Raw genomic sequence first — 60,948 nt, 5'->3', positions numbered from 1 at the left:
TTAAAGACTCAGGAAAACAATCCAAAATAAAAATCCAGGTTGATATTATGTGCTTACGAATGGTCAAACATATTCTACTCCACTACTGTCATCCGTCGTGGTTTTAATACAAATTTAAAGTCCGGTAATTAATTGCAATCGCTGAAGTCAAATTCGTAAAGAAGAGGACGAGATTGTGGCTTTGACAGTTGTAAGATATCCGCAGTCATCTGGGACACAGATATGTCATCACGGTCAACCAAATCACTATGGCGTCTGTACAAATTTCGAATGGTAACTTTTGTACAGTGTAACAGCACAAGAACAAACTTTAAACTCAGTTGGAAAGGAATGAATTTATCAGATCGATACAAGGCACAAACACAACTAACTTACTTTTTGCGAGGCTATTGATTGATTGTTTGATTGATAGTTAATTGCAAATCCTCAAGGTGCACATATAAATCAATGCATATTAAAGAGGAGTGGAACTTTATTGTCCCTATCAGTATATAATTGGGGGCTTTTAGCAGGAAAGGCTTACATATTTGTTTTTTGTTCATTATTTTGTACATAAATTAGGCCGTTAGTTTTTCTCGTTTAAATTGTTTTACATTTGTCATTTCTGGCCCTTCTATAGCTAACTATGCGGTATGGGCTTTGCTCGTTGTTGGAGGCCGTACGGTGACTTACAGTTGTTGATTTCTGTGTCATTTGGTCTCTTGTAGAGAGTTGTCTTATTGGCAATTATACCATATCTTCTTTTTTATATTTGAAATAATCTCTGAATCTCCATTGAGATTGTATTCCCAATTTTACTAGTTCGGATTTACTTATATCACAAATATTCAAATATACACGTACCTGTAACACATTTCTAGCATGCGAACACCAGTCCTCCAATACACAATATGGCACCAATTCCACAAAGAACAGCGGTAGCGACGATAGCCCCTATAGCCATACTGAAATATATTAGTTAATACAAACAGTGCAAATATAAAGTATACATACATTTTACTGGAACACATGCAGATGTAATTGAGGCAGCCGTTATGTCCAATGTCAAATGTCCAAATAAAAGACTTGATATTTATTTTCGCCAGCTATGTCCTTTCTTAATAAAATCAACCAACCAGATCACAATGTTTACCTACTGCTATTGAATATATTGATTAATGGTATATACTGATAAGTAAAACAGCATGAAGTTCGTTATTTCTGACAGCTGAGTATTAAACCTACTACTAGGTAGTGTTTAGCTACCTTGACTATCTATGAGAGTATCGCACGGTCGGTTTTTAAACCTGTTTGTCTGTTCTATAAAACATGCGTTGCATACTTGAATTTGTTTAGTCATGGAACTTGTTTTATATTATTTGTTTTATCTATGGTCTCGACTCAGTGACAAACTATGCAATCGAGCCTTCGGAAAGTTACTTTCAGAGATGTAACTAATGCTTTTGCAAGACGTTTTAATGTCATCAACTCAACTACAAATCGTTGAATTAACGAAACTTATTAACCGGATCTGGTAAAGACCACAAGTTATAACGATGCCAAGCAAACAGTAATAACGACAATCGTCAATCAAATTATATCGGACAACGTCATTAACGGAACCGATTTATGATTTACTAGCGCTGGATAATTATAAATGCATTCATGCTTTCTTCTCTTATTAGAACATTTTGTGTTAAAGACAGGTTTTATTGTGTGTTATTGGTTCATGATATATGATCTAGACGGGCAAGATGGGGGTTGCGCACGTTCAACTGGTCTAATCAACTCCATGTTGTGCTTGCATTGTGGTAAACCTTCTGTCCGTTATATGGTTTTACTGTACTTACCTAGTTGGTGCGTTCGAAGCTGCAGCATTGTCATTTTGTATAGATCCTAGAACAGAAATATTACAAATTAAATACAGTGTAATAACGTAAAACGTATTTGTGATGTTATTGTTCTTTTTATTGTTCTTTATATATTTTAAACCTTTGTTGTTTAGTCCTTTTTTTGTAATATTCTTTTGACGTGTCTCGGTATTCATCCATCCAGCCATCGTGTTATTGTGCTATGGTCGTTTTTTGCATTCTTGTCTTTTTTGCTTATTTACTCTGTCTATAGAGTGTTTATATGCCAGTTTGCTTTTCTTTGTTGACATAGTTGCTTGTTTTTATAGTAATTAAGATAAAAACACCATGTTGACCACCGTACCCCAATGTTTGACATTTTTCCTAGCATGTCTGTTTGTTTGGCTCATACATTGCTGTCAATATAATGGAATTATGCGACTGCCATTCGTTTGATGTATGTGAACTTTTGATTTTGTCATTTGATGAGATGAAGTACTATCCGTTTTGAATTTTCCATGGAGTATTTTTTTCATTTTACTTTTCACTCAGTTTACACCTCCGGTATCTTTCGTCTCTCTTTTTTAAACATTCAAACTAACCAGCAATACGTCATTTTGTACAGACTGTTTATGACGTCTTTATGATAAATCAGTTAAATGTGTAAGGATTGAAACTTAAGTTTTGAAAACACATTGTTGTTTTTTGTTGTTGTTGTTACTAGCTTTGAACTATTTGTAATTGTTTTTTTTTTGTTTGCTTCGTATTTTATTGATCTGATAAGTCAACGGATTTTCAAATGGATTTCCAATTAAAACATCGGCGGGAGGGTTGACGGCCGCTGTCAACAGTTTCCGTGCGATAACGTATGAACACGGGGTTCTTATGAACCTTTTGATTATTTTCCAATTTAGATGTGTTGTTACTGTATACATTGTTCTAACTGTAGACAGTGTTGTTACTGGGGACATTGGTGTAACTGATGTAAAATGGAGGTTAAGTTCGATATTGACGATTTCCACTTTCAACGTTCAGGAGTTATAAACATTGAAAAATTGAAAAATGGCAAGACCCAAATAAACATTAAAAATATGGTCATTCTGAAAGCCTCTTGTTATTTTTTCTAATACTTCTGTTATAGGTTGGGTGCGTTATACAAGTCATTATAAAGCAAAATAAGACCAGCTTCTTTTATAGCGTTACTTAGGTTACGCGGCGATATTCTGATGATTTTATGTTTCTACTTTAAATTATTGATTGATTGTTTCATTTCTGGAGCAACGATTGTATATGACAATATGAAAACCATAAACATGTAATGTTTTAACAATATGATGTTTTAACTTTTTTTATTCTGTAGAACTGGGGATTTCAATACTACACTAACAACAGAAGCAACAGTTATGTAAAACATTCAAACGTTTAATTACTGATAAGTATTTACAACAACTGTGTCTATGCCTCTGCTGGTGGACGTTTTTTCCCTGAGGGTATCACCAGCCCAGTAGTCTACACTTCGGTGTTGACATGAAATATCGATAATATTGTTTTTTTTATATAAAGTTACTTATTAAAAGACTTGAATTATTCGAAATACTAAGGATTGTTTGCCTCCAGGTACAGATAACCTTAGCCATATTTGTACAACCTTGGGGAATTTTGTTCTCAATTCTCTTCAACAATCTACTTTATTTGGCTTTTCAATTTTTATTCGAGCGTCACTGTAAGTCTTGTATAGACGTAACGCGCGTTTGACGTAATATAAATTATAAGCCTGGTACCTTTGATATTTATTTAGTGGTGTTATTTCTTATTTATGTGTTTACTGTTGTTGTAAATGACTTTTGGTTTTATGAGTTGAGGATTATGCCAGGCAATGGGCTAAACGCGAGAAAGAAGACGTAGATACTCTTTCCGAATGGATTAAGGCTGTGAGGTCGTTGATACAAATCAGAATTAAGAAACTAAATGGGTCTATCAATACCCACGCTACGTCAATTTTTAAAAACCCAAATGTTGCAAAACATTTGTCCTACCTCCATGACACATATGTTGTTGTCCCTGCAGATAAAGCTCCAAACAACATCGTTTGTGTGTGTAAATATCATTACATAAACTGCTTGATAAATGAATTAGGTATTGACAATTCATTTGGAAACTCAACATATACCCTCACGACACTTACCAAAAAGGAAATCCTGGATAATCATAGGTCTGTTCTATGTTCCTTTGGAATTTAGACCAAAGATGAAGATCTTCCATCACTGTATTGGATACCTAAACTACAAAAGTGTCCTTACAAACAACGGTATATTGCTGGATCTTCCAAGTGCTCCACGAAACCTCTTTCTAAATTATTAACATCTATTTTATCAGAAATCAAAGCCGGGCTCCAAAGTTAATGTGAAACTGCCTATTCTAGAGATGGCGTGAATCAGATGTGAATACTAAAAAAATCCAAAGATCTTTTAGAGTAAATACAATCTAAGACTCTCTCATCTTGCAATAGTATTAAAACATTTGACTGTTCTCCACTTTAGACAAGTATTCCCCATTCCAAACTAAAAGGCAAATTGAAAGAGTTGGTATACTTAGTTTCATTAAAAAGAATGGCGAACGTAGATACAAGTATCTTGTCTTGGGGAGGGATAAATCCTACTTTGTAAAGAATCACTCTAATTCAAACAAAAAATTCACTAAAACTGACATTTTCAAGATGCTTGATTTCTTGATTGACCACATATTTGTTACGTTTGGAGGACGTGTTTTTCAACAGACTGTCGGAATTCCAATGGGAACCAATTGTGCCCCTCTTCTTGCCGACTTGTTTCTTTATTATTATGAGGCTGACTTCATACAGGAACTTCTTTGGAAGAAAGATAAGAAGTTAGCAATATCCTTTAACTTTACGTTCCGCTATATAGATGTTGTTCTCTCACTAAATGATACAAAATTTGGTGACTATGTTGAACGAATCTATCCCATCGAACTAGAGATAAAGGATACTAGAGGAGTACAGTTAAGTCTGCCTCATATCTTGACTTACATCTAGAAATTGACAATGAGGGTCGGTTGAAAACAAAACTTTACGACAAAAGAGATGATTTCAGCTTCCCAATTGTGGACTTTCCATTTCTATGTAGCAAAATTCCAACAGCGCCTGCATACTGAGTATATATCTCCCAATTGATACGATATTCCGGGCTTGTATTTCCAATCATGATTTCCTTGATAGAGGATTGCTGCTCACAAGGACGCTATTAAACCAAGAGTTTCAAATGAAATCATCCCTTCGTAAATTTTACGGACGCTATCACGAGTTGGTTGACCGTTATGGAATAACCGTTTCACAGATGATATCGGATATGTTTCTTATGTCGTAACTGCAATACCCTTCCCTTTCACGAATGTGACCTACCGAATTAGACTATTTACCGGATTTGTAATAACATAAGCAACACGACGGATGCCACATGTGGAGCAGGATCTGCTTACCCTTCTGGAGCACCGGAGATCACCCCCAGTTTGTTGTGGGGTTCGTGTTGCTTAGACTAGTTTTCTATGTTGTGTCATCTGTACTATTATTTGTCTGTTTGTCTTTTTATTTTTGGCCATGGCGTTGTCATTTTTTTTTTCGATCAATGAATTTGAATGTCCCTCTGGTATCTTTCGTCCCTCTTTTGTTTACTCCTTTGTTTTAGGTGTTATTGTCTTACATTAAATTAAATTTATATTCGGAATTGGAAAAAAAGAGAGAACATGTGACATGTAGCAATTGTAATCGAATTTAATACGTTTGACAATGTTTTAAAATAGAAGTAAATAAATGAAAGATCAAAAGGTTTAGAATGTTTCTCTCATTTCCTCTTAGTTATTAAATATAGAACTTGAATTGCTTGACTAGGATCATGAATCAAATTCTCATACAGTTACTTATTTCTTTTTAACAGACACTTACTGCAGATCGTTATGGGGAGCAATTTCTTATGAGTTGTTCTCTTGCTCTTTGGGGTAAGTATTATTAATGTTTATTTTTAAACATTAAGTTTATGTTTTCTAAACAAGAGTACACAAGAGAAGCCTACATGCAAATTGATAAGTCTAATAAATTTACATAACATTTCTCTATCTTGTTGGTTTACCGGTTTAATTGCCCAAATTTGAACTTTTTGATGATAAGTGATAACTTGTTTATGTCAATTTAAATAAATACGGTGTTGTATGCATATAGCAGTCACCGGAACCAATATTCGTTGTATAAATTTACTGTTTGAAAAAACTATGAATCATTCAAAATACTTAGTATTATCTACCTCCAGGCGCAGAAAACCTAAGCCGTGTTTGTCATAATGTTTTGGAATTTTTGGTCCTCAACTTTGTACTTTATTTTGCCTTTCAATTATTTTAATTTGAGCGTCACTAATATGCCTTGTATAGACAATAAGCACGTCTGGCTAGAAAAACTGTAACCCTGGTACCTTTGATTAGTATTCATCTGTAGAGAAGTAGTGAAATCAATAAACATTTGGCGTACACAATTATATTCCTGATATCTGTAAAGAGTTTGTTCATCATTATATTTTATTTTTATATTTCATTAATATGTTACAGGTGGGACACCAGCAGATTTGTGTACCAGCAATGCATTCTGGGGTTGTCAAAGAGACGGATCAGCAAATAACCCGATAAACCCTATACAATCCGAAAGATTAAGGAGTACCAAGGGTTTCACTATGATATATGGAAAAGTTGAAATCGAGGCTAAATTACCTACAGGAGATTGGCTTTGGCCTGGTATATTAAAAACATAGATCGATTTCATCTTAACCTTTATCAGTCAAAAACTCCCTTCATTTAACATATTAATATTATATTAATTTAAATGTGATTTGATAAGAAAGACCATAGCCACACAAAGACTGAGGAGACAAACAAAGGCACTCAGATATTTTTTGTTTTATCTCATACATTCATGAGGTCTATAAAGACATTAATGATGCTAAAATATGTACTAGAATAACAAACTTACCGTATAAATGTTCATCAATGAATGTCATCGTAATTATGAATTGCGCTTTTTGTAGGAAATGTTTCCATATAATTTACAAATATGTAGATGTATTACCCGATTCTCAATTATATTGCTATGTAATTTGATTAACAGACAAACTCATGTTTTTTTTTACAATTGTTCTTTCCGTGGCTATTTAGTTTTACAATTTATGTTGACTTTTTTTTTCATGTAAATAACTTCTTGAGCAAATGCACTTCTTCAACTAAGGTTCAGTTTCGAAGGTTTAAAGCCATGTCGGCAATGTTCGGCAATATTCGTTTTTTTAGAAACCTTACTGAATAATAAGTTCAATATATCAAAAAATGTATAAACATAACTACGGTTCCAAGCTTTGTTAGCCCCATATCCTAAAATATCATTTATATTCGTTCATAAATACCAAACCAATCTGTGGTATCTTTGCAGCTATTTGGATGTTACCCAAAAATAATGCATATGGATCATGGACAGCTTCCGGGGAAATTGATATTGTAGAACCAAGAGGTACTATAAGAGGCAATTTATGAAATCTAGAATCTTTAGGGAGCAATAATTTGAATTGATATAGGGCTGGGAAGAAAACTGTAATTCTGGATTTTCTTTCTACATTGCACATCTGGGACTATCATATTGCTAAGCTTATAGTGGTCCTGGATGTTTTTCTACATTGCACATATAGGACTATCATTTTGCTTTGCTTATAGTGGTCCTGGATGTTTGTCTACATTGCACATCTAGGACTATCATGTTGCTAAGCTTATAGTGGTCCTGGATATTTTTCTACATTGTACCTATGGGACTATCATTTTGCTTAGCTTAAACTGGTCCTGGATGTTTTTCTACATTGCACATCTAGGACTATCATGTTGCTAAGCTTATAGTGGTCCTGGATATTTTTCTACATTGTACCTATGGGACTATCATTTTGCTTAGCTTAAACTGGTCCTGGATGTTTTTCTACATTGCACATCTAGGACTATCATTTTGCTTTGCTTATAGTGGTCCTGGATGTTTTTCTACATTGCATATCTGGGACTATCATTTTGCTTTGCTTATAGTGGGCCTTGATGTTTTTCTGCACGTTGTTAAATATTTAAATGTGTTTGTTCTATAGCTATTTGTAACATTTATGTTATATAACTAAGAACATGTGGTATGAGTGCCAAAGGGACAACTCTCCATCAAAGTCACTATGTAGTTTAAGTCAGCAATTATACCGCGTTTAATTACGACATGACATTATTTTTTTCGTTTAAAGGGCAGCTTAATGTAAACTCCCTTTTAATCTCTTACATCTAATCATTGTCTCTATCTACTTATTAATTTACTTAGCGCTTGACAAGTGAAACCTTTTCCGACAGCTTCCATAAGTTTGCAGTTGAATGGGACGAATCAATGATAAGATAACGTACATTAAACGTATTTACACTTTAGGTATTAACCTGAACTTTGTTTCCTAATGACTTTAGATTTGTTTCCGAATAGCCTTTTGACGTATTCAGCAATTAATTAAAAAAATCATTCTGACTTCATACCTTTTAAATTGTGATGCAACATTTTACGGGAACTTAGTTGTGTGTTTTTCGTTAATGGCGGACAAAGTTGAATACAAGTGTAAAAACGTCTATTATGTTGTTTGATATAAGTATTAGCTCAATAGTTTGGAATTTCGACCAAACAGAAAAAAAGAAAGACAAATAAAATAAAAGATATCTTTATTTTAATATATCTTCTCTAAAAGCATTGATGCTTTTTCGCGAAACAACTCAAAAGTAAGAACCTCCTATAAAAACATTTCATTAAAAGATTACTATTATTTGCCTCGGAGTTCGTAATTTTTGTTATTTCATTTTTTTCTTTGTGGTATTTCCTCAATTTTTGGTTCTTGCCTAGATTTGTTTTCTCTCAATCGTTTAACATCGGTAAACTGCTGTTGTTTTTTTCTTAGAAAGTCACACTCATACATACATAATTGTTACTCTATTTTTTTATCATACTCTTAATTCCTTAAATCATATTTCTTAACTTCAGATTTACAATTTACAAAAGAAATCCTGAAAACTGTCCCGCCACAAGGTGGTTTCTGGGAGTTAGGAGAATTTGACAAGAATCAACCTGGCATGGACAATCCATGGCAAGGAGCTACCAGAATGGCACCATTTGACCAGGAGGTACTTTATATAAATATATGGAATAAAATATGTTTTACTTATTCGGTTAGATTATTATGTAGATGAAACGCACGTGTCACGCGCAATTTTGAAGCCTGATCTTTGATTACATTTATTAATTGGCTTGGGTGCTTTTAACAGGAGAAACTCTGAGTAGTTAAATAACTCTTACTTAAGAAACCATTTATAAAAAAAAAAATAGAACGAGAATAATAATGCCATCTTTTGTCGTTACGTTTGTTATCAAATCACACCTGAGGTATTCACTTCTTTTTGTTCCAATGTCAGTTTCAATGATTATCGTATTTGGAACATATTTTTGTTAAATTCGGTCTTCAGTGCTTTTCAACGTTATACTTGATTTGGCGTATTAACTTTTTTGATTAGAGCCTTGCTAATGAGTGTAGACGAAACGTGGATTAAGCGTGCGCAATTTTAAGCCTGGTTATCGTATCTTTGTGTTTGATTTTTACGATTACTGGGTCAATGCCACTGCTGGTTTAAGTATACTCCCCGGGTGTATCTAAGTCCAGTAGTCAACTTTTGTGTTGACAGGATATATCACTTATATAGTCACCTTATAAATGTATCGTTTGCACAATTATAAAATATTCGATTAACTTAAAAATGTCTTCCCCGGGAATAGATAATTACATATCCCGTGTTTGGCATGATCGTTTGGGGAAATCGTTCTCCAATGATATTCAACTTTTTACTTGATTTGGCATTTTAATTTTCTATCAGAACGTCACTCATCAGTATTGTATAAATGAAATGCCAGTCTGGCGTGCAAAATTTGAGCATTACTTAAGCTCACCAGTGATGCTCGAATCAAACATCAAATATTGTAAAAAGGTCAAAACAAGTGCAGAGCATTAATAACCCAAAATCCCCAAACGGTTATCCCAAATACGGATTCGGTTATCTTATATGTCTGGGGTAGAAAATTCTCAATATTTCGATGAATTATAAGTGTTACAAACTTTAAAATTATGAATAAGACTATATCAGGCAAGTTAAGAATAAGGCAGGATAAAGAAAAACTTGTTTACGCATGATAGGAAGCTATCTTTGATTAATTGTGTTCACCCTAACTTGTGATTGAACATATATAAACTCACTGACTCAATAAACAAGTCAAACACTTGTATACACGTAAAACATATGTCTTATGGGTATGCACATGCGCAAAATTAAGGTATAGTGTAATTATTTTTTTTTTTTTATCTGTTCAGTTCTATTTGATTTTGAACGTCGATGTAGGTGGCCTCGGTTATTTCCCTAACTCATGAAAAAATACACCCAATGCAAAACCATGGAGTGATAGTTCAGCTTCTATTGCAAGGGATTTCTGGAATGCAAAAGACCAATGGTACCCAACATGGAACCCTAATACAAATGGAGGCGAAGATGCTGCACTTCAAGTCAACTATATCAAAGTATGGAAGATGAAAACATAATCACTATCATAATGAAGGCGAAGATGCCGCACTTCTAGTCAACTATATAAAAGTATGGAAGATGAAAGCCTGATTTGAAAATTTGATGAATGAAATATGTTTACGCAGGTAGGTTAAGGAACTTTGCAACGTAAATAGTGGCAACAATATGATATATCAAGAATAAATTTGTTTAATTCAAAATTCAGGAATCTAAGTTGTTGAATTTATATATTCGTGTATTAAGGATTCAGTAAACCGAAATTTTGGTCATGATCGCCTAGGTCACGTGATTTCTACAGAGGTAAAATGCCTTAACCAAATTGGCAAATAACGGGTTACTACACTGAATAAAAATCAAACTTTTTTTTAAACGAATCCTTGTGCTCTACCGTTTATTAATTGTGCTGCGCAATTTTCCAGAAGTGAATAATATTTTAAGTTTATCCGGCAGCATATAACTTTAAATTTGTCCTATTTTGATTACAGTTTCATATATAATAAGCGCGCAGCACTTGTCTATTAGGTTATATCTATAGCTTTCTATTTCAGTTTATTTTTTTGAGAAATATCGTCTCTGGTAACCCGCTTTTTGTAAATTTAGAATCGGTAACTATGGTTTCGATAAATGTGTCTATGTTATTCAAGCGCAATGAAGACTCGTACAATCATCAAAGAACCGCAACTCTGTTTTCACAGTTGATGATGCGGGAATATTGACATTATTGAACCTCAACATGAATTGATCTTATTGACGATATATGTTGAAATTGTTTGACCTTTGTAGTAACCGACGATAATAAAACAAGTTGTCTGTGTTTGATGCCCCTCTTAAGGCTTCAGTTGTATGTAGAATGTTGAATTTTCCCCAATACGGCTACAGTACAGGACTATCAAAATATGTGCAGTTCCACCTTCAGCATAAACATAAATTGTGCTACCAATCTCTATGCAAATTTGGTCGATTAAACTTTGAAGAGTAGTCTTATGGTGTATAGTTTAGTTATCTGAGTTCTAGATATATGTTATGTGTTGTCCTTGGTTATTTTTATGAACCATTTAATTTCCTCCAAGTGATTTATGTTCATATCGGACTCATAATTTTGTGTATAGCAAGATAGCTATATAAATCACTGATCTCTCACTATATAAATCCTTGATCTCTAACTATATAAATCCTTTATTAAATATGGTTCTGTAAATTTATGATAATGGTATGGATTAAAAATTATATAACAGAAGAATAAAAGAAAACAATCAGTTCTGACATATTCAGTTCTGGAATATGTTTGGAAATGAGTATGACATGTTCAATCAGAAGTCTTGCAAAGTATAGAGAACCACTTTATTTTAAATGGAAGAGAATGTGGTATTCAGGATGGGAAAAATGGAATGTTCCTTTTCATCTGTTGCTACACAGACATATTTTTTTCTGGGGGTTGCTGTGTGAAAAAATATTTTCACTTTATTTCCTTCATTTTTGTTATTTTCCAGTTCTTACCAGGCCAGGATATTCATTTTCAAAATTGATGTCGCAGTCAGTACTCGCATACATTCATGACATTTCTTCTATATCATGTATATTGTGTTATCAAGCATCGCATTTCATTTTGTGACAAAAATTTATTGTGATTTCAAAAAATTCTGCATAAATGTGTATGTTTCAGTTACAAGAATGCAAGTTCTTATTATTGCGATACTAACCTAGTCACATTAATTCGCATTCAATAATTTTTGAATTTACAATAAATGTATATAAAGTTTGAGTGGTTTGAAAAAGGGCAATATGTGAAACGGAAGAAAAATAAATAAACATAGAAGTCTCATCTGTGTCTAATTTTGATAATGGAAATGGCAATACTTTACAATCTAATGGAACATACGTATACAAGTTCAACTTTTCTTGCACTAGTAACTGTTTTTATTACTGAAACGGTCATTTTAAACTGAACAACTCTTAATTGCCTGAATTAACCGCAAGGAAAAATGTCAAGATCTTTTTCAGTTATTCAGTACGTGTTCAGTACCCTGATCCGCGCGGGAAATCCAGTACAGTTCAGTACTGACTCAGGTAATTAAGAGAAAACGCATTGCATTCGATCCAGTAGCGTCAAGAACGTTTTCGTACAAATCAGTACATCGATAAAATAGTTGTCTGGGAATTTTCAGTACTGTTCAGTGCCAGGTAAATCTTCCGATTTTGACATAAAATAGTTTGTGCAGATTTATAAGGTTTGTCTCCCTTCATTTGCGCTTGGACTCTAATTTTCAGTACATCAATGATATTGATTTCTTTCCGTGAAAATTACTTCTGCTTTGTTTAATTGTCCAAAAATGAAATATGTTTGAAAGTTAAATGGTTATAAATTACAATGTGGTTAATATAAATTACAATGAAAATGAAATCTGATGTCGGAATTGCGTATTTTTTTGTACTAATCTTTAATTTAACGACGGAAGCGGCTTTTGAATAAATGCAAACCTTTAAGCTCAGTACAATTCGGGTTCTACAATTTTAGAACTGTATATAAATAAATCTATAATTGTAAATATCAATTTTCTCTGTGACTATATAAATTTCATTCATTCACTTTTCAATTATATTTGTTTTATGTTTATTCGAGTACATGGTCATTAAATTTAAGTATATAAATCTGTTAAATGTGACCCATTAAATCAGCCCCATTATAAATATTGCAAATACGTCATAAAAACTTCAACTTGATTTAGAGTTTGACCCTATATGAATCTGTGAACAAATCAATCTATGACATATGATAAAAAATAAATATATAATACTAAAACTGTCCAAGACATTTTTGTTTCAACTTGTATATATAAAGATATAAAAAAATGAGGAAGACATTATGCACGTAATCGTAATCCCATTAAAAATATATTCAAAACACAGATTATATAATAAGTGGAACAAATTTGTATGTATGTATTTTTTCTCATTACACTATGATTCTTTTAAACAACTAAAAGATCTTTCATAATAAAAAATCAAACTTGAAGAGCATTTTGAAATTTAATTTTGTTTATATTTCTACTAATTTGTCTCTCTATTACTGTGCTGTGTATATTATAATTATGTATTTTACTTTGATGCAACCAGTTAGGATTGAATCCTATATAAATCCTTGAATCGATAGTATAACACTCATATAGTAAAATCAGGTAAGAAATACAGGGGAGATGTAGATGGCTATTGATCGCGATCGTTAATAAAATTTCATGTTTCTTGCGATCTATAAATATGACATTGTAGCATATAACATCGTCTAACCAAATACGTTCTCTGAAATAAATTATAAGCCCCCCCCCCCCCCCCCCCCTCCCCCCATGCAGTCCTTTTTAAAAAAATCCTTGATCCGCCCCTAAAATTAAATTCGTATGATTATTCCTATAGATGTATTACATGTAAGTTTTTTTACTCGACCCAAACACCCAAGATACCTAAATGAATATACACATTTCTTCAGAAATAATTTTTTATTTTTTCGTTTATACTGCAAGATCTCGGAAGTTTTGTTATTTTCTTGTCGGTGGACGAACGAACTGGTTGATAGTTGTCTCCTAGCTACCACATCTTCTTATTTATATTTAGAATAAGTCTGTCAATGCTAGTGGCCGTTTATAATTATTAACAATAATAATAGATAAATTTTCAGTATAAATAACCAACATATATCTTTTGTTTCAAGCTATCTGTTTATTTTCTCCTTGTAATGAGTTTGATTTGTTCTTTTAAGTGAAAATTACATAAAAATAGCATTTTTGAGGATTTACTTGGCAGTTATGTTGTTCAAATAGGTAAACGAATGTCCGGTATTTAAATTTTAACTGAGCAAATAGACTTTATCTATAATAATGTTTTTTTTATCCCGACATGCATTGTGAATTTAAGAATATATTGGGTGTACATCAATATGACAGCAACTCTACGACAACAATATCTAGAAGACATTTTAAGACCATTAACATAAGGCTTTAACAGTAGACAGGTGTACCGGTATAATGTATATATATATAAAACAGTCAAGAATTAATTAAACAGAAACAATCAAAGATCTTATACATTCGTCCTGAACATGCATGAAATAGTTGCCACTGTACGTTAAGCAATTATCAACCAATCATAGTTAGTATAAACCAAATTATTATATGCCGCATATTTAAACGAAAATCCTATGTCTCGAATTTATGTGCATTCCTTGCATTGTGCATATTTGATTATAACACGATAACACGTTTTAAAACTGTCTTTATTAAACACCCCCCCCCCCCCCCCCCCCCCCCCCCATTTGTAAATAAATTGTATCTTTTTTAATCTTTAAAATAAAATGTGCAAAAATGTATATAGCTTATAGATATATATATATATAGGGACATAGTATCATGTGACAGTAGTAACAGAACGTGTTCTATTTGCCAAAATGGACATATCGGAAACGAATATCACGAATTTCTTGTTTTCCCGGCTTTAGAAGATGAAAGTAAAAAATTGAGTGATACCAAACAAACTAATGTAGCAGACATAATGTTTTAAAATACACGACACTGTTGAACTTTAAAAACAATTTCATAAGATGTATACACAGTAAAACTACTCCTTCTTCTAGACCATAATTTCAACATATTTAAACACTGAAACTATTTCTTTAAACATCTTAATTTGCTTTATTTGTTTGCTAATATTTTATTTATTTTATCTACTTTTATTTATTTTATCTTTTTTTTTTCAATATTTTATCATGTTATGACATCTGTTATTTTGTATTCATGTTTTAATGGAAAAAAACTATATCTATCTGTACATTAGCATTGATTTTTTTAAAATTAAAAGTTAAAAGCTATATACATGTATACACAGATAACTTACAGCTGAATGTATTAAACATGTGGTCATAGCCGGAGGTGGACTTCCTGTGTATATGTGATTGGAATGGCAATTACCGTTTTTGTTAATTTGTTAAGACGACAGTCGTACGTGTATAGAGTCAGGGACACGTGTATATGTGTCTCCAAAGCTTGGTAGCACACTTGATAGAGTGAACCGACACGGATCACCAATTAAACACCGAACACCTAGACATGGTCAACTGCAGTATTCGAAAAATTAAAAACAAGTCTTAATCGATATACAGCACTTGGATTACTTTATATCGTGTTTCTTTGTTATATTTATCGTTAGCTATATTTAACATATTAAAACATTGGAATATGAATTTGACTATGTATAGGTCCTCTCAGAGACGAATGTAGGACAGAAAGTTACAGGACAAAAAGTCACGGACAAAAAGTCACAGGACAAAAAGTCACAATTCAGTTTAAGATTGTTTTTCTTTGAACAAGAAAAAACTAATTTAAAAAGAAATATTTTGTTTAATTTTTATAAAGCAACTTTGTAATTAAAATTTATGCAATAAATATTAATAATGATCAAATAATTGCTATGAAAACAAAATGTCAAAGAGGCTTGATCCTTAAATAGCTTCATGGTGCCAAGAAATAAATCCTTTGCACGATAAAATTTAATAAATTTTCATTTATCAAGGCTTATGAACAATTTCCTAAACTTAAAAATGAATATATGTAATAAAAAGAAAATATTTCAAGATCTTTCTCTTATATATTCAAACAATTGTCGACAAACTATTTGTGACTTTTTGTCCTGTGACTTTTTGTCCTATCAATTTTGTGACTTTATGTCCTGTAACTTTTTGTCCTGTGACTTTCTGTCCGTTTACCCTCAGTGACATATACAAGTATATACGGTGACCTATATTTTTTTTTATTTCTGTGTCATTTGGTCTCTTGCGGAGAGTTGTCTCATTTTGGCATAACATGCATTTTCTAATTTATTAGTCCTCTTTTCTTTTCATATAGCTTTGTTATTTCCAAGAACGGGATATAAGTGTTTTATATTATTCAATATCATTTCAGGTGACTTATAGGTCCATTGGGCCGGGTGTATTAATATTTTTCAAATATTATATGTTTATAATCTGTACATATTTACACATGTCACACAGGCACGCAAACTGTAAACCACAATTTGGCAATACTCCGTATAAAAAAATAGGAGCAAGAGCTCACTATATGAACGCTCACATACGGTTCTTGTTATACTATCGTGCACACAATTTTGAGAATGAAAATATGTTTTGATACTTTAACTTGTTGGACTTATTAATATGCATTCAATTGTTGACCTTAGCAATGTCTCTGTTTGGATTGAACCAGAAATACAATCATATCTTTACTTCGGACGAAAGCCCACTTTTCAAAAAAAAGTCAAAGTTATAAAAGTAATAATCAGGCTCATTGAAGTTTTTTCATGAATGAAAAAGGGTTAAATTTTCAAATATGTAACTCAAAATCAAAATTGGAAGGAAATCTTTAATGGATCGGGAATAAGTTTAAAGAACACGCGCTATAATAGAATTCCACAAAGCGCCCTTTGGATAGAAGTTGATGAAAGTCAGAATTACAAATCATTCAGATATGACATCATAGTGTAGAACGAAAAACATTGAAAATTGAGAATTTTTAGCCATCTTAATATCACACCTCCTCATCAAAAACCCGAATAACAATTAACGGTTTATTGTATAAACATACATGCCAAAGTACATGTATTTTAGCCTTAAGGTTAATAAAGTTTATTGAAAATAGAATGACCAGTATATCATCAGAGATCGATAGACTTGTTAATAATTGTATAATTTTTGATTTAAGGAGCAACCATTTAACTTCAAAAGGGGTGGGGTTAGGTTTTTTTCTGAGTAAAAACATTTTCATTTATTTTTCGACGCTTTCAATCAAATTATTTTTTCAATATTTAACATTATAAAAGATTTTAGAAAAAGCTCGATTCAGACTATTTTTTGTTTTTTTGTCATCTGACCAGAATATTTTTCTTCATCAAATTGAAGATCAGAATATTTGTTTAGGAAATAAAACATACCACCCTCTCCGGTCGTTCCTTCAAATTTGTCAAACTACTGTAATTTCTTCTCATTAATTATCTCGGACCAAAGCCTTATACCTCGTCTGGAGCTATTGTGGAGATCAAAGAAGCAATAAAACAAAAATTCAGTTTCCCGTCGAATATAGCAGTGATTTATTATTTTAAATTACATAAATGAAGTTTACGATTATTTATTAGAAAATTAAGGTACGACATGACTATACTATTGTTCTGTGCGTTTGGCATAGATGTAATTATATAATAAGTGTAAAAACGAAGAAAATCGGTTGGAAGAAAAAGATGTGTTCGTGACATGTTTGCAGTGTGCCTGTAGTTCAGTGGTTGTCGTTGGTTCATGTCGGAAGGCACATTTTGTTGTTGTTGTAAATTGCTTTGTTATACATTTAGATAATAAGGGTGTTATTTTTTTCGTTTGAATTGTTTCACTTTTATTTTTAATATAATTGCTTACATCCCCATCATTTTAACTCTGGTGGATAGTTGCTTTATTGATAATAATATACCACATCTCTTTATAAAAAATATTTAATATTATATACCGGACTTTTAAACTCATGTCGTCCTGATAGGCTTGAAATATTTGCGATTGGACGTTTGAAATAAGCAATCAATTTCCGTTGGAATTGCTTCATATTTTTCAAAATTGCTTACGTCCGCTTAATTTGAACTTTGATGAAAAGTTGCTTTCTTGGTTATAATTTATAGAAATTATTATATTATTATACCGGACTTTTTAATTCATGTCGTTCTAAAAAACATGAAATATTTCTCATTGGACTTTGAAATAAGCAACCAACAATCATGTCGGGCCATTTATTGCTGACTATATATACAGTATACTTTTGAATTTTGAGTCTTTAATTGCTTACCTACCCTTCATTCGAACTCTGGTGGATAGTTGCTTTAGGTAAACGGAGAGAAAGTCATGTTTATTGGCAATCATTTACCACATTTCCTTATTTCTATATTGTAATAACTGACTTTAAAACTGTGGACGTCCTGAAATTGCATGACATATTTGTCACTCGGTGTTTAAAATAACATATCAATCAATTTAAACTCGTGTTAAAAAGGGGAAAACCAGTTTCAATTTTTTTTTTGGGGGGGGGAAGGGGGTCTAGAGGATTTTAAATAAGAATATGGTTGCCTTGTGAGAGCTGAAAAAGCATGCTTAGCGACAGATCAAAATATTATTAAATGTGTAAAATCCTCCTGCCCACTACTCCGTGTTTTTGTGCGGCTAGTTCTTATTTTTAAAAATAAAAAAACGTTGATCACATAGCTCTTGTTCTATTATATCTGCATTCATTTATTTCTTATTTCGATTAAACGACACAATGTTTGTTATGTGCCTATGTCGTCTTATCTATCTTTTTAAAATGAAGAGGTAAAAGAGAGACAGATCTTCATAATGCCTGAAAATAAAGATTTTCGAATTAAGGGAAGCCTTACATAAACATGCATTTTTTTTCAACCAATTTGAAGTTTTTGAAGTTTTTTAACCATACATTATTCTTCCATATATATTAAATGTACTTTAAATGTAAAGAAAAGTTACAAAAAGCATACCACATGAGTATAAAATGGTCGATTTAGGCCGTAGCCCATATTTACATATAAAAATGCACACAGAGGCTATAAGAAATTGAAATTTGTTACTTTTTGCTCATTTCTATGCTAAGATGTCATGATACAAGAAGTCTAATTGCAAAAGGACTCTTGAATTTAAATTTTTTTGGCAGACAGTATGGTCTGATGACCAGTTTTTCACTTTTCAATGGAAAACTTGCATGTAGTTTTAGTCTCATTTGGCATATATTTGAACCACTTACTATCCTAAAGAAGAAAATTATGGTAGCATATGAAATGAATAGGGTGAACTGATCATTGTAAAGTGCTTTTTTTACAGATTTAGTGAAATATTTGTGATGGACTACAGATTTTATGTACAAAGCTCTTCACATTTCACATACATCAAACAGGCCGTTTAACCAGGGACATAAATACAAATATTCTGCACATTTTTTCTGTGATAATCTACTTTTCTCTAGATTCCGAGTTCACAAATGGTTAATTAAATTTGATTTAAGCATAGAAACACAAATATCAGGAACATAAAAAGCTGTCAGATAGAAAGTCAGCATGGCTCTTAGGCATAAAATGGAAACTGCTTTAAAATGCTTATTTTAGCCGTATAATGCCAAAATTGGACATTTTAACAGAATTTCTATCAAACAAAGATGTAAATCCTTTACTTTTATTGAGTTTGACAAATTGAAACCAGCAAACCATTCAGGAAAGTTGCCAAAGTACAGAATCTACATTTACGGAATTCATCTCTTAGGCCCGAGAACACAGTTATTTCGTAGTGCATTTCTTTTAGACAATAAATTCAAATTAAAAAAATCGCACCTGCTCTATCTCAAAAAGATTTTTACAGTGTAGTGTACTACTATTGATACAAATAATATCAAAATTATAGAAACTTCTACCAGCTCTTACTCAAAATATTGACAGTTCTGTGTTAAGGGGGGCTACAATTCAGTTTGACAGCTTCAGACATTCTAATTTTTGACCTTTTTTAACTGGACCAAATCACTACTTAACATAAAGATTCAGCACCCAATTCTTTTTTAACATGTAATTTCATCCCCTTACTTAATATTTCATGCATAAAATATCAAGAAATAAATTGGGAAAGTGTATCAAAAAAAAATGCAAGTTATACACTGTTCACACTAGGGACTATATTTGTAGACAACGAAAACCAAAGGACGATAACTGTGTCCTTGGACCAGATCAGGAGGTTTTTAATCGACATTAATTTTGTTGTAAATGTAACCGTGTGCTGTAAAAATGGTCTTTTAAAGTGTGTTTTCTTCAACTTTCCAACCAATTTATTATGTTTATAGTACCCTTGTACTTATAAAGTTTCTCCATCTTTATATTCTACATGTTCAATCTAACATTGTTTTTTTCCAGTATGTTCTTTAAATTTTTTACTTCATATTCTATAAAACAATCATTGCAACCAGAACATTTGTTTAGCTGTCTGCAAATAGTTTTTATTTTTTTTTTTCTCTTGCAAATAGTTTTTATTTGCAAACTCAGAAATTCATTCTATCTGTAAAGTTAGGGTCATAGTTATTATATAAATTTCAATTTAAGCCTTAAAAGGAAGTATAGAATCCTCAAATAATTTTCAAATTATTATTTTTTTATTTGTCCTAAGACATTTAAAATCATTTAATAACCATCCTTTTATGATTATTTGTTCAATTTATATTTTATTTATATTCTTTTAAAAATTTTCATTATTAAAAGGAAAGTAACTTAAAACAGGATAAATCAAGGGAAGTAACCCAATAAATACACAGTTTTTGTTACACAACGGCAGTTAGCCTGAGGTAAAAATCGTTGTTTACCAGTATGTTTGACACCCAAGCTGACAAGTGAAGCCATATAATTATGCATGTTAATTGATTTACAGGTAAGATATAACTTCAGGTAATGTCAGTTACACCAGATGCCTGAGATGTTATGTTGGGCAGAAATTTTTCATTCATGAAAAATTTCATACACGGGATTTTTTCAACGGGAGGTCGGGAGGAGACCCCTGAAAACGGGATTATTGTACTCCCGTCGGGAGGTTCACATGTATGCCTATTCAAACCATATCATTATTATTTGCTTTTATATATAAATCAGAAATAACCAATTTAAAATGGAAAATGTTAAAGAAAAAAAAGGAACAAAAAAATCCCCCCCCCCAATTTTTTGAACCCCCTTATGATTCATCGCCCCCAAACTCAATCCCAGCTTTCTCTTTGTGGTATGGTACCTTGCAGTACAATTTCAGAGAGATTCATACACTTGAACACAAGTTATTGTCTGGAAACTAGAAAAATGCTTGTTTTTTGGCCCCTTTTTGGCCCCAAATTCCTAAACGTTTAGGGCAATTACCCCCAAACTCAATTCCAGCTTTCCCTTTGTGATATGGAACCTTGCAGTACAATTTCATAAAGATCCATACACTTACACACAAGTTATTGTCCTGAAACTAGAAAAATGCATGTTTTTTTTGCCCTTTTATGGCCCCTAATTACTAAAATTTTGAGGGAAAAACCCCAAAATCAATCCCAGCCTTCCCTTTGTGATATGGAACCTTTTAGTACAATTTCATAAAGATCCATACACTTACAAACAAGTTATTGTCATGAAACTAGAAAAATGCTTGTTTTTTGCCCCTTTTTGGCCCCTAATTCCTAATATTTGGAGGAAATTACCCCAAAAATCAATCCCAGTATTCCCTTTGTGATATGGAATCTTGTAGTACAATTTCATAAAGATCCATACACTTACAAACAAGTTATTGTCATGAAACTAGAAAAATGCTTGTTTTTTGCCCCTTTTTGGCCCCTAATTCCTAAAATTTGGAGACAATTACCCCCAAAATCAATCCCAGCATTCCCTTTGTGATAAGAAACCTTGTGGTACAATGTCAGAGAGATCCATACACTTACACACAAGTTATGTCTGGAAGTTACAAAAATGCTTATTTTTGGCCCCTTTTGGCCCCTAATTCCTTAACTGTTAGTACCATAACCCCCAAAATCAATCCCCACCTTCCTTTTGTGGTATTGAACCTTATGGTAAAATTTCAATGAGATCCATTCACTTAAACTAAAGTTAGAGTGCGAAAACTAATGTGTATTCGGACGACGACGCCGGACGACGACGACGACGCCGGACGACGACGACGACGACGACGACGCCAACGTCATACCAATATACGACCACAAAAATTTTTTTGCGGTCGTATAAAAATCTGAACTCTTTTTTTCAAGTAGTCACTGAACCATGAAAATGAGGTCAAGGACATTGGACATGTGACTGACGGAAACTTCGTAACATGAGGCATCCATATACAAAGTATGAAGCATCCAGGTCTTCCATCTTCTAAAATATAAAGCTTTTAAAAAGTTAGCTAACGCCGCCGCTGCCGGATCGCTATCCCTATGTCGAGCTTTCTGCGACAAAAGTCGCAGGCTCGACAAAAACTAAACATTGACCAATGAACCATGAAAATGAGGTCAAGGTCAGTTGAACAATGCCAGGCAGACATGTACAGCTTGCAATCCTTCCAATACAACAAATATATTTGACCTATTGCTTATAGTATTAGAAAAACAGACCAAAACACAAAAACTTAACACTGAGCAATGAACCATGAAATTGAGGTCAAGGTCAAGTATAACCTGCAAGACTGACATGTACATCATAAAATATTTCCATACACCAAATATAGATGACCTATTGCATATAGTACAGTGTTCTCCCCAGATATTTTGGATAGCATCACATTTGGCGTAAAAAAAATAAACTGTATTTTTTTTCAATGTCATTTGTCGCGTCGCGGTGATGCTCTATTTCCTTTATGGTGTATATTTCATATTGTTCAATTCATAACTGAGAATACAATTAAAATATAACCATGATAACAGTTGTTTAAGTTTATGTTTTCTATATTCATTTATAGTTACTGTACAGAATTATTGTTTTCCTCTTGGGCCATATAACAATATATGTGTGGTTCTAGCAGAGACATATAATACAATATATGTCTCTGGTTCTAGTTACCCTACCTACCCAACTAAATGACTGAGTGAATGGTTTATTATAGTGCAACTTTTATATATATACAATACTAAATATCAAGTAAAAAAAGAGAAAGTATCATATAGCAATAAAATTTCAATTAAAAAAAATTTTTCATGTCTAAAAATTCATTGTTTCATGGTACTCAATGAATTAGTCCCAGTTGCTTCTTTATATCAAGGTGATAGATATTTTTAACAAAGTTATCTAACAAATAGTCTGTCAATGCATAGTTTTCTCTTTTTGGTATATTTTTTTCTGTCTGCTGTGCCATTTGTGCATCTGTAGTTATTATCGTAAAAATGCGGATTTTTGTCATATCTGGTCCGGTTCCGATCGGTAGTTTACACAAAAGTAGTCAATGGCGGCCGAAGAAAAATTAACGAAAATAAACAATGTTTGACAAGAGATTGGGAACGAATGTGACGCTTTTGATGTATTAAATAGATGAAACATAAACTTAAGCCAACTTATTTAGCCCAAAACCGATATGTTCGCTCTCGATTAACAAGCAGTACCGGCGGAAGAGAAAGAAAGTAATTTTATGAAAGTTGTAAAAATAAACGACCAAACCTCATTTTTAAAGAGAAAAATCTTTTGTATCTTTGAATTTCCGTAATGCAAAACGTAGATTTCGAATTGTTTTATGATTACATTTTTTCCATGTCTTAATTTGCGATTGCAGACAGACCACGTGGTATTAATCATGCCACATGTGTCAGTTTGGGGTATTCGTATCCAAACAGTTATCACCCAAAGGGCAATTAACACCTATTTAATCACTCTTAAATGCCTCTATTGTCCGATTTGAAGGGATTACACTTAAAGGTGATCTAATTTTTATGATCATACGCGGTAATTAGATGAAAGTTCAAAATTTAGGACATGGATTTACGATATAAAAACAAGAAAAATAGCATCCTCAAAATAATTATAGCGTCGCGGAAATTATTATAGCATCACGGGAAAAAATAAAGCGTCGCGGTACCGCGACGCTAAAACGGCCTGGGGAGAACACTGTAGTATTAGAAAAAAAGACCAAAACTCAAAAACTTAACTTTGACCACTGAACCATGAAAATGAGGTCAAGGTCAGAAGACACCTGCCAGCTAGACATGTACACCTTACAATCATTCCATACACCAAATATGCTAGACCTATTGCTTCTAGTATCTGAGATATGGACTTGACCACCAAAACTTAACCTTGTTCACTGATCCATGAAACGAGGTCGAGGTCAAGTGAAAACTGTCTGACGGGCATGAGGACCTTGCAAGGTACGCACATACCAAATATAGTTATCCTATTACTCATAATAAGAGAGAAATTAACATAACAAAAAATCTTAACTTTTTCTTCAAGTAGTCACTGAACCATGAAAATGAGGTCAAGGACAATGGACATGTGATAGATGGAAAGTTCGTAACCAGTCAGGGGACTTATTTAAGTAGCAAATTCGAAGTTTTGTCACAAATTGTGATTTTGTAGTTTAACGAAAAATTTTTAACACATAGGTTTAGATATCTTTTCATTAGTAAAATTGAAAAAAAATGCACTTTTTGCTTCTTTTAAGCAGCAAGAATTATGCCTTTGATGCAATCATTTAGCTGCAAATTCTATTTTAGTTGAAAAAATGCTATAAAAATGGCTTTACATAATTAACTGATACTTTTTTAACAGATTTTTCCCAGCAGTGGGAGTACTTTTCCTGTAAAATTCAAGGTTTCATCTTATAGATTATGTACTAAAATTCTACTGTTCGCGATCAAAATTTCACTGTTCGGGGGTGTTGAAATTAGTGGGGGTTATTAAAAAAATTATACTTAAAGAAGTGATTTTTTGGAAGGAAATTGAGGTATGATACTTAAGTGATTTTATGTCATTATCCTAGATTTAGTACAAGGTCATCACCTGACATGACCCTGTCATCCTATCAACACAGATTTTGGTTCTGATAATTTTAGCAACATAATTAGTCCCTGGATCATTAGTATTCTATATTTAAAGCTACAATAAAATTAAATCACTTAGTCTAGTGATTAATTTGTACTACTTAAATGGGTGATTATTAAAGAAAGACAACTCTTACTTCCAACCTTTATGGACATAATGTTACTTGAATCAGTGATTTAGAAAATCACTCATTTAAGAAAGTCCCCTGACTGGTAACATAAGGCATCTATAAATATCTGTAATAACACATGCAAGATATTTTCTGTAATAACCCTATAGAGTTATATTCCTGACTGTAGTTCATAGATATAAGAAGATGTGGTATGAGTGCCAAGTCAAAATGCCTATTCAGTGACCTGCGAGCTAAATCAAAGTAATGCTTCTCTCTGAACTGCATTTATAAATAATTCAACTCTTAGCCTACTTTATTAAAACAGTGCTGGAAATTGAGATTGAGGATACTAATAAATAATGATCAGGCCAAATAAAAATATGTGTGTGGTTTTACCTACCCTACTTTTAAGTCTTAATAGCCTACCCGAAAGATTTTTTTGTCATTTTTCATTAAGCACTGTTTAAACAGTCAGAATGTAATCCCTAAGTCTACATGTAACAACCCTAACTTATATATAGATGTATCTGTCGCTTATTTACGATGGTATAGACCTTTTCCTTTTTTATACGCCCGTCAAATTTTTGACGAGACGTATTATGGTATACAAATGTCCAGTGTCCGTCCGTCCGGCGTAAACATGTCGCACCGTAACTTCAGAATGACTTATCCAAATTTCATGAAACGTACCATAGTTGTTTCTTATGATGGTCAAACGATCTGTATACTTTTTGGTGAAAATAAGATTAAAACTTTTCGAGTTACGGGACTTAGTAACTAAAACAGGTGTGTGTTTTTTTTCACATGTCGCGCCGTATCTCAAAAACAGATTATGAATATTGCTCAAAACTTTACACACTTCTTAATTATATTAACCTTAAGATCTGTATACTTTTTGGTGATGATTCAAAATTTTATTTTTGAGTTATTGAGTATTTTGTAAAAAAAGGGGGAGGGGTTTTTCACATGTCGTGCCGTATCTCAAAAACGATTTATGATTATTGCTTAAAATTTTACACACTTCTTAGTTATATTAATCTAAAGATCTGTATACTTTTTGGTTTTGATTCAAAATTTTATTTTTGAGATATTGATTTTTTTTTTAAAGGGGGGTTTTCGCATGTCGCACCGTATCTCAAAAAAAAAATTCACACACAAGACGACGGGCGTATCATGCGCTCATGGCGCAGCTGTTTATTAAATTCATGAAATTAAAACTTCTGTATCAATTGGACAAACATAATAATAATAGACTTATCTAGCATTCTAGCATTCTAAGTTGAGGCAAATATATTTGAAGAAATGTATAACTCATGAAAAAGTCACAACAGATTATCCCCTTGTACATGCATGTTGTAGAGTAATAATTACTGAACAATTATTAACATGACAATCCATGAACCTGGCTATCATGTCTATTGTGTCTATCAGTATCAATTTAATTTTAAGTACATCATAATTGGTTTAAATTCAGCCATCATGGCCATTGAGCATGTTGAGTTGGCGATTTCTTCTTTCCTGGCACAAGTTTTCTACCTAACTATATATATAGTTTTTTATATGAATCATGCATTTATAGAAATAAGTCAAGCGTATTATGTTTAAAAATATACAATATACTTGGATAAACTAATAATAAAATAAAAATAAGGAGATGTGGTATGATTGCCAAAGAGACATCTATGCACTAAAGTTCAAATGAAGTGGATGGAAGCAATTATAGGCAACTGTACAGCCTTCATCAATGAAAAAATCAATACCTTATATATAGTCATGATGGTAGGCTATAAAGGGTTCCCACCAAGGGTCTGGAAACAATCATATTTGCCAGACATGACCGAATCTAAAATCTATACCTGTATACATGCTATAAGTCCTAAATGACAGATTTGGATTTGGGACAAATTTTATTTTTTTACAATAATTTTGGTCATTTTGTTGAGATCCGATTAAAGAGGAATTTAATCGCCATTTTGAACTTGTTTTTTTTTTATCCTTTTCCTGTAATAAAACTGCCACTCCAGTATAGAATTATAATCCTGAGGGTCCTCCTAATAACTATATATTAATGTCTTTTTATTACATGCTTTGGACAAATTTTTTTTACAGTATATGAGGCAAATAAAATTTTATATTTCAAGAGCAACTTCTACAAAAATGCAGCTATAGATATTTGTGGTAAAAATCATTTTTGAATTTGAAGCGGAGCAGGAAATTTGGAAAACCTGTATTCTGGTGGGGACCATTCTGATGTCATACATGTAAACATGGTAAATGAAGCACATCGTCAATGTCATAAACATGGCCAAATAGAGTCAGTGACTAACTGTACATGTATATCAAATATGAATATGGTCAATGATATTTGACATGTTTGACTGCCTAAATATCAACACTAAAAATTGTGTCAGACATCACACCTGTAAGCACTGTTAAAGTTGACATTCTGTTGTGAATTTATGGCTTGTTTACTTCTAATCGTTTCACATAGAGTGTACTCCAAAAATATCTTATTGATGCTTAGTATATAATATTATAACATGAATAAATCACAGTATCACAATTACCATGATTACATGTAAATACATATTCAGGATGAAAAAATGTTAATGAAATATGAACATTAACCCTGCTTTGAACATTTTGAACATTTACCAGATTGACATGCTGAGCTGGATTTTGTATGTGCTAGTTCAGGTACAGTATATACAGTTGGCAGGAAAAAACATTACTATTTAAAGAAGTTATTATGACTGCACGAACAAGTCTTCTCTTACTCCTTGATGCCAGGTGTTTTTATGGAGAAATTTGCAAGTCTCTGACTATGAATATTGTTTACATACAGTATATATATCATTCTGACAGTTCTGTCTATGTCCAAAAGTTAAATATAAAAGTAAGAAAATGTAGTATGTTAGCCAACAAGAAAATTCTCCATCAGAGACCAAATGATGTAGAAGTTAGCAACTATTGGTCACCACAATCACTGTCAATCTTCAACAATGAGCAAAACCTATACCCCACTGCAAAGCAACAACTATAAATTGTACCAAAAATGAAAGTTTGTTAATTGGTTGAAAACCATTTTTTTTAGATAAAATATATAAAACAATTTATTTTTTGCACACTCACTCACTAGTCAGTATTTCATTTTCATCTTATATCTGCAAAACTGCATAAATATATTTTCTCTAATGACTCCGGAAGGAAAGTGAAAAATGATATAACTTAACAAAAAAGTCAAATATACATTTAATCAGAATAGAATGATCATTTCAAATGAATAGAGAAGTAACTGTTAGCACCAGTAATTAAGGTAAAGCTATCATGTTTGTCAGACTCTATTAGAAATGTTTCAAATTTGTAAATAAATCTAGAACGTATGTTTTGGAAGATCTCTATAGCTAACTGGCGAGTTTGCAAACAGAAAGATATGTAGTTGTGACATATTGGGAAATAATTAATACATGTAGCAAAGTTTTTCATCAGACATTTGCAAGGAAGACACTGAAGTTAATATTGCATTTGTATAATTAACATGTTATGACCATTGATGACTTCACACCAAAACATTTCACGGTACTTCTTGAAATAAGTCACTTGAAGCAAAATAGCGTGTTTTAGGACAAAAAGTGTTTTACTACATCTATCACACAGAACATAGTGTCCGATACTTTTGTCTCTTCTTCTTCTTCCAAATACTGCCCACATACAACATGATGAATGGTCTCTAACTGAACAAGAGAAGGAAATAACAGTGTGCTTGTTTCCTTAGCCAAAGGCTTAAGTGCAGACGATAAGCCCCAGTACATGATAGTGTGGTACACAATATTGTTTGATTAATATAAAAGCAACAAAGCCATCATCATAGTTTATACATGGATCAATTGTCCATTAATAGATATCTAAAGTTGCCACTGCAGTTTTCACAAAATTTACACTTGTGTACTAGCGAAGAGATTTTAGAAATTGTATGATTTTACATATATAACGCAAATATTTCGATGCTTATGTTTAAAAAAACTAAGGGTGTTGATTTCTAAACAGCTGTATACACCCCCTCCTTCTTTGATGAAAATGCTTGGTAGATGTTTGTCGGTATTATTTTGCAAACAAACATTCTTGTACAGCTCAGGATTATTTTTAACTAAAGAAAGTTAACGTATCTTCAAAGAAATGTACTTACGTTACTTCTTGAAATGCTATCAGACTATTGTATGTAAATATTATTAAATGACAAATGGCGCGAATTAATAGCGTGGGTATTTTCGGAAGCTATCGGGACTCTTCATCATTATAACAGTAACGAATGACCAACGCCGAATACGAAAGTCTTTCATTCTTAACATAGAAAGTCGATTTGATTTTTGTTATTTCAATAAAAAAATAATTTATCAATAATTTTCACTCTTGCTATTTATATCAAAGATTTTAAAGTAAGTTTCTATGCAAATCATTGTTTTATTACAGTAATAATCACGGAACACATACACCATGTAAACATATATTTATACATATATTTATTTGTTTATTTAAACATTCATTGTTATTATCTTATAAATAATTATTTTTCGATTTCTTTTAAGATCCTCTGCTTGTCAAAGGGAAGCAATCCCTGTATTGTTCTATTGCACTGAACGGTACTAGACGTTTAATCTATCGATGTACTGATTTGTACAAACACGCTCTTGACGGTACTTAATTAACTGCTAGTGATCGTTTCTTAATTACCTGAACCAGTACTGTCCGATACTTGATCGCTCGCGGTAGCCAGTGCACTGAACATGTACTGAACGACTGAAAAAGATCTTGACATTTTTCCTTGCGATGAATTCAGACATTTAAGAGTTGTTCAGTTTATAATGACCGTTTCAGTAGTGAAAACAGTTACTAGTGTTGGGATTCATGTTTAATACCAAATCGTTGCTTTTATGTTTAACGTCTTTCAATATTTCTGTTACCATAACTGATGTCCTTTTGCCTGTTTTCTGTGTTTGGCATCAGTTTTGATTGAGCTATTGATATATTTATTTTATTTTTCTGCATTGTCCATGGAGTTTGAACTTGTCAGTTGCTGGTATTCCTTGATATCTTTATTAAGCTAGCCGCCAGGGTTTTAATTATCTCTCATGTTGACTGACACTTTTCACCTTATAGTAGATTCTTTTAAATATATTACAAGACTATAAAAAATCCTAAATTTAGCTAGTGAATGTACATGGAACTTTCCGTATTATGGAAAAAGTACAGGGTACCGCCTCCTATTGAACAACCTGAATCTCAAACGTTAAACCTGCATCCACCACTGCATGTTTCATTTGTCATTATTTACACAACTTTCTAAGGATTTCTCAGGGTTGAACTTTTTTCTGGTTTCTTTTTATTGAATTTTGTACTGTAACACCCTCAATTGTTAAAGGCAGTACAATTTACAAGATGAGCATTTAAGCTAAATGGCTATGTTGTATTAATTTTGCTCATAGTTGTATGCCTTACACTGACCTTTAGTTGTTGACTTCTACGTCATTTAGTTGCTTGTCCATGTTGCGAAGAGTTGTCTCATTAGCAATGACACCACATTTTCTTATTTTTATATGTACACATACATGATATTTAATGCCCTGTCTTAATCATGTTAATGTCGCAGTAAAACTCTCAAAAACATGTTTACTATGTCACATTTTATATGCCAGTCTCTCAAGCTAAAGCTGATGTTGTTTTTTTTTTTTTGGTTGCTGTCTGTCATTATTTATTAATTTGTGTATTTAGTGTAGCATAACTCAGGTATAAATGCACATGATAAGAGTTTTACTCATTGTTGAAAGCTGTACAATGACCTATAAATAATTGTGATGAAAGACCCAATAACTTTCATAAAAATCTGAAATCGATCTGACCTAATTACTCATCAATGCTAATGAAATTGTAAATACAGTGCATAAAAAGAAATATTTAATCAAATTAATGTTTTGATACACACGCTTGACAAAAAATTAATGGATGAAGTTACTGTTCAAATGTTGATACTGCTGTTCTTATGTAAACTTACAGATATCTATAACTTTTTGCCCTTTTATGTTGGTCTTCTGTTTGTAATAAATTGCACACGTAATTTGTCCACTATACATGTACAATGTATATGTGCATAATTTCTTTTTCGATCAAATCGTACTTGTTTAGATTAATATCTGTTCATGTTAAAAGTAAGAACTGTTCACTTTAGTTCAACCTGTACGGCTGTAGAACGATCTCTCCGAGGCTGCTATAATATGTTGAATTACTTTATAGTTTGAATGATGTTTTTGCTTTACACACGTTTCAATCCGTAGGTTACATCAATTTTACAATTTAACAGTCAATAAGCCATATCTTTTAAACAGTCTATTAGCCATATCTTTCACTTTCTGCATTCTATTAATGGATGGTTTTCTTTCTGTCCAGAAAAAACAGGCAAGAAATGGTGGGTATCAATAACTGGTTCCTACTTTTCCTTTAAGCTGAGTCTTTCTAACTAGAATTTTTTTAACCATTTTTAACATGCTGTTTGACATCACTATGATCACACTGTGGAATTTCTGGTTGGAAAGTTAAATTTTGCCCTGAACACATTGTTTTCCATGTTTTCTGAATGACGATAAAACATGTGTTGAAAACGAAGTATTTTGAAACAAAGCTTGTGGATTACCAACTGTTCATACATTCTGCAGTCACTTATTGCAATGTATTAGTACATGTAAGGCTTATCTTTTGCACTTTTGTTCTATTCATTGTCATCCTGAACCTGTAATAATAAAAAGAAACAATTTACAATTGTGTACACAAAAAAGAACCTATCCAGTAAGCAGTATTACAGATACAAATAATTTTCATATATAAACATGTATGACTTATATTGTATTCCAAGTATACATGCAATAATTCTGTGAACAAATGGTGTTAAAAACTTAACACTATCCACCTAACATTTTTGTAAAACAGTCCTTAACTATAAATATAACAAGTGTTTGCAAAAAAAAATTGTTTGTTAATTTAATTTTCTTCAGGCCAAAACAAATTTAAATTGAATGCTTGTTTCCAGCCTTCAATTTGAAACAAAAAAGGTTCAGGTAGGTAATTCGCCTTTTCGAAATCTATAGGACTATGGGTAATCTCATTGTTCGTACACCAAAATGAAAATAACGTCACATCATTGGATGGAATTCCAATATTTAGTACGTGTTAAGCCAATAACAACTTGTTCGTGAACGCTTTTGAAAATATTACCCAGAATGCATTAGATTCCGAAAAGACGAATTTATTTTATGTCTTAATTTTTTTAAATGATTATACCGATACATTTCAGAACAGTGAATATTCTAACTTTAAAACCTATACCAAATTAGCATTAAACACCATATAGCAACCCAGTAATACCAGTGTTCGCGATCCCCAGGGTCTTTCAGTGTCATGGTAATGTGATGATATATTTCTTGAATGTGAAGCTATCTCAGTCAGTGGCGGATCCAGGAATGTTCATAAGTCGGGGCCCTAAATGCCTAATCAGGGGCCCGCTCCAGTCATGCTTCAGTGATTTTCTAATTTTCTTCAGAAAAGGGGGGCCCAGCCCCCCTCCCCCCATTGAATCCACCTCTGTATCTGAATTAGTTTTTGTAAAGATAATGTTATGAATGTGATGCTATAATTATTATAATTCTTTATTGTCATATATATAAGTAAAATGATACTCATGACATAAAACAAAAAAAATAACGAGATGACATTTCTAATTTCCCAGTTTACCAAGATGCTAAATAAAGAGTCTGGGGAGAACACTGTGACCTATAGTTGTTAACTTCTACTTCATTTGGATCTGTTCATGCTGAGAGTTGTTGGCAATCATAACATGTTTTCCAGTTTTGATATTACTTATTTTATATTATTTTATAAGAAAGCTAGATACCAGTCAGGGATATAACTCTATAGGGTTATTACAAAAAAATATCTTGCATGTGTTATTACAGATACTTTAATGAGTTGTCTTCTCTTTAATCCTTAAATTTTCTTAATCTGTAATAGCATGTTTGTTATTTGTGAAAGAAATCATAAATATTTTATTTTTTAGTGGGCTCTAGGGAACTCTTGAAGCAGAAATTAAATGCATAGCCATGATAACTAATTTTTGAATTAAATTAATACATTTTTCATTACCATAGTAAATCAATGAGACGAGGCTTTTAAGGGATAACCAAGGCTTAGTTGTTAATTAAGGCATGTAACTTACTATATGAGACACTTTGGAATTACTGGGAAGCTTGCGCAGAACCTCATTACATGCTCTGATCATTATTTCTTACAATAAATTCAAATACATTGCAATTAAGCATGATGTATGTCTGAGAAAATGCTTTGGAGTGATGTACAGAAGCTGTAATAACACCCTTTAGTTATTACAGACATACTTTTTTTGTAATAACATAGGTGTACTATGCATGATTGGCAAACTCTGGAGGGATTGTGCCTGATATTCAAATGATGAAGACATAATCTTTCAATCAATTTAATTGAGGTCTGGAGCTGGCATGTCAGTAACTGCTAGTAGCCTGTTGTTATTTATGTATTATTGTCATTTTGTTTATTTTCTTTTGTTTTCTATTCGACATCGGACTCGGACTTCTCTTAAACTGAGTTTTACTCTGCGTACTGTTGTACGTTTGTTTTTTCTACATTGGCTAGAAGTATAGGGGGAGGGTTGAGATCTCAAAAAACATGTTTAACCCCGCCGCATTTTTTAGCCTGTCTTAAGTCAGGAGCCTCTGGCCTTTGTTAGTCTTGTATCATTTTTAATTTTAGTTTCTTGTGTATAATTTGGAGTTTAGTATGACGTCCATTATCACTGAACTAGTATACATATTTGTTTAGGGGCCAGCTGAAGGACGCCTCCGGGTGCGGGAGTTTCTCGCTGCATTAAAGACCCATTGGTGGCCTTCGGCTGTTGTCTACTCTATGGTCGGGTTGTTGTCTCTTTGACACATTCCCTATTTCCATTCTCAATTTTATGAACTGTTATATCTTTCTATACTTAAGTATACATACAGATAATAGTAATATCAATAGAACTTGTATACATTTTAACAAAACTAATGATGTATATTGTCCCTTTAAAACATGTAACATACATATGTTATCACAGTTCTTTGGTTTTGTAGTCCACCATAATAAATGTATGTTATTTTTCTGTACTATAGAGTTATATCCTTGACGGATACATTTGTAAATCTTTTTTATTTGGTACTTGTTTGATTCCGTGGGTGACATTTGTTTTTCAATATTTTTGAAGATACCTCCACATACATGACATCAATTTAGGTTGAATAATTATAATATTTATTTTCCCTTTTAATACATGTAACATATTTCATAAAAACTGTTATCATTGTTATATAAACATGATAAACAGAATGAAACAAAAATGAACTTAATTCTGGTAGTAAAACATGTTAAACAGAAAGAACTTGGGTAGCTGTCTCATGATGTATGATTATGTACACAAACAATGTACAATGTACACCCTACATCTCCTTTTATTTATATACATATTAAAGCACTACAACATGTACATATGTACAAAGTAGCATACATAATAAAATAAGGGTATATACATTTGTATATATATAAGATTTACACTTGAGCACAGGACCAATAGCCCAGGTTTTTAAAAACTTCTTTTAGGTCTATCAGAATTTCTATTTAGTAAGTACATGTACTACATGTTTGTGTACACTACAGACGAATAGGTATACGTACTATGCAAAATGTTCTTTAGAAAATTGGTATCTGGCCTGTGGCAGCCAAGGAATACAAATTCAATCAGCATACAGTTACACTTAAGTCTTTTCAAGTCTTTATGTGAATAAAAAAATAGAATTTCTGTTGTTTGGCACGTCTTAAAACTGACCTTGCATGATGCAGCTTTGAAATTGAAAGAAAGTGTACTTTGTACATGTGCATAGCTAACTTCAAAACATCTGGCAATGTCTTGCCTACACGCTGTCTGCGAAGTTATACACTCTGTGATAATAAAGGTGCTTAATACAGTTTATAATGATACTTTTAAGGTGGGGTCTTGTTGAAAATTCAGTCTAGTGTCTTCTTCTTCTACAGTTGCCTTCAGATTCATTTTAGACCTGGCAGCAACTTGTTATCAGCATTGCCAATCTCATGTTCTGATATCACTCGCTCTCAAAAGAAATTATATCCATGATTCATGAATTCAAACAGAATTAATGTCAACTGGACAAGCATGGTATAGGCTAGAGCACATTACATTTTTTATATCAAAAAGTGTAACTATAGCATAACAAATTTCCAGGACAACTCATGGGTATTCTAAAACTTCATCTAAATTACACATAAACACTAAGGACTTACATTTTAGATAGTACGGGGATAATTTATTAATTCTACTCAGCAGATGGAAAAAAGGGGGAGAATATAATGCAACTTCAAGGGTAGATTTTTGTCGAAATGAAGATAGTCGGCTACAGAAAACAGCAAAAAGACGACAGAATACTTACTCATAGTCAAAGTATGTCGTACGATTTTGCTTGTATGCTGAAATCCTTGGGTAAATGTGTTATTGTGCTATCGTAAAGGAGAAGGGCTTATTTTGACCTAAAATATGAAGTACATCTCATGAAATATTTTTGACATTTTTTAAACAATTAAGTGCCTTCTTCAGTCGATTCAATTATTTTATGTAAAAAAACCTAAACTGATTTGGTCCTTAAAGACGCCTTAATTCAAGGTTAAATATGACAAATCTATCAAATATGCCACAAAACATCACTTTTCAGATGGTTTTTGTCAACCTTTATATATGTCATGTATTATCATCAAATACAACATATATTAAAATATTAAGACTGAACACAAGTGCGGTCACTTCAGTTTTCGACAAAAACCGTCTAAAAATAAACACAAATGCTAAAATTGTAAAGATTTCGATAATTTTGCATGTATTAATGATGCTAGTATCTGATGCATGTGCATTGTATTGTCAAAAACAGCCCATATTTATGTAACAAAAGTATTCTTCTTTCCAATAAAACGCTAAAAGTTTAAATCTTTAACAAAATTTTTGAAAGGCTATATTTTGGGGCTAAAATAAGGTCTTGCCGGGCCCACTCCTTTTAATGTACATTTAAATTTTTGTCTTTATTAATTTGTTCATTTTTCCTATGTTTATAGTCATTAGATTATATAAAATGTGTATTGGTAATATTGATTCACTATTAAAATGTGTATCAGAAGTCTATGTTTCTTCATGTTCTTTGTGTAGATCTTTTCAAATTTTGACAAGCATGTTTTAAAACAATTCACATCAATCTTAATTATGTTTATTTACAAGCTGGTGTCTATAAAATTGTGTTTGAAACCTTTCAGTAATTATTGTAACTTTTTTTTTCAGATTGATTTACACCTGGCACATATGCGATGAAATGTTAATGCATGAAGAGTGTAGTTTCGATAATATCAAATATGAGGTCTACACAATGTAAGTATTAATATTATAATGTATGAGTCTTGCTGGGGGTCCTTCAGTTCTTTATTCTTGTCTTATACCATTTCCTATATTCTTATCTATTTTACTTATTATTCTCTATTATGTGTATTTTTACACCCCATTATTCTCTAGTATGTGTATTTTAACACCCCGTTATTCTCTATTATGTGTATTTTAACACCCCGTTATTCTCTATTATGTGTATTTTAACACTCCATTATTCTCTATTATGTGTATTTTAACACTCCATTATTCTCTATTATGTGTATTTTATCACTCCATTATTCTCTATTATGTGTATTTTAACACCCCATTATTCTCTATTATGTGTATTTTAACACTCCATTATTCTCTATTATGTGTTTTTTAACACCCCATTATTCTCTATTATGTGTATTTTAACACTCCATTATTCTCTATTATGTGTATTTTAACACCCCATTATTCTCTGTTATTATTTACTCATTTTGTATTCTTTTATTTGGTTGACCTTTATTTCTGCACTTTTTGCCCATAAGGATTATTATATATTCTGTAAACACCATCCAGACCCTCAGGGTAGGTGTATATATATAAGTTGTCTGGTGTATTGAGTCACACCCACTCAATATTGATTAAGTCATATTCATTAATAACAAATTGGTAAAGCATTGTCATGGGTAAATATCAGTTGAAGTAAGTTGTACTTTCAAACTTTATTTTACTTTTACAGAAAATTCATAAATTAAAAGTTCATTTAAAATCAATGTAGAACTTTTCGTCAAGTTTACTTTTAATTTAATAATAATTTAGGAACACACAATTTTGACTGCAGTTTTCTATTTGTATCATAACATGAATACCAATAACTTTAAAATGCAACTAAACGATTACGTAATTTTTGTTAGTATATGTATTAAGATAACTTGAAGGTTATGATGTTATACAAGTTTTTACAAACTGAAATCGGAAAAAGCAATCAGAGAAAAAAAGTAACTACTTGTTTCTTTTGAAGATTAACACACACAAGGAAATTGTCAAACAATGTATAACCATGTATGGGGATAGTTTTAGATCTATGCATGAAAAGAAAGTAAAATTAATGTTTTGAAGATAACAGCTTAATGACATATAACAAAACTATTACCGTGCTGAACATGTGACGTTTGGAATGAAACAATTGTCACTATGACAACAAAAGGAAGGATTACATTACTGTTAAAACTGACTCTGGAACATTGAAGACAAAGAAATAAAAGTATTACACCAGAGGAAGTGACTGTGCACTTCTTACTTGTAAGATCAACAAATAAAAGGAAATGTTCATATCATTAATCATTATATGCCAGTTATTGAGATAATTTTGGATATATACATAAAACTGTGAACTGAGTGAGAATTATAATTCAAGCATCATATTTGGCAGGCTGGTAACTGCATGTACTTGCTGGTATATATATTGTAATTCACAATATTTTACATGTATATAGGAATATTCTTAGCATGTTACATGTGAAATAAAAGACAAATTGAGGAATAAAGAATTTTCCAGTACAACATTAGCATATGAAAATCAGCAGTATGATATATTTCTACATTTATTATGGATCATGGGAAACCACAAGGAAGTATTGTATGCATTATGATAAGGATTTTCAGTTTAATGTGACATATACAATGCTTTTGGTACTATGTTTGGGAAAACTATTTGAAATTAATGCAAAGTTATCATAAGTTTTTATGTAACTTTTGAAATAGACAGTATGTATTTAATAGACAAATAATATTCATAATGAACTCTTGAAGAAGTAATGGCTTTCACATGCATACAACTTTATTGAATAAACAAATAGTGTCATCTCTTAAAGGAAATCTCTTATTTTATTTGTTTCTATAACAATGGAAAATAAGTTCATACTAGATTTACCTACATCATGTACATGACCTTGTATTATATTTGTTTCTGGTTTTTATTCTGGACCTATGCATTGACCTGTTTTTAAATTTATTAATTTACTATTCAAGAGACTGCAATAAATGAATGATGCATGTTCAACAAATCAACATAGCTCTAGATATTCTAGCTTAAACCGATATTGTTTCAAATAAGATCCATTTACACATGTCATGTGACGGTTTTCCATACTATCTATTTAAAACAAAACAAAAATCGAAAACTAACTTTATCAGGGCTGAGCAGATTAATATTCATGATGAAACATGAATTTGATAGAAGGGGCTTCATACCTCAATTCAATAGTGCTTGTTAAATGTGTTGGTTTTTTTTCTTATAAGGAGAATCTTTTTTATTTTAGAAAGACTTTTTTGTCTTTCGTTATATCTTTATCTTACTAATCGTTGGTCATAAGATATAAGAAGATGTGATGTGAGTGCCAATGAGACAACGCTCCATCCAAGTCATAATTTGTAAAAAGTAAACCATTATAGGTCAAAGTACTGTCTTCAACACGGAGCCTTGGCTCACACCGAACAGCAAGCTATAAAGGGCTCCAAAAAATGATTAGTGTACACCCATTCAAACGGGAAAACCAACGGTCTAATCTACATCAAAAACGAGACATGAGAAACATGTATGATCCACATCAAGAAACGACAACAACTGAACATCAGGTTCCTGACATAGGACAGTTGCAAACAAATGCAACTTATCTTAAAGTCGTAAAAACTCTATGAGAATCGAAGTTAAGAAAGTAACGAAGTTATAACATTCGGCACATATGTGAAGTTAGAACACGGGGTTACGAAAGCTCTTACAATAACTTACAAAGTATAACGTTAGAGTATCCCCCCTTTTTCCATCATGACTTTCGTATGCACTGTGATGTTTTTCAAGATTCGTGAACACCTTCAAGTATAAAAAAATGAAAAAAATAACATTGTTTTACATCTTTATTGTGTCCATTTCTAGTAAAACAACTATCACAATGTCGTTTATTTCTTTCACGGCACGTTGATACCATAAAGGGGTTTTATCGATCTGAATCATTTCAATGTTTAAATGTTGCCACGAGAGGACTTGAGTATCATTCATTTATAAAGATCGCAATGGCACACCCCGTTAATATGTATTGATCTCTTTACAACTGGGCATATTTATTCTTGGAAAGCTCATGAATACCAAGATTGCTGGTTCTTGTTTTTAAAATGAATACAACATTTTCAAATTTGATAAGAAAGTTGACTTTTTGTGTGGGCATGGTTGGATTGTATGTGACTTCTGTTATTTTGTAATTATAAAAGGGAAAATTTGAAGAAAGAAACTTCTGTTACAGGAAAGATAACATCTTTGTCAACCAAATACGACTTTATTTTCATTCATTGGTGTAGTTCTTTGGGGTAAGCCGGGCTCTTGGAATTGAAGGTACACACGCCATCTTTGATTGTCGCCCGTTACAATGGTAACGCGGTGGGGAGTTCTGAGACACCAGAAATTAAAAGTTTGGATGATATAAGGGATGATCATAATAAATTTTGGGTATGAAAGTTTCCCAATTATCAATTTCCCATTACTCAGCAGTAACATACCCTCTGCCCCTTCGTATGGTGTTTACATATCTCAGTTGATACGTTATGCTCGTGCATGTTCACACTATACGGACTTCATATACAGGCATGCCATGAAACCAGGTTCAACCCAACATTATTTTCTTAAAATGTCCTGTACCAAATCAGGAATATAGTTCCCTGTTGCCTTTATTGGTACAGGCATTTTCTTATGGAAAAATGGTGGATTTAACCTAGTTGTATAGCTAGCTAAACCTCTCACTATTATGAAAGTCGCATAAAATTCCATAATATTGACAACGATGTGTAAACAAAACAAACAGACATAATAGGTAAACATTTCAAAAAAAGGAATACGGCAGCCAACATTGTTGGTTTTCTATAACGACAACAACAAAACGTCTGTTAAGTCCACTGTCTTCTGAACGTCTGTTAAGTCCACTGTCTTCCGAACGTCTGTTAAATCCATTTTACAGTACTAAATGTTCCTATCAGATCTAATTATATCATGCAATCCACTATGCTTTATTTGTAAACATTCTTAAGCTTTCCAACGCTGGGTATAAAGTTATTGACAAATATAATGTTATGACAGGAATATTTCTAAAATCGAACCTTAATCCAATTCATCAAATATTTATTTAGAATCATTAATATCCTCCATAGAAACAATACGTTAATGATATATATACAGCATAAACAAACACAGTAGATATATACAGAGTAAATGTTGAACTCTAGATAGCTTTTAGAGGTGTACCCATATATATCTTCTAACGTACATGTTTAAAAAGGATTATGATTTGATCTTCTGTAGTGTATAATGTTTCTTATACATGGTATTATGTAATTACTGATAGTATATTTTATAACATCATAAACCATTGTTTGTAATCAAGTGTATTCAATGGTATCATATCATTTCAGTACATGGCACATTACCCTATCAAACCTACACGCTTGTCAAATCGCAAGTATCACAACCGAATGTAAACATGATCGACCCACTGCATGCTGTTAAATCAGTTGTGTTACATGTATGGACAACATACTTGCAACTGACAGATAAATAAAACAACAATCAACCATTATCATTTCACTAATCTATAGTGTTAGGCAGAGTACTTTGTGTATGGTCATCCATAAGAAAAGGTATTGTTTCATATTTCTGTTATGAGGTACATATTTAACACGTGTGTTCAAATCAGGTATTTGATTTATTTTAACTTCATCGGGTGCTAATGAGCAGTCATTATGTTCATCATGAAACTGTTGAAGATAATTCATTCTACCATGCATCCATACTCCTGAGCGTCTGGGTAGTTAAAACATCGATTTCCTCTGGTTCCACCATTTTAACTATGTTACAGGTTAATGCTGTGACATAGCCCTACTATACAAATAGGATAAGTTTTTAGAGGGAAGTGTGTTGTAATAATAACTCATATATTTATTATTCGCCTTATCATATCAATGACTTATCTTAGCATCACCTCCTCTTGTTGCTTTTTCCGACATAAGTAACATATACGGGTCAGATAAAAAGTTCTAGTCTAACTTATTTCAAAAAGTAAAATAACAAAAATATCGAATTTCGAGGACAATTCAAAACGGAAAGTCCATAATGAAATGGCAAAATCAAAAGCTGAAACACATCAAACGCTTGCATAGCAACTGTCATGACTTGGTACAGGCATTTTCTTATGTCGAAATGGTTGATACCTGGTTTTATAGGTAGCTCAACCTCTCAGAATCGCAGTCACATTCGTATAAAACTGACTTGCCCGCTTAGTACAATTTTTATCAACTTCGTCGTGATGTAAAGCTGATTATACAGCCTATTCAAAACACCGCTCAATCTGATTGTGTACGTAAATAATAGCCTACTGAGCAAGTTTTGATGGAAGAGCCATGCACTTCCTTTGATTGGTATACATTTATTGAATTCATTTTTAGTTTATCGATATGATCCATTGTCCATGCACTACGCATGCACTTTGCTATATTTGTTTTCACCTTTTGCGTCATAAATGCATTCCCCAATTCAAGATCTTTCATTGAGTTAAAGTTACTCCAAATGATCTAATAAGTGACGTAGGCACTTTCACCACTTGCAGAATTTGTTTTACCATCTTCAAATGAGGTACTAGTTGTACCTTCAAAGCCTTCTTTTTGGTAAGTATAAGTTCCAGACCATATGAGTATTTGGACCGTAAGCGTGGGTCTGGACCGTATGCATAATTTTCAAAATACGCATACGGTCGGACAGTACGCGTACGGTCTGACTTATTTTATGAAGTTGGTCAAGTTTATTAGACACAGATGTATATTACAGATTAACATAACTGAAATCTCCAATAAATATGAAAAGTTTAATTGCAAATGAAATGAAAACTTTAATATTCTAACTATTTGAAAGAGTCACATTAATTTAAACCGGTAATCTCCTGTCTTTAGCTTGTCAATAATACATGACATTTATTATGCTCACTGACATTGAAGTTATCGGAAGTAAACATAATGTTGAAAGAAAAGTTTTAAGAATATTTAAGAACGTTACTACAAAAGCCGTCAAAGCTATTACACAGAAATTATAAAATAAATCTGTTGAAAATACAATAAGAAAATGTGATAAAAACGTGTCGAAAACTAATGCAAAGATTTAAAATGGTAGCTTTGTTACTCTAAAAATACCAGTTGTTGATCGAATCTTCCCCGACTATAATGTAGAGTTGATGATATAATTGGTAAAGATGCAAGTTTGTACAAACTATCATGTGAATTTGGCATATCAAACCTTTGTTATAATATAAATACTTAATTTCAATTGATTGAATGTTTATTTATTCACTTTATTCATCTAATTATAATGATATTAATTTAAATAACTCAATAGAAGATTTTGATGAATGTTTGTCTAAAATTAACCCATATGGTTTGAATACATATATGATCGAACTCGTACTAGACCGTTTGAATATTTGCATACGGTCCGACCGTACGAGTATACGCATACGGTCAAGACCTTACGCAAAATGTCCAAATACTCATATGGTCTGGAACATATATACGAAATTGTACTTTAAATAGTGTTTTCATATACTTTAAAAAACGTTTGCACATCATATAGTTTCTACCTGGTAATTCATTTCTAGTTAAAGGGTTCTTATTTTGAAGTTTTGTTTTTCAAATAGCTAATTGTCGATGCTTCTAGAATTCAAATTATAGCTTAAAGCATGTTAAAACATGCAGTTTACATGTCTTTGAGTACCAACTTAAGACAAATATGTTAATAAATGTGTAAAAACAAGTCATGTCATTGAAATATGTAGTCAATTGACCGCCCACTGTTATTTTACAATACTGTAAACACTTTTATTCATTAGTGTATAGCCGATTACAATCAAATGTCTCTACCTGTTTTTCTTCAGCTGAATATTGTTGTGCTGTCAAAGTAAAATGCATGAGAGGTTCGAGGTTAAAAAAGCCGAGCCTTAACTGATAATAGAAATGTTAGAGACACCCTAAAAAAATAAACAAATTGACAAAGACCTCATGATAATCTTTCTCAATACATTTATATACAATATACTGCCATCTTGAATATCAATAAAACAACAATCAAACATCACAGTATCTCTAATATATAGTTATAGACATAAACATAATTTCTAGCTGCAGTCCAAATAGTTCAACCCCCCTTTTTAGTATCCCCTCTCGGCACAATGCATTTTCGATAAATTCTTGTCCATGATAGGGATATACTATTTACATCTTATATGCATATAGCTATTAACCAATCTGTTGAATGTTTTGTGGTTTCTGTTAACCTATCAATGTTATATAAATGAAAACTCATCTTCAGTGTTTTTAAAGAAACAATAATTATAATATGATGGCTTATGGTAGAAACCATCAAAACAATGAAGATTGTGTAGGAAATTTTAATCGATACAAACAAATAAATTAAACAACTGCAGACATTATTATTCAAACTCTTTGTTTAATTCAAACTTATCGTTATGTACTAACATATTCAAGTTGATTAGGTATAAGTGTTTCCTGACGAAAGGTCTGTCACAAAATGGCGGATGACTTCATGATGCGAATGATCGGATTGTAAAACAAGTAAAGGTAGGGACTAATATCATTGTTTTTCATATTTTATAAATACCTAAAAAATAGCAAATACATTTTGGCAAATAAGTTAGTCTTTTTACGCGTTCCAGCATCGAAGTTTGACCTTACAGTGTTTGAATATATATTCACGATACTTCCACCTTAATCATGTCAATGTTACCTGATGGCCAAATAATGGCTTCGTCATTTCTTCGTCCTGTTACCTAAGATGAAAACTCATGGAGTTATTAAATGTTATACATTTTCATTGATTAGTATGTTCAACAAAGATTAGACGTATGATTGTCAACATGTATACTCATGTGAAATAAATACATGCATTGTAATATATTTAACACTGCTAAATACCCGTAATATATTTGTGAGTAAAAGAAAACAAATGTTTAATTTTTCATGCTTATATGTCATGACAGAAGATGGCTTAATATAAATGGACTTTTTTTCATTTAAATTTTGATCGAGATGAACATTATGATCTGGGCAAAATCAAATATTATTTAGTGGTTTTTTTTTCTACAACTTTGGAGAAATCTGTATAAAGACCGTAATCTTGTATTAACCATTATGTAAACAGCTCCCTATATTGACATCAAACACGACGTATTGTCAATAATTAATCAAGGCAATTAGAGGACACCAAAATAGAGTAGAAAAATTGAATGATAAAAAAGTGAAATAAAGAAAAATACCGAACGCCAAGCAACATTCAAAACGGAAAGTCTCTTTCAAAAGTTTGATCAAATGGCAAAATCAAAAGCTCAAACACATAACATCTTTGAAAAACAACTAGCATATGACTGTCTTGGTACAGGCATTTCCTTATGTAGATAATGTTGGATTAAACCTGGTTTAATAGCTAGCTAACGCTCTCATTTGTATGACAGTCGCACACAATTTTATTAATTACCATGGAAACAAATAAAAAAAGAAAATGGTAATATTGTCCATAAAGATAATCATACAATGAAAATTTTTCATAGTAATAACCCATACACAAAATCTGAATGTTTTACGTATCAAAGACAATGAACCAACAAAACCCTGTCTTAGTCTTACAGAGAAATAACCATATTGAGTATTCCTTACCATTGAATATAAAAAATAAAACAAAAATAACTTAAAACGTATTTTAAAACAGAAGTTTGATATTCTGATCTTTTTTTTTTTTTTTTTAACACAGTTATGTGAAATAAAATTATAGAATATTCTATCTAGTTTGCCTATGTTTTTTTTTTAGAAATATTGTATTGTCAGGCAAAAAGAGAAAACAGTTATTCTGAATAATTAGAAATAAGATGATGTGGTATGAGTGCCAATGAGACAACTAAGTTCCTTTCAAATTATTAAAAAAAAAATAATTTGCTTTTTCGCGGTAAAAATGTCATTAAAGCATTGTGAAAGGAACATAACTTTAATAAATTACTTACCAAGACTTTAGTATACCAAAATCAATAGTTTTATGTTTTACTTCATGCAATCACGGTAACATTTTGATTTAATAAACAGTGATTGCGGCCGTTTATCAATGTTTATATCAAATTTAGTGAGTTTTATTTTGCCTTAGAAAAGAATATCACACTTCAATGTTATCAGTAAAATGGAATACAATTGTCTGCAAATCATGGCAGAAATAATAATGTGTGACGGTATATAAGTCATATAACGCATATTATAAGGTTTTCCTTGTCGTAGAACACACCTTGAGGTTTCAGGAACGCTCACTGAAAGAACTTCGTTCTATCGGTCTTTGATTTTAACATCCTGACACCCCTCGAAGTGTTATAGGCAAGAATGACCTAACAATATGCATTATCTATAACAGAAACAACATAGACGCTTGAACTGAAATGAAAGACAAGAATTATGCATCGCTGAAGTGTTACTCATTGTTTCATTGATAGTAATAATGTCCCTCCTTCATACCAGTTAGTTCACTGTGCAGGACTAGTACTTGCTAGATTATTTCATCATAAACAGTCAATAATTCTACCAGTATTGAGAGTCAACAAATCTGACAGCCTTATATATAGAATTTGATTCGATTCCTATAATTTGTCTGTGTGTATATGATAGTATTTCATTAGAAATGTCAACTAATATTTATAAAAATGCACACTACATATTTTAAACATCTACACGGAAGTATTTGTAGTTATCAGTTCGTAAACTTGATTCCTTGAAATTTCTATTTATAAATTGTTTTTAAATCCTATAAAAAAAACTTCCTCAAATTCATCATATACTATTCATATATTGTTTTAAAATTTGAGAACACAAACTTCCTCGAATTTATCATATACTATATCCGAATCCTTGTCATCTTTCTTAGAAACAAAAAGCAGGGAGAATACATTGTACAAACATTAGACAAATGTATAACTAGAATAAGCATGGTGGTGAAATTGTACCAACAATAGACATCCTATAAATAGAATAAACATTTATATGAAATTTACACTTGTCTTTTGTTAATTTGTTTGTGTTACCTAGTGGTTTGCCATAGTTGTTTTCTTCTTCTTGTATACTCCACATGTCCTTTTACTAAGTATCTGTCAAGTCTTCTTGTATACTTCACATGTCCTTTTACTAAGTATCTGTCAAGTCTTCTTGTATACTCCATATGTCCTTTTACTAAATATCTGTCAAGTCTTCTTGTATACTCCACATGTCCTTTTACTAAGTATCTGTCAAGCCTTCTTGTATACTTCACATGTCCTTTTACTAAGTATCTGTCAAGTCTTCTTGTATACTCCACATGTCCTTTCACTAAGTATCTGTCAAGTTACATGTGACCTGAAACCCACGATTGTGCGTTCAATATTCAACAAATCAACCTACAAACATATTGTATCTCCTCGTTTATATATAATGGTCCTAAACCATTCAAAGATGTTTTGAAAGGAAATAGAGTATTGCTGTTGCTATCAATAAAGCAAAGTTAATGTATGATGTTATGTTTCTAGAAGTACATATGTTTGAAACAGAACATTTCGAAATTTTAATACAAAATTCTTCTTTAAGCTTGGAATTAGACAAATAACGATATAAGAGACAAGCAAATTGTTACTACAAATAAAAATGGGCTGAACAAAATAGTTTGATTTTACTTTGTTGGTTTCAATTAAACTTATGTAGAAGCGAATGAGGAAACCCCCTATTGATTTCAGTTCAAGCGTCTATGTTGTTTCTGTTATAGATAATGCATATTGTTAGGTCATTCTTGCCTATAACACTTCGAGGGGTGTCAGGATGTTAAAATCAAAGACCGATAGAACGAAGTTCTTTCAGTGAGCGTTCCTGAAACCTCAAGGTGTGTTCTACGACAAGGAAAACCTTATAATATGCGTTATATGACTTATATACCGTCACACATTATTATTTCTGCCATGATTTGCAGACAATTGTATTCCATTTTACTGATAACATTGAAGTGTGATATTCTTTTCTAAGGCAAAATAAAACTCACTAAATTTGATATAAACATTGATAAACGGCCGCAATCACTGTTTATTAAATCAAAATGTTACCGTGATTGCATGAAGTAAAACATAAAACTATTGATTTTGGTATACTAAAGTCTTGGTAAGTAATTTATTAAAGTTATGTTCCTTTCACAATGCTTTAATGACATTTTTATCGCGAAAAAGCAAATTATTTTTTTTTTAATAATTTGAAAGGAACTTAGTTGTCTCATTGGCACTCATACCACATCATCTTATTTCTAATTATTCAGAATAACTGTTTTCTCTTTTTGCCTGACAATACAATATTTCTAAAAAAAAACATAGGCAAACTAGATAGAATATTCTATAATTTTATTTCACATAACTGTGTTAAAGACGTGATTTTGTACTAGTATTTCAATATAATAAATAAAGTAACATACTGTTTCTTCCAAATACTTTTAAGGAATATTCAAGTTTGAAAATTGGATTGAAAACCCCCAAATGGCAACGGCACACGATTGCTATCAAATGATGATTTAACAAACTGAAGTTTGCATTATTATCGGTGTAAATGATGACCTGACACATAGTGATTATTTTTTTCTACTCACAAACTTTCTTAAATGCTTTATATGTAACACTCCCAAACGTGTCCATCCCCCCAAACGTGTCTATTCTCTAAAACGTGTCCGTAATATTCAATATGGCCCAAACGTGTCCGATTATTGTTATTCGCCAAAACGTGTCCACTATCATACGCCAGAACGTCCCACGTCTTTTAGCGCTTATACATGTATGTCCTAAATGAAATCAGTAACGTGTACGGCAATCCTATGATGGAGGAAACAGATGATGATGTAGTAATTTATTATTATTTATTCAATGCCGGTTGTTAATTATTATCATAATTGTAAATTTAAAATGTAACATATGAAATAACTTTTGACTGAATTTGCTTATTGTCCAGTTGCAAGTAGTTCATGCTCATTTAGAGGGAACATACAAATAATTCCAGTGCAGTTGAATTCATCGTTTACTTTGTAACTTATGTGTTACTAATACACTCCGATGATGCCTTTTATATTAATCCGACGGCGGGCTTTCAGCAGAATTGACTTTCCTTTTTTTCAACAGTTCTGATATTTTAAAAGCTCTTCAAATCATGAACTGATTTTCAGGTTTTTAATAAATTGTAGGTTTCGAGAATCACTAAAGACACACGAACAAAATAAATAACGTCCCGTGCCAAATATTTCATGCATTAGTTGAACGACATCATGTTAACAATAAATACTGTATATAGGTTCTATTATCATACCGGGAATTTAGGATTAGGCCTAAATTGTGACGGTTATTCGGGATTAACACTAGTTGGGATTTTAATCTAAAAAAAAAAAATAAGAGCGAGTGAAGACCGATTTTGTTATGACTTCAGTAAGAAACTATTGCTATCTCCGTTATGTAATAGAGGCCGTTTTCAATAAAAGTTGTGGAATTTTAAAAAAAAAGTTGCCTTCCAAAATACAACTGATGGCACCATGAAAGAGTGAATTGCTACAAAGGTTGTAATGTGCAGAGAATGGGACATTCTCCCTACACGAGGTATCTGATTTAATATCTACAATTTAACTGAGCATGGCTGCTTACATTTACATTCAACATAGCCTAACGGACGCCCCCACTTTAACTCAGGTTAGTTTGCCGGTTTAAAAAAGACCCATAGTAATTTATTTCTATTTTTTAATGAAATAGTAACATGAGTTTACGTTAATGAAAATCAATAGCCAAATAACCTACGTATTTATAATATGGACACGAATGATAGTTCCAGTAAAAGAAAAAAATTAAGCTTGATATGGACACGTTTGGGGGATTGGGCACGTTTGGGTGTTCATTAAAAAATGGACACGTTTGGGCGTTAAGACAAATCACACGCTTTGGAGCCCTTTTACGTTTAGACATGTTTTGCAGTTCAGTGACGTCATGTGGACACGTTTGGGGGAATCGGACACGTTATGGGGGAATGACACGTTGTTTCTACGTGTTACATGTTTACCACTATTTTACTGTTTTTAAGCTCATATTTGACTGATAGTAACATATGACATATGCAAAGAAAACTGAATATGGATATTTAAAGACTCACATATTTTTTGTTCAATATCAGCAGTTACAATTTTTAATATTCGTTTGCTGTTTTCTTTGCAAAACCAATATGTTACTACCAATTTGAGTTTAGATTAAGTAGAATGGTGTCTGGTCTAAAGCTTACTTTGATTTTTATTGGTAGAAATAGATCAAAGAATGTAATTAAGTAATGCAGAAGTCAATAAATCAAATTTGATTCTGTTATAGGTGTACAACCACTGATTGAAGACCGGTATAAAAGCACATATCAGTATGTAGTACATATTAAACACAACATAGTTCCTACGAAAAGTTGTTATTTTCACAAAATGTAGAATATTTTAGTAATGTTGGTATCAATTGGAAGCTGAATGACTTGCGATCATTGTAGTACACTTTTGACTTTTACTCTGAATAATAACAAAAAAAATCATTAAATTAAAAAGGAAAGTATATTTTGCATGTTTGTCGGATCTGAAGTACCTGTTTTGGTACATCGAAAATTCTGAAAACTAGGTCTCTCTCATATGCAATTAAAGGTATGTTGATTTTTCAGTACAAGACACCCAGTGTTGTTGCTTTGACATGCAATGATTGTCACTTTGTTTGTACTTTAGACAATAAAGTTGTATCTGCTTGAAATAACGAAATTTAACATAAAAAGAAAGGTGCCATGAATTAATGGTTTACTTCCTTATACCCTTTTATTGTATACCGTGGATTCATTTATTTTCGTGGGTATCAATTTTCGTGAATCGGGGAAATCTTGCAGTTTCGTGGATATTTGAATTCGTTGTTTTGTCGATCTCCGCATACAAAGTCTATGGAAAATTTGTAATTCGTTGAACATTTGAATTCGTGGTTTACCTGTACCCACGAAACCCACGAAAATTGGTATCCAACGAATAATAATGAATCCACAGTAATATATTCTTTAAAGATTGTGAAGTAAACTTTTTAACCAAAGACAACACGGTTGCAAAGCAACCATTTTTAAATCAAAATGTTTCATCTTACCTTCAGGTAATACATGTATAATATCGATACAGCAATGCATGTCAGTTGTGATTGAAACCATTCCTTCATTCCACATTGAACCAAATATTTCCCTTGTCCCGACATAATTTCATATATTTGTGTCTTTAAAATGAAATGAATATCGTAACTCATCATATATATATACTTATATGTGATGCTACTAAACTGCTATTGAATTTGCTAATTGAAATAAAAACTAGAACAATCTTACATAGACTTCTTTCGTAATTTTGATTTAATATATCATAGATTGCTAAGATGTAAATTGAAACACTTTTTTTGCTGGCATTTTTTAGCTTAAATTAATAATGACCCTCTTGTTCCACAGTTGAAAACAATACTTTCAAGTGCAAAATATGGTAAACAATAGGTGTTTATAAAGTTGTGAAAGCATCAAACCACCTTACATATGGGTGCGATGTTATATTACCTGTTCAGCAAACTTGTTTACCAGATATTATGACTGGTGAAACATGTAACAAGTTAAAAGACAGCTCATAGAAACTGTTTTCTGATTGCCGGTGGGTCAGCTACTGAAGGTATTTCAAAACCAATCATGCAAAAAGTGTATTTCGACCCAGACATCTCTGATGGGACAATAACTGTTATAAAGTTAACTCTTGGTCTGTTTTGCTATACACCAGGCGTAAAAACTTATATAATCATTTGGTATATTGACTTACATTTAGACATTGACAATGAGGGTCGGTTGAAAACAAAACTTTACGACAAAAGGGATGTACCAGCTTCCCAATTGTGAACTTTCCATTTGTATGTAGCAACATTCCAGCAGCGCCTGCATACGGAGTATATATTTCCCAGTTGATGCGATATTCAAGGGCCCATATTTCAAATCATGATTTCCTTGATAGAGGATTGCTGCTCACAAGGCAGCTATTACACCAAGAGTTCCAAGTGATGAAGTTGAAGTCATCCCTTCGTAGGTTTTACGGACGCCATCACGAATGGGTTGACCGTTATGGAATATCCGTTTCACAGATGATAACGGATATTTTCCTAATGTCGTAACTACAATCCCGTACCCTTTTCCCGAATATGACATACCTAATTAGACTTATTACTTGATTTGTAATAACATGAACAACTCGACGTGTGCCACATGTGCAGCAGGATCATCTAACCCTTTCGGAACACCTGCGATCATCCCAGTTTTTGGTGGGGTTCGTGTTTCTCTGTCTTTAGTTTTCTATGTTGTTTTTGTGTATAATTATTTGTGTATAATTATTTGTCTATTGGTATTTTTCTTTTTTAGCCATGGTCTTGTCTGTTTATTTTCGACATATGAATTTAAACGTCCCTCTGGTATCTTTCACCCTTCTTTTTTAACCTTGACCTGGTAACATATTTACTTTAAATGGAAAGATTTGTTGAATGGCATTTTAAATATGGTAACTAAAGATATATTGTATGATATGCACCTGATACGTTTCAAATATATGCTGTACAGTTACTACAATTTATCATTTGCATATGATCTGCTTTATTCACATTTTTTCTTTTTACTAAAAGTATTCGACCATTATAAAAAAAATCAGTAGTTTTGTTAGTCTTGTTAAATTTCTTTTTATATTAATACTTTTTTTTGTTTACCTCAAACGGAATGTTATTAACATATTTACAAACGCGTTTGTTGATGTACTTTCATTAGAAACTCATGCATAAATTTGCAGTAACAATGCCTGTCCTTTCTTCATGTCGTGCTATTTCGCAGATCCTACCTATACACTTCATTTTGAATCAAAGAATATATATATATATTCCTCATGCAAAGCTCCGATTCCTTGCACTACTTATTATGCTAATTGTCTTTTGTTTGTGTACACCTCTGTATTTTTTAAAAAGTTTTGTCTTTTCAAATATCTTCGTTTGGAGCATTACAGAAGAGACATTCGAAAATCTGGTGAAGTATAATTGGTACCGTTAAAACTTTTGCGCTCGATTCTTTCTAGTTAATCATAATTTAACTAAAAAGAAAAATTGAACAAAAGCATCAAACTGCAAGGTAAACTCAACAAGGGGAAATTCCACAAACACCGACAAAGTCAAACGTTATTAACCAACGGAATAAATGGGGAAAAAAACAACTGTTAAATTTTCGATTTGGTACCGCGATTTACCAAAGACAAATGGTGGGCAAACCTGATTTTATAGCTAGATAAACCTCCCACTTTCGTGACAGTTGTCTATATGTCCGTTATAATGTTGGGTGAGCAACTTCAAAAGGCATACTAAGTTAATATGACAATAATTATACTAGTAATTCAGCAGCCAAAACTGTGTACACTTACATAACAGACATACAACACAACTGACTGGCAAATCCAGCAGCCAAGACTGTGTAAACTTACATCACAGACATACAACACAACTGACTAACAAATTCAGCAGCCAAGACTGTGTAGACATACATCACAAACATACAACACAACTGACTGACAAATTCTAACAAATAACTTAAGCAAGTAACTATAAATCAATCAATCGGATATTTGATATATAATATTCTGGTGATTCCTCTTAATCTTTAAATGTAATATCTAATATTTAAATTAGATTTTGAAAGATTTATTTTTAGACGATGACGTTCCCTTGTCACCATCTTATCGTGTTTATATATTTCAACTTCTTCGATTCGCTCGTGTATGTCACAACGTATTTGATTTAAACGAAAGAAATCTCTGTATTACTGAAAAATTATTACACCAGGGTTTTCAACATCATAAACTAGTCAAAACATTTACTAAATTTTATCATCGGTACAAGGACATCGTTCGTAAATATAAATTAACATGCAGACATCTTATACGTTCAGGTATTTCACATCTAATTTTCTATGGTAATATTCTATACAAAGCACACAAATGTCGGCATTCACATCAAAAGTTAACAAAACTTTTAAATAGACTTATTCAGAAGAGATCTAGTTACGATACTGTTGTCAAGTCATTAAAGATCACATATTTCGGTATTGATTTGCATTCACTCATAGGGTCTTTGCATCGGAAACAAACACATTTATTCTAAAACCAGTTGTTGGCATGATACGGGTTATGTTCTTATATATTTTATGATGGTATGATACTAAACTCCTAACGGGAGGGATTGTGCTTGATTTTCATATGACGAAGACATATTTTTCAATCAGTTTAATTAGGGACTTGCGCTGGCATGTCAGTAACTGCTAGTAGACCTTGTTAATTTATGTATCATTGTCATTTGTCTTAGTTTCTTTTGTTACCTCTTTTGACTTCTTTTAAACTGAGTTTTACTGTGCGTATTGTTGTGTGTGTGTGTGTTTATTCTACATTGGATAGAGGTATAGGGGACGAGTTGAGATCCTACAAAACGTGTTTAACCCCGCTGCATTTTTACGCCTGTCACAAGTTAGGAGCCTCTGGTTTTTGTTTGTCTTATGTGTATTTTAATTTTAGTGCATTTATATATTTTCGAGTTTAGTGTGAAGTCCATTAACTGAACTAGTCCACACACACTTTTATTTAGGGGCTTGCTGAAGCCCGCCTCCGGGTGCGGAATTTTGTCACTGTGTTGACTACCCAGTGGTGGCCTGCGGCAGTTTTCTGCTCTTTGGTCGGGTTGTTGTCTCTTTGACACATTCTTCATTCTTAATTTTATAGATAGTTATAATGATATTGTTTGTCATATTTTACAATTATATCGCGACTTAATTTAGTAGATAAAGTATCTTGTCACGCTTCAAAGCATTTTCCATAAACCTTTAACTGAGTGTTTGTAAAATTCATATTTCTACCATATGAATCATTTCTGTTGGCTTGGTACTGGTTTGGTCATTTCGTCTTAACAAATACACAAATCTATATGTAACAAATACCTGTCCTCGTGTAATAAAATCTTTACAAATAAAAAATACAGAAGGGTGCAATTATTGCTCATGTAACTTGTACAGCAAGTCATCTTGATAACAAGACACTTTGACTGTCAATAGTTGGTCAAAGGACTGTTCGGAGGACTAGCGAAGGTAACTTTAGACAGGCCCGCCAAACAAGTACTGCACAAAACAAGAACTTCGACCTAAACAACTCCCGCTAAACTACATTTGTTTTTAAGTTATCTAATGATCGTGTCTGCTCCACACTAAGTAAACTTGTTAACAGGACCGCTGTGTATCGATTGATGAAATATTTTTTAAATGTTTGCATAAACATTTGGGACAAAAATTTGTTAAAATCAGTTGTTTAAAAAAAAAATTGGTTACACAATTCATGTGACAGATATTGCTCATCTTAAAAAAGATCAAATTCTTCATGTGATGTTTATGTGATATCAAAGGTCAAACACTGTTCAAAATTGTGCAATTGATACATGCATCGTGATCACTTTTCATGGTTAAAAAGATATAATACTATTTAGGGTTTAGTATTTGTATTAACATACTGGATATATTTGAATCATCTGCACGACAATGTTTTGTATAATGCGTGTAGATGACCACAAGTACGCTTCTATTATTATATCTAGATTTTAATATGACGATTTTCCTTCGCTTTGTAAACAATGCAATGTTTCAAATCAAAAATACTATTGGATGGACACGATTAACGTCACGTCAAAAATTGAATCGTTTGTCGTAAATTTAGCAATGGATATGTGTGATGTTATTGTCATTGGAAAATAAAAAAAGAAAAAAAAAAAAAAATTATGAAAGCAATTCTTTGGATCCGTTCATTTTGCAAATCGTGTTACGGTAGATTTTTATAATGATTTGTTTTTAACAAACCGAAAATAGTTGCCTTTCGAACGTCTTGTATATCCACTTTGAAGTACTAAATGCTCTTATGAGATCTAACTATATTATGTCATCATCTATGCTTATGCAAACAATAGTAGGCATTATATCTGTATCAACGCATGCTTTAATGTTATTCAATGATATGACAGGAGCGATGTTTTTCTTAAATACAAACTTACTCTAATTTATAAAATACTTTTTTCGAATCGTTAACATCCTTCATAGATGAAATAAGCAAATCATTGACATACATTATATTCAGAAACATAAAACAACCTGTAACTGTGTCTTAGACTACATATAGTTCCACTGTTGAAAACTGGATATTACACTCTAGATAGCTTTGTGAAGTGTTCCCAAATAGACGTCAAATACTTTACAATTATTTCAGTTATGGTAAACATGTATACACGGGTTTTGAGTTATACATGTTATATTAATTATAACGATAAACAACTAACATAAGGAATCCAATTTTACTGTCCATTACATAAGCAGTGGCTGTTTCATTTGTAAATACGTCAAGCACAATGTCATATCTTCTTATCTGAACGGTTTACCACTCACAGTGATTGATATCGAGTTCTTGTATATGAATGCGGAACATTATTAACAATATCTTCCTTCAATCAGGCTCATTATAATCAATGTTATCCGATTATTCCAGTAACTTACAGTGTACACTATATATCACACAATCAACCCTACACGTTTATCAAGTCGCAGTCAACACAACTGAACCTCAACATGATCGACCCACTGCCTATGTGGTGTACTGTTATCTTGGTCATGGTCTATGGACATCATACTTGCCACTGGACGATAAATAAAGCAACAATGAATCATTATGATATCACAAATGTATAGTTTTAGACATGCGCATTATTTCTAGCTGCAAACCAAATAACATCCTGCTTTCCACCATACCCATTCTGCAAAATGTATTATTGATTTATTTCCGTCAAGAATCTTTACTATTGAATTTTGAGGCCAAAGTTTTTTAGCCGGTTTGTCTCCGAGGCGACGATCGTCTGAATAATAATAAATAGTTAGAGTATGTAATGTACTTTATAACTTCATATTGTAATTGCTTAAATTAGCGTAGCTGAATTAATTAAACCCCGAATAAAGTTCCGTAGCTGGTTCCTTACCGTCTCATCAGGCGAACATGTTTTTGTGTTCAATTTGTCTTGCATTTATGACAACTTATCCCACGACCAACTCGTCCATCTCAAACATTTTCATGTACCACTGAAGAAATGTGTTAAATCATCAAAGAGTTCTAAATTGTCTTCTCTTAGTTATTTCCTCCTTTCTTAGAGCACCCGTATTAAATGTCCTGTACCAAGTCAGGAATATGGCAGTTGTTATCTAATAATTCGTTTCTATGTATATTGCATTGTCGTTTTTTTTTTGGTTGCACTTCAGTGTTCTGTTGTTTCGTTGTTTCAATCAATCCTAATCCTATCTTATTTTTGGGAAATATTTTTACAAATTCAAATGTGACGTCACTTTGTGTTTTTTTTTAGAATTTCAAATGTGACGTCACTTTGTGCGTTGAGGCTTTGGCTAACTCGGCTGTGTATTTTCATGTGTTGGATTAAGTTGTTTTATGTAATGTATCCGTTTTTCTTCTCTAGTTAATCCCCACTTCGGTTTTTTCTTGTATATCTATTATATGGTCATTTTATAAAATTTACTGTTTGCAAAATTATAAATTATTCTAATTAATAAGGATGTTCTTGTCCCAGGCAGAAAACCCTGGCCGTGTTAGGCGCAATTTTTTGGAAGTTTTGGTCCTCGGTGCTCTTCAGCTTTGTACTTGTTTTGGCTTTAAAATTGTTTTCATCTGAGCGTCACTGGTCGGTCTTGTGTGGACGAGACGCATGTCTGACGTATTGAATGTTAAACCTAGTACCTTTTGTTATCTATTATTCGTGTGTTTCTTTGTCCTATATGTTCTCCCATTTATTTTTATTGTGGTCTTGTCATGTGATGTTGTCGTTTTGGTGTTGTGTTTGACGTTGCCATAACAGCGGGAGGTTTGGCATGCCAAAAAAACCAGGTTCAACTCACCAATTTTTCTTAAAATGTCCTGTACCAAGTCAGGAAAATGGCCATTGTTATATTATAGTTCGTTTCTGTGTGTGTTACATTTTAATGTTGTGTTTTTGTTGTGTCGTTGTTCTCCTCTTATATTTGATGCGTTTCCCTCATTTTTAGTTTGTAACCCGAATTTGTTTTTATCTCTATCGATTTATGAGTTTCGAACAGCAGTATACTACTGTTGCCTTTATTTTCCTCTTATAGTAGGTGTGTTTCCCTTAGTTTTAGTTTGTAACCCGAATTTGTTTTCTCTCAATCGATCTATGACTTTTGAACTGCTGTATACTACTGTTGCCTTTATTTAAACCGCTGATGTATGGTTTATGCTAAATAAATCCCTTTTCCTATTTAAAGAAAAAAAGGGGGGGCACTATTCTAGATCATGTCTTATTTTTAAACTGATATATTTGTATTTTATGAAAAATCTCTAATTACAAAACGACTATTGGTTATAACATTGCTTTCCTAGTTGAAATTAACAAATGATCTCCGCTGATATTGAAAAAAAAGTCATATCAATCATTGTCGATATCCATATGCTGTTTTCTTTCTATAACCCATCTGCTACTAACAGTCCAATGTGAGCTTAAAATTAGCAGAATAGTGTTTGGATTAAAGCTGTAATTGTGTTTTAATGCTGAAAACTAATGTAGGCATTACAATTTGAACTCATTGTTTAAAACAAACTTCACATTATGTACGAACACATTTCCGTTATTTAGGTACAAGTATTTCCTGAACACAATCTTGTGACAACATGGCGGATGATTTATAATGTGATTAAAGTGGATTTTGGAACAAGTAAAGGTAGGAAATTGTATCATTGGTTATCATATATTACAATCATATAAACCTAGAGACTGATGGAAAAAATGATTTTTTGTACCGGTCCCAGCACCAGAGTTTGTCCTTAGAATGTTTATTTTAACATTAAATACTTCCGCTTGAATCCATTTTGTCGCCTAGTAATGTCTACGTCATTTCGCCTTTGATTTAACACGTCTGTCTATTACTAAATCTCATGTGGTGATTAAGAAAAGAGAGGCATTATATACCAAAGGGATATTCAAATTATTAGTCGGTAACAAAGTGACAATGCCATGGCAAAAAATTAAAACGACCAAAAGTCAAATCACATTATACAAAACAACATAGAAAACTAAAGACTGAGCTAAACGAACCTCACCAGAAATCGGGGTCAAACTTAGGTGCTCAAGTTTATTTTTTTTTATTTTAATTATATCCGGTGATATTGAAAACAAAATCCTATTAATCATTGTTGATATCCATATGCTGTTTTCTTTCTATGAACAGTCTACTACTAGCAGTCCAATGTGAGCTTAAAATAAGTAGAATAGTGTTTGGACTTAAGCTGTAATTGTTTTTATTGAATTAGATCATAGAATGAAACTAAGTAATGCAGAAGTCAATATAGCAAGTTTGGTTCAGTTATAACAGAAAATCGTCAGAATTTTAATAATAAGAAGTTGAACCCATTTCAGTGAAAAGTTGTCATATTTGTTGTCAGTTATCATTGTTGTATTAACTTTTTTTGATATACAATTCCGTTTATTGACATGTCAGCTCTTAAATTGTCACAATAAGGTATTTCATCCTTTAATGGTCATACAACATTCATAGGTTAACATTTAACATAAAGTGGCATTTTTTAATTTTTTTTTTATTTATTGAAATCAATAAAACATGTATGTTATGACTTTTTGTATTGGTTTAATGGTGGTAGTATTTTATAATTTAGGCAATTGATATATACTCATATAAGAATTCCAAAATCTTACTATGACATTTTAAACTTATTTAGCAAGCTATTCAGCTGATGAATGTATAAACTGCTCTTACTAATCTGTGATATAACACAGAAGTATGGTCTATATCAAAAATGTCCTTTTACCAATTTGAAGAAAAAAGGGGGAACAAAGTTCGTAATTGTGTCTTAGGTCATATTTAATGAACAATCTCTGATTAAAATATGACTATTGGTATTATATTGATATTGAACAAAACATTTTATAAGTTATTGGTAATATCCATATGCAGTTTTCTTTGCATTAGTCATATTTTACTACCAAACTAAATTGAGCTTGAAATCACTTAAAATAGTGTTTAATTTGTTTTTGATTGATAAACATCAATAATTGAATGAAATAAAGTAACGCAGACGTCAATATAGCAATATAAGTCGTGTTATAACAGACAATCATCATAAATTCACTGTTTAGAAGTTTCACATATTCTAATGAAAATTACATATATTTGATGTCAGTCATCATGTTCTGTCAACTTTTTTTAATATACAATTATGTTTATGGGAAATGTCAGCTCTTAAGCTGCTATAATAATTTCAGTCTTTTATGGTCATACAACATGCATACAGTTAAGACTAAACATAAAGTGCCAATTTTTTGTTTAATTTTTAATTTTTTTTTTCTAATAAATGGAACATGTGATTTATGACTTTGTATAGTAAACTTTTAGCCCTTGGTAAAATTATTCTATGAGTTTTCAAGTTTTATTGGTTTTCGTATCGTAGTATTCTATAATTCAGGCAGTTGGTATATACTCATATAAGAATTTTTAAAATCTCACGTTATATGCAACTTTGAACCAGTTTACCTAGTTTTGCAGCTGATGGATACATAAACAGCTTCAAATAATCTGCTTTATACCACAGAGTTTGGGTTATGCCAAAACTATCCCTTTCCCAATTTGAAGAGAAAAAGAGGGGGGCAATATTCTAGATTATGTCTAAGGTTTGGACTATATCTTTATTTCATGAACAATCTCTGATAAAAAGATGCTGACATTGAACAACAAAATCATATCAGTACAAAACTTAATTGTTTAATGTATGCCGATGATGTTGTGCTTCTTTCAACTAGTCAAACAAGTTTGATTAGATGTTTAAGTAAATTAATAGAATATTGCACAAGTTGGTGTATTCAGGTTAATCTTAAAAAAACAAAAATTGTAATTTTTAACAAAGGTGGTAAAATGATTAAAAATAACTTTTATTTTAATGGTGA

The 60,948-nt window shown here is 32.0% G+C and overlaps 1 pseudogene; it reads left to right on the top strand.

The window, feature by feature from the left end:
• Positions 1 to 248: 248 nt before the first annotated feature.
• Positions 249 to 10,513, top strand: LOC127731830 (beta-1,3-glucan-binding protein-like; annotated as a pseudogene).
• The last annotated feature ends 50,435 nt before the right edge of the window (positions 10,514 to 60,948 follow it).

The sequence above is a fragment of the Mytilus californianus genome, unplaced genomic scaffold (assembly GCF_021869535.1).
Source record: "Mytilus californianus isolate M0D057914Y unplaced genomic scaffold, xbMytCali1.0.p SCAF_20, whole genome shotgun sequence".
Lineage (NCBI taxonomy): Eukaryota > Metazoa > Mollusca > Bivalvia > Mytilida > Mytilidae > Mytilus > Mytilus californianus.
The sequence above is the reverse complement of the archived record's forward strand: the minus strand, read 5'-3'. Positions and strand labels throughout refer to the sequence as shown.